Source organism: Pongo pygmaeus, chromosome 18, assembly GCF_028885625.2.
Source record: "Pongo pygmaeus isolate AG05252 chromosome 18, NHGRI_mPonPyg2-v2.0_pri, whole genome shotgun sequence".
In the NCBI taxonomy this organism is placed as follows: Eukaryota; Metazoa; Chordata; class Mammalia; order Primates; family Hominidae; genus Pongo; species Pongo pygmaeus.
Genome location: NC_072391.2, coordinates 2,983,944 through 3,052,561, shown reverse-complemented (window position 1 = coordinate 3,052,561; position 68,618 = coordinate 2,983,944). Strand labels below are relative to the sequence as shown.

Below are 68,618 nucleotides of genomic sequence, written 5' to 3'. Positions count from 1 at the left end.
TTTTTTTTTTTTGAGTTGCCCAGGCTGGAGTGCAGTGGCATAATTTGAGCTCACTGCAACCTCCGCCTACCAGGTTCAAGTCATTCTCCTGCCTCAGCCTCCTGAGTAGCTGGGACTACAGGTGCACGCCACCGTGCCCAGCTAATTTTTACATTTTTAGTAGAGACAGGGTCTCACCATGAAATAAACTCTTGAAAACATAAATGTGCCTAAGTCTATCTTTTTTCTTTCTCTCTTCTTTCTTTCTTTTTTAATGGAGTCTTGCTCTGTCGCCAGGCTGGAGTGCAGTGGTGTGATCTTGGCTCACTGCCACCTCTGCCTCCCGGGTTCAAGCAACTCTCCTGCCTCAGACTCCTGAGTAGCTGGGACTACAGGCACACACCACCACCCCCGGCTAATTTTTTGTATTTTTAGTAGAGATAGGGTTTCATCATATTGGCCTGGATGGTCTTGATCTCTTGACCTCGTGATCTGCCTGCCGAAGTGCTGGGATTACAGGCATCAGCCACCATGCCCGGCCTCTTTCTTTCTTTTTAGAGATATGGTCTTACTACATTACCAAGGCTAAACTCAAACTCCTGAGCTCAAATGATCCTCTTGCCTCTGCCTCCTGAATAGCTGAGACTACAGGTGAGCACCACTGTGCCTGCCAAACTTGTAAGGTTTTCTTTTATCAGGTCTGGTATCAGAAGTGGGAGCCACAGGAGAGCACCCAATAACAGCTTCCAGGAGCAATGAACAAACACGTGCAGCTACCTCACTGAGTCCTTTGTGTTCACTGCTGCTCACGATGCATTTGGAGGCCACCACGGGAAAGCCCACTTAGATACATGAACTTCAAAATTTGTGTTGATATCTCTGGGTTTATTCAAACATTTTAAAACCTGGACTGGGTTTGAAAATCATGACATAAATGAGACTCTGTCCTGTAGAAAGGTTTCTTGTTTCTGACTGAGGTGTACAAAAACTTAACTGGGTTTAGTTAAAGACCTTTGGTTAAAAAGTTTCCAGGAGGCTGGGGACGTAGTAACTCAAACCTGTAATCCCAGCACTTCGGGAGGCCAAGGTGGGCGGATCACTTGAAGTCACGAGTTTGAGACCAGCCTGGCCAACATGGTGAAAACCCGTCTCTACTAAAAATACAAAAATTAGACAGTAGTGGTGGTGGGCGCCTGTAATCCTAGCTACTCTGGAGGCTGAGGCAGAATTGCTTGAACCTGGGAGGCGGAGGTTTCAGTGAGCCAAGATGGCGCCATTGCACTCCAGCCTGGGTGACGAGTGAAACTCTATTTCAAAAAACAAAAACAAAAAACAGAAAAAGAGGCCAGGTGCAGTGGCTCACACCTGTAATCCCAGCACTTTGGGAGGCTGAGGCGGGCAGATCACCAGAGGTCAGGAGTTCAAGACCAGCCTGACCAACGTCGTGAAACCCCATCTCTATTAAAAGTACAAAATTAGCCAGGCGTGGTGGCACATGCCTCTAATCCCAGCTACTTGGAAGGCTGAGGCAGGAGAATCTCTTGAACCTGGGAGGTTGACGTTGCAGTGAGCCGAGATCACGCCATTGCATTCCAGCCTGGGTGATGAGTGAAACTGTCTCAAAAAAAAAAAAAAAAAAAAAAACAGAAAAAGAGGCCCAGCGCAGTGGCTCACGCCTGTAATCCCAGCACTTTGGGAGGCCGAGACAGGCAGATCACCTGAGGTCAGGAGTTCAAGACCAGCTTGACCAACATGGTGAAACCCCGTCTCTACTAAAAATACAAAATTAGCTGGGTGTGGTGGCACATGCCTGAAATCCCAGTTACTTGGGAGGCTGAGTCAGGAGAATTGCTTGAACCCCGGAGGCAGAGGTTGCAGTGACCGGAGATCGCGCCATTGCACTCTGGCCTGGGCAACTAGAGCAAAACTCTTTCTCAAAAAAAAAAAAAAAAAAAAATTAGTTGGGTATGGTGGTGTGCATCTATAGTCCCAGCAACCCAGGAGGCTGAGGTGGGAGGAATGCTTGAGCCTGGGGAGGTCGAGGTTGCAGTGAGCTGTGATTGCACCACTGCACTCCAGCCTGTGTGACCAAGTGAGTCTCTGTTTCAAAAAAATCAATCAACCAACCAATCAATCAATCCAGAGAGTCTGGGTCTCCATCATGGAAACTGACTCTTTCTAGTGGAATGAGTAAATCTTACCAGAAATAATTTAGAATCTTGGTTGTTGGGAACAGGCCCCCCAAAATCTGGCCATAAACTGGCCCCAAAACTGGCTATAAACAAAATCTCTGCAGCACTGTGACATGTTCATGATGGCCATGACGCCCTCGCTGGAAGGTTGTGGGTTTACCGGAATGAGAGCAAGGAACACCTGGCCCACCCAGGGCGGAAAACTGCTTAAAGGCGTTCTTAAACCACAAACAATAGCCTGAGTGATCTGTGCCTTAAGGACATGCTCCTGCTGCAGTTAACTAGCCAAACCCATCCCTTTATTTTGGCCCATCCCTTTGTTTCCCATAAGGGATACTTATAGTTAATCTAATATCTATAGAAACAATGCTAATGATTGGCTTGCTGTTACTAAATATGAGGGTAAATCTCTGTTCGGGGCTCTCAGCTCTGAAGGCTGTGAGACCCCTGATTTCCCACTTCACACCTCTATATTTCTGTGTGTGTGTCTTTAATTCCTCTAGTGCCGTTGGGTTAGGGTCTCCCTGACCGAGCTGGTCTCAGCACTCGGTGACCAAAATGGGGATGTTTTAACTCAAACAAAATTGCTCATTGATGGGACACACACACAAAAAGTGATCCCAAACACTTCAGAAACAAAGGGCTGTAGTTTTGATTAGCAGGTAGGGGATTCTAATCATCTTTCCTTCATTGCTTACTCTGAATCTCCTGACTTTTTTGCTTGCTTACTGGCCCACACTGAGGGAAGAAATAACCAGGTAAGTTTTGTTGGGGTTTTACTTTGTTGCTTATGGTGGAGTGCAGTCTCATGATCAGAGCTCACTGCAGCCTCAAACTCCTGGGTTCGAGAGAATCTTTTGCCTCAGCTTCCCAAGTAGCTGGAACTATAAACATCTGCCACCATGCCTGGGTAATTTTTAAATTTTTTGTAGAGACAGGGTCTCCCTATGTTGCCCGGGCTGATCTGGAACTCCTGGGTTTAAGTGATTCTCCTGCCTCGGCCTCCCAAAGTCCTGGGATTACAAACATGAGCCACAGCACCTGCTCTTAGTTTTTATAAAAGTTAGGCCTTCAGATCAATCAGGTCTGCTATTGATTGATTGACTGAGACAGTGTCTTGCTCTGTCACCCAGGCTTGAGTGCGCAGCAAAATCACGGCTCACTGCAGCCTCAATCTCCCAGCCTCCTCAGTAGCTGAGACTACAGGCATGCACTACCACATCCAGCTAATTTTTTGATTTTTTGGTAGAGATGAGGTCTCACTATGTTGTCCAGGGTGGTCCTGAACTCCTAGTCTGAAGCAATCCTCCTGCCTTGGCCTCCCAAAGCTGGGATTAACAGCATGAGCCATGACGCCTGGCCAAAGTGGACTTTTTAAACACCCTGTGCCTTGGTCAAAATCTTGAGGTCACAGCCATAACGAAAGGTATCCTGCATGGCATAGGAAATGCTTCATCTGCCCTATTTGTTAATGGGTTATATCCTGAATTTAGTAATATAAACAAATGTTGATAGAATCTGGAGATGCTCCAAGATGGATGTACGAGGCAGAATAGTATCACTTCTGAAGATAATATCTGTAGTCATGAGACACCATATGGTCAATTTATAGACCAGAAAAAAGCCCCAAAAATGGCAAACTTTTTTTTTTTTTTTTTTTTTTGAGACAGAGTCTCACTCTATCGCCCAGGCTGGAGTGCAATGGCGTGATCTGGGCTCACTGCAACCTCCGCCTCCCGCGTTCAAGTGATTCTCTTGCCTCAGTCTCTCAAGTAGCTGGGATTACAGGCACCAGCCACCACGTCCCACTAATTTTGTATTTTTAGTAGAGATGGGGTTTCATCATGTTGTCCAGGCTGCTCTCAAACTCCTGACCTCAAGTAATCTGCCCGCTTCCGCCTCCCAAAGTGCTGGGATTACAGGTGTAAGCCACCACGCCTGGCCAAAAACGGCAAACTTTTGAAAGCCATTTCTACTGTTTCCTACCTGTGCTGACTGGTCAGTGAACCAGACCTGCAGATGAAAGAAGGATGAACCCGTAACCGATGTCAAAGCCCTCTTGGAGGTTTCATTTTTCTTCCAGCATTTGAGTCAATTCAGTCAGCCCTCGCTGCTCTCTTGGCAAATGAATTCTACCTGCACATTAGTAGACACATAAAAGAAAGAGAAAAAAGATAGGGAGGGAAGCTACAGACTCATCTATGTTAGCTGAACATTTTCAAAGGACCTTAGCACAAGATACAAAACAAAAATGCTTCTAAATGAACAGTCTTGCAGTGACAGCAATGTCAGGGCAACCAACAGCCCAGAATGACCTTTGGATTTCTCCTAAGAAGTAACTCTTAAATCAGCGTTTGTCAGCTTACGTCTGCATGTTTGAGCGTCTTTCTGTGAGTGTATTTATTTTTGTATAATAATTTATATGATATTTTTGGATGGCGTTACTAAACCAATTTATACAATCCTTTAAGGGACTTGTATTCAAATTGGCTTGGGGGTAAATGAGCACTCTTATAAGTTACTCTGAAAATGCACAGAAATGTTGAAACTAATCCCAAATGTGGAGTTTTTTCTAAGTTCACATGAAGGAGATCTTTGGTAAATATAGTTTTAAATTGTTAGTGAAATAAAAATAGGAAAGTTTTCAGAATTGCTTGTTTTTCCTGGGTTGGGGTGAGACAGGTTTGTGCTGTCTCTGCTAGATGCTTATGACCATTCAACCATAAATCCAACCTAAGAGTAAAAAAATGAGCAGTAAAGGCCAGGTGTGGTGGCTCACGCCTGTAATCCCAGCACTTTGGGAGGCCAAGGCAGGTGGATGACGAGGTCAGGAGTTCAAGACCAGCCTAGCCAAGATGGTGAGACCCTGTCTCTACTAAGACTACAAAAATTAGCCAGGGGCGGTGGCAGGCACCTGTAATCCCAGCTACTCGGGAGGCTGAGGCAAGAGAATTGCTTGAACCCGGGCGGCAGAGGTTGCAGTGAGCTGAGATCACGCCACTGCACTCCAGCCTGGGCAACAGAGTGAGACTTCGTCTCAAAAAAAAAAGCAGTAAAAGGAATAATTTGGTGCATGAGTCATGGAAGGTAAGCCAAAAACACCTTGGAAAGAATCATGGGTAACTTTTAAATTACTTTGCTTCTGTGATATTTTTGAAACTTGCCTGATGTATCAACAAAAATAAAATAGCGTTAGTTGATGGTGTCGGGCAGGGGACTGAGTTCCTATGGAGGATGTGTTTTTAGGCAGAGAAAGCCTCCCTCTGCATTTGTTATTTTTCCAAGTGCTTTTAGCAAGAAATGATCAGTGTACCAAAGCATCATATCTTTGGGTGATATGGGGTGGCATTTCCTGAAATCCATCAATGGCTACCTTTGGTTAATGTCTCATGAAATTTTTCATGGGCAATCCATGCACAATTATGAAGAACAAGTGAATTAGGTAAATGTAAATGAAATAAAGGTTTATAAATAGGGCCAGTTGTGGTGGTTCATGCCTGTAATCCCAGCACTTTCAGAGGCTGAGGCAGGAGGATCGCCTGAGCCCAGGAGTTCAAGACTAGCCTGGGCAACATAGCAAGATCCAGTCTCTGCAAATAATAAAATTAGTTGGGTGTGGTGGCATGCATCTGTGTCCCAGCTACTTGGGAGGCTGAGGTGTGAGGACTGCTTGAACCCGGAAGGTTGAAGTGGCAGTGAGCCATGATTGTGCCACTGCACTCCAGCCTGGGTGACAGAGGAAGACCCTGTCTCAAAAAAAAAGACTTTATTAATACACTTTTCAAAATAGTTATATTTTACAAAATATGTCTACATAAAAGTAGTTTAAAAACATTTTTGCCAGGCGCAGTGACTCACACCTGTAATCCCAACACTTTGGGAGGCCGAGGCGGGTGGATCACCTGAGGTCAGGAGTTTGAGACCAGCCTGGCCAACATGGCGAAACCCCGTCTCTACTAAAAATACAAAAATTAGCCGCACGTGGTAGCACATGCCTGTAGTCTCAGCTACTGGGAGGCTGAGACAGGAGAATCTGAACCCAGGAGGCAGAGGTTTTGGTTGCTCAACTGCACTCCAGCCTGGGTGACAGAGTGAGACTTTGTCTTAAAAATAAATAAATAAATAAAATAAAAACAAAACAGTTTTTGCTAAATTGAAAACTTTTTTTTTTCTTTTTCTTTTTTGAGACGGAGTTTCGCTTGTTGCCCAGGCTGGAGCGCAATGGCGTGATCTTGGCTCACTGCAACCTCCGCCTCCCAGGTTCAAGCACGTCTCCTGCCTCAGCCTCCCAAGTAACTGGGATTACAGGTATGCACCACCATGCCGGGATAATTTTGTATTTTTAGTAGAGGGGGAGTTTCTCCACGTTGAGTCTGGTCTCAAACTCCTGACCTCACGTGATCTGCCCGCCTGGGCCTCCCAAAGTGCTGGGATTACAGGCGTGAGCCACTGCGCCCGGCCAAATTGAAATCTTAAAGGTATGTTACATTAAGTTAAATAATAGGTATTCATTAAATGTCTGAGTCATTTCAGAGTAAGTCAAGTTACTGAAGCACTAATTGCTGAACATAAATTTAAAACATATATACTCTGGTGTCTTGTTTTTATAGAGTTTAGCAAAGCTAAATATATTTGGCCCTGGTAATGAAAGAGATGAAAAATTCTATTATGAGTTGGAGTTCATCTGCAAAAAGCTAATATAAAACACTTCATATGGCTGGGTGCGGTGGCTCACGCCTGTAATCCCAGTACTTCGGGAGGCCGATGCAGGCAGATCAGGAGGTCAGGAGTTCAAGACCAGCCTGGCTAACACAAAAAATACCTGGGCGTGGTGGCAGATGCCTGTAATCCCAGCTACTCGGGAGGCTGAGGCAGGAGAATTGCTTGAACCCGGGAGGTGGAAGTTGTGGTGAGCCGAGATTGAGCCACTGCACTCTAGCCTGAGCAACAGAGCAAGACTCTGTCTCAAAAAAAAAAAAAAAAAAATTGTAGAAGGTCGTGAAAGAATAAATTTAAAGGAGGAGCTTCATGTGTTATCAAACTGGCTACAATTGAATGAATTTATTGTAAGGGTTTTATAGAAGAGCCCTAACGTCAAAAGTACATTGGTATAAAACTACAAGTTGGTTTTCTTCCATTTATTTATTTATTTATTTATTTATGAGACGGAGTCTCACTCTGTTGCCCAGGCTGGAGTGCAGTGGCCAGATCTCAGCTCACTGCAACCCCCGTCTCCCGGGTTCAAGCAATTCTCTACCTCAGCCTCCTGAGTAGCTGGGATTACAGGCGCCTACCACCACGCCTGGCTAATTTTTGTATTTTTATTAGAGACAGGGTTTCACCATCTTGGCCAGGCTGGTCTTGAATTCCTGATCTCGACATCCACTGCCTCAGCCTCCCAAAGTGCTGGGATTACAGGTGTGAGCCACCATGCCAGCCCTATTTATTTATTTTTTGAGGCAATATCTCACTCTGTTGCCTAGGCTAGATGGAGTGCAGTGGTGCAATCTCAACTCACCGCAATCTCCACCTCCTGGGTTAAAGTGATTCTTGTGCCTCAGCCTCCCGAGTAGCTGAGATTACAGGCACCTGCCACCACGCCTGGCTAATTTTTGTATTTTTAGTAGAGACAGGATTTTGCCATGTTGGCCAGGCTGGTCTTGAACTCCTGACCTCAGGTGATGCACCCACCTCAGCCTCCCGAAGTGCTGAGATTACCACATCTGGCTGTGTTTGGATCGTTTTCTAAAAGCAGTTGATATCTACATTCAAAAGTTGTTTCTTGGCTGGGTGCAGTGACTCACGCCTGTAATCCCAGGACTCTGGGAGGCCGAGGTGGGCAGGTCACCTGAGGTCAGGAGTTCGAGACCATCCTGGCCAACACAGAGAAACCCCGTCTCTACTAAAAATACAGAAACCAGCCAGGCTTGGTGGCGCGTGCCTGTAATCCCAGCTACTCAGGAGTCTGGGGCAGGAGAATTGCTGGAACCCAGGAGGCAGAGGTTGCAGTAAGCCAAGATCATGTCATTAGAACCACAGTGAGGCCGGGTGCGGTGGCTCACGCCTGTAATCACGCACTTTGGGAGGCTGAGGTGGGCAGATCATGAGGTGAGGAGTTCGAGACCAGCCTGACCAACATTGTGAAACCTCGTCTCTACTAAAAATACAAAAATTAGCTGGGCGTGGTGGCGCACGCCTGTAATCCCAGCTACTCAGGAGGCTGAGGCAGGAGAATCGCTTGAACCCATGAGGCAGAGGTTGCGGTGAGCTGAGATCACGCCATTGCACTCCAGCCTGGGCATCAAGAGCAAAACTCCATCTCAAAAAAAAAGAAAGAAAGAAAAAGAAACCACAATGAGATGAACAATAAAAGAAATCTCTCCTCAAAGAGCCTCACGCTGTGACCTCAAGTCCCTGAATGAGACAACCACCACCCGTCCACGATGGTGACAGAGTGGTGCTCATGCCTACGTTTTGGCCAATCTCTCATCATGGATAGGCTGACTGGAAGGACAACGTTGTTTGTAAAAATCTTCTTTGGGAAGTCATTGGGCTGGGGTGGCTCCAGTCCTTCAATTTCTCCATGAAGAAACCATGCCCTATGGGAACCACACAGTTAATCCAGAAATGGCGCCAGCCTGAAACCACCATCCCTAACGAGAGACTTTCCACTCTAACCATCGAGTTGTTTTCCTGGGTTTGCTTCTGCAAATGCTTGATAAGTGTCCCCCTGGCTCTCCCTGGGAGTGCTAGTCACCCACAGTCTTGTGATAGGAGGGTTCATTGAGCAATACATGCTCTAATAAACTTTTTTTCTTTTTTTAAAATTTTCAATAGAGATGAGGTCTCACTATGTTGCCCAGGCTGGTCCCAAACTCTGAAACTCAAGTGATCCTCCCACCTCAGCCTTCCAAAGTGCTAGGATTACAGGTCTGTGCCACCACACCTGGCCTCAAATAAACTTTCTTATTTTTTAAATTTTTTCAAATAAACTTTTTTTTTTTTTTTTTTTGAGACAGAGTCTTGCTCTTTTGTCCGGCTGGAGTGCAGTGGTGTGATCTTGGCTCACTGCAACCTCCACCTCCCAGGCTCAAGTGATCCTCCTGCCTCATCCTCCTCAGTAGCTGGGTCTACAGGCACGCACCACCATGCCCAGCTAATTTTTTGTATTTTTGGTAGAGATGGGGTTTCACCATGTTGGCCAGGCTGGTCTCAAACTCCTGAGCTCAGATGATCCACCTGCCTCAGCCTCCTGAAATGCTGGGATTACAGACATGAACCACCGCACCCAGCCCGTTTGCCTTTAAAAGCCTGCTTGTGGCCAGGCACGGTGGCTCACGCCTGTAATCCTAGCACTTTGGGAGGCCGAGGGAAGCAGATTACTTGAAGTCGGGAGTTCCAGACCAGCCTGGCCAACATGGTGAAACCCCATCTCTACTAAAAATACAAAAACATTAGTCAGGCGTGGTGGTGGGCGCCTATAATCCCAGCTACTCGGGGGGCTGAGGCAGGAGAATCGCTTGAACCCGGGAGGCGGAGATTGCTGTGAGCCCAGATCCCACCACTGCACTCCAGCCTAGGAGACAGAGGGAGACTCCAGCTCAAAAAGAAAAAAAAAAAAAAAGCCTGTTACAAAGGCTGAACGGAGCTCATATTCCAATTCTGAGTCTCCCCGCTGGCTGTCTTCACCTTGGGCCAGGTGAGCTCTACTTACAGGGATTTTTGCTTCGCTTTCTTCTTCGGGGGGGTCACTCCCTAACTCATGATGTTCCCTTCTCTCAGAGCACAGGAACTAGGCCCCGGCTGCTTCAGGCCGTTCTCCCCATCTCAGGATGTTGCATTTCCAGCACGTTCCACAGTTATTCTTGGGAAACACAAGCAGGAAAGGGATTGACCTGGGTGGAATCGCAGTGGCTGAAAAACTGTGTGGCGGCCCCTGCAGGGAGACCCAGGCTTCTCCGGCTTCCAAGGGCCCATGGTGGGCATCCACCATTCACAGCAAGGTTGGGGGATGCTCAGTGCCTGGGAGCCATCAGTCTGGAAGGCTTCCTGGAGGAGGCGAGACTTAGGCCAGTGAGGACAGTGACTGGGGGCCATCCTGGGAGGGCCCAGCAAGAAGGGGACAGGGCCCTGGAGAACAGGATGAGGCAGAAGCAAGGGTACAGCCTCCCAGAGGCACAGGGCAGGGTCCCACTGACCCCTTTCAGGCCAAGGGCAGCAGGAGGTAGAAACCTCAGGGGCCCCCATAGTGTCCAGGCTGGTTTCCAGGCTGAGGGGCTCAGGGCGTGAGGCCTGCGGGGCCCAAGTGGTCTGAGATGGCCCAAGCTGGGCAGCCCTGGTAGGGGTACGTGGTAGGGGTGGAGGGTGCTTGGGTGAGGTGGAGTTGGAGCTGGGCCTCAAAGGACCCAGAACCCTGAGGTTTGAAGCCTGGTTATGGCAAAGCGTCAGGTATACCATAGGCACTCAATCATTGTGTGCTCAACGAATTTTTGTGGTTTTTTTTAACCCTGAAGTTTACTTTGTTCATACTCAAAATTTAAAATGTGCTGAGCCTGCTGCCCCAGGATGTTCCTGGGCAGGGTGAGCCTCTCATTCTGTGGGGTCCGAGAGTGGGTTCTGGCAGGCCGTCTCACAGCTCCCTCCCATGCATGGCTAGAGGAGAAAAAAGCAGCATCAGCAGAGGCCTTGCCTGCAGGAGGGCAACAAAAGGCAACAAAAGGAGGGAGGGGGCCTCAGGGTCTTAGAGAGCCGAGCTCCAGTCCTAGTCTTGACGCCCCCCACCCAGCCTCCCACACCCATCCTGGGCCTCCTAACTCTCAGGCCCTGCACTGCCCTAGGGACCCTCAGCCAGGCCCTCCCCAGGTGAGGCAGTGCTCTCTCCTGACCTGCAGCTGGCTTCTTCCTGATGCCCCACCTATTCCTCGCAAAGCAACCTTGGAGGCAGTAATGCCTGGCACCCAGCTCTTCACAGCCATGTCAGCATCAGGAGTGACCTCAAAGGCTCTGGAGACGGAATCTGGATAGGGGAAGAATGAACCAGGTGACCTTGGTGACCCCATGCCCACCCTCACAGATTGGGTACGTGAGGGACTGTGGGGATCCAGGTCCCACCTGAGAAAAACACCCAGACCCTCAAGATGGCCCCATCCCACCAAACTCAGTGGGGAGAACAGGCCCTGAGCCAATCCCCAATCCCGGCAGGGGGATGGAGGATAAGGGGTCTGTTGGGTGAATGGGGGAGGAATGAGCCAGGGGATGTCAGAGATCCATGACCTCTGCCCCCGACAGAATGGGGATGTGAAGGGCTGTGTCCCATTAGACACTGGGGCAGGGACCAGAAAAAAACACTGGGACCCTCGAGATGGCCCTGTCCCACCGAGCTCAAGGGGAACAGGCCCTGAGGCAGGCCCCAATCCACTATGCCCTCTGCAGGGATCTCCTGGTGGCCTCAGGGTGGTGACTTTGCCCCTCTGGGCCCTCCCTCCCACAAGCCATGGGGACCACACCCTCCACCCCCAGGCTGGCAGAAGGAGCCAGGGGGACACAAGGAGGCTCTCAGAGCAGGACTGGCTGGTGCGGGCCTCACAGTGAGAGCCAGGCACGCTGCAGAGGGGTCTCCAAGCTCTGGGGTCAGGGTCCCTCTGAGTCTCCAGGCACTGCCCCAACTAAACCTGAGAACCCAGCACGGGGATGGAGGCTGGGGGGCCTGTTGGGTCCCATAACAGCTCCAGGCCTGTAGCTGGGGACGCAGCCTCCTCCATCCATCCTAGGCCCACCTGGTACTCTTCCACCCAACCCCACCCCTGTCCCACTCCCAGCCTAGGCCCTCCTCAGGAGTCTCCTGGTGGCCGGAAGCCTCTTTCTGATCTTCTTCATTGGGATGCTGGCCCTTTGGCTGAGCAGTATCCCTGGAACCAGAGCAATAGCAAAACACATTGACTCTGATGACACACAGATTAGACATGCTCATGGGACAGCCTGGATGGGGGAGGAATGAGCCAGGTGACGTCAGTGACCCCATGACCTCTGCCCCCCCCCCCACAGACTGGTGACATGAGAGTATGGAAATCAAGGTCCCACCACATGCTGGGGCAGAGACCAGAGAAAAACAGTGGGACCCTTGAGATGGCCCTATCCCACTGAGCTCAGCAGGGAGAACAGGCCCTGAGCCAGGCCCCAACCCCCTCTGCCGGGACCTCCTGGTGACTTCAGAGTGGTGACTTTGCCCCTCTGAGCTCTACTTCCTACAGGCCATGGGGACTGCACCCTCCATGCCTAGGCTGGCCGGAGGAACCAGAGGGACATGTGGAGGCTCCCAGAGCAGGACCAGCTGGTGGGGGCCTCACAATGAGAGCCAGGCACAGAGGGAGCTCCAAGGTCTGGGGAACAGTGTTTCTCTGAGTTCCCTGAAATTGCTCCCACCAGGCCTCTGTTCTCCCCAGCAGGGGAACAGAGGCTGAAGGGCCCTCCAGGTTCCCTGAGAGCTCTAAGCATGTGGCCGGGGTCCCCCCATCTCAGGTCTCCTGGAATCTCAGTCCAGGGGGAAGCATTTTCATCCCCACGCCTTGTCACAGGGCATGTTATTCTTATGTGCCATGGAGGCCCCCTGTCCACTGGGCAAATAACCACCGTCCTGCTCCTGTTCCGGGGTCCTGGTGGCTGGAAGTAGTCAGGGCCCGGCTGGTTGTAAGATGCGATCTTGACCTTCACCCTAGGGCCCCTGAGGACAGGTCCTCTGAGTGTCTGCATGTCCTTACAGGCACAGTTCAGCCACACTGGGAAGAAAGCCCAAGACACCTTCCTTTCCTCACATCTGCAATCTTTGCAGGTCCCAATCTTGCAAGGAACACAGCTGGAGGGGTCACCTGGGACCTGAGCCTCCAGGGAGGGTAGCCCAAAGCCTTCTGGCTGCCCCCAGCCCCTTCTCCTTGTGTCTGGGGAGCCTTCCCTTGGCCTCAGCTCCCCGAGTGTCAGAAGTTGCCTCTGCAGGCCTGGGGGAAGCTGCTCCAAGGTCCCTCAGGACCAAGTGCTGGGGGCCATCGTCTCCCAGCTCCCAGCCCTTTCCAGGCCACCTTCCCATCCCCAAGGCTCCTCACCCCAGGCTGCAGCACACCAGGGACCATCACAGAGGCTGTCCTTCACCTGCCCCTCCCACATCCTGCTTTCTGATGGCTCCGGTGGGGGAGGCAGCCATAGAAGGCTGGGGCTGAGACCAGGGGAAGGCAGCCGGTCCGACCCCCACCTGGCCAGTGGCTGCAGTCCTTGAGTGCCAGCCCCTCTTACTTCTTCCAGCTTCAGCCCTGCCTGGACTCTTCCCAGGGCCACTATGGACCTGGGGGATGGCAACTGCTCTCCCTGGAGTCAGGCCCTGAGCCTCCTCAGCCCTCCTGGCTCCCTGTCACCTGACCTACCTTGCAAACAGTCTGTCCTCTGTGAGTGCCTGCTGCAGATACCAGACCCTAGGCCCTCTTCACTGCCCCCGCTGTCCCCCTCACCCCCTGCAGCTGCCCCCATACTGAGCCCCAAGCCTTGGCCCCTCACCCCTCTCCTCCACTCCCCGGGCCTTCAGAAAACAGCTGTCAGTCCCCCAGCCCCCGTCCTTGTCCCCCAGCCCATTTCTTCTGTGGCCCAAGGTCCTGACCTCACCACTCCCTGCTTCTGCAGAGCCCAAGCCCTACCTGCTGTAGGACAAGCTGGGACAAGCCTGAGGCGCCTGTCCTGCAGGGGACAGTGGAGCAGGGCCAGGGCCACCCCAGGGAGAGCTGGGTGCAGGGAAAGCTGCAGCCTGGCCCTCACCTTGCTCTTGGCCAGTGCCTCCCCAGGATCCCTTCTCGGGTCCCCTCCAGCCTCACTTTCCTCACCTGCCCTTTCCACGGGCTGTCCCTGCCCTCTCCCTTTGGTCCCCGTGGCCCTTTCTAGAAGGGAAGCTTGATTTCCTCCCTCCAAATAATTCCCTGCTGCACCTAGGCCTGCCGTTGCCTGAGAACCCCAAGCCTCAGCCTCCAACCCCAGAGACTCCTCATCCTTGCCGACTAACCCCGATGTCCAGCCCTGACCACGCACCACCTGTGCTGTCCCTGCCGGAGCGGCTCACCCGCCTGGGGCCCCTGGTGGTCTCCCCACGCTTGCCCTGGGCAGGAGGCTCCCTCTGTTCCATGGCTGGCCCCCGCACACTCTGGCTTGAGTCAGCCTGGAGGGGCTGGATATCGGCTGTTTCCTGGCCCCACCCTTCCCTACGTCACGTCAGCAATGGCTTCATAGGGAAGCTGTGGCTTCTCTGGAAACGCATGATACGGGCCTACGCCGAACTTTCTTCTCAGGTGATCATGATATTTCATTTCATTTTATGTATTTTTTACTTACTGTGACATAGAAGCAGTGAGAATGCTCCGGGTTCTAAGGCTCAGGAAGAGAGTGCTGGCCCCCGGGCAGGCTTTCCTCATGGCTGGTGAAGAAGGAACTTGGTGGAGTCCCAGGTGGCAGGGGCAGTACGAGGCACAGAGAGGAGGAGGCATCCAAGACCCCATAATGTCACCAATCAGGAGTGTTAAGAGGAGTCTGAGCTTGCTGTGTGAACCCAGTTTCAGGTCCAGCCCCTGCACCAACCCCTGCCTCAGGGTCTGCAGCCCTCTCCAAACTCATCATTATCACTGCAGCCGTGACTTTTGGTGGAAGAGCCTTCCCTTGGGAGTTCTGTGTTTGCGGCCAGCAGTCCTGGGAGGCTTTCTGGAGGAGGCGAGACTTGGACCTGGGAGGGTAGTGAACACAGCACAGCCTGGAAGGGCCCCTCGAGGGAAGCTCTGGGAGGGTTGGGGTCAGGCTTCTTAGAGCTCAGGACGAGGTCCTCTGCCCCCTTGCAGGCCAGGGGCAGCAGGAGGGGGAAACCTCAGGAACTCAGGTGAGTTTGTCCCAAGGACTGGGGACCACACCATGACAGAAAAGCAAAAGAAGCTGTCAGCCAATGTCCTGGAGCCATCTCCTCCCTAACTTAACCGTGACGCTAGCCCCTAGCAGGCGGGTCCAAGTGGAGTCTCTTGGTGCGGAGAAGTAAACAGTGACACCACAGCAATGGACCCAATGGCCACCCCTCACACCACAAGCCAAGCCACGTGCTCGGGGCTGTTCCATCAACAGAGAAGCTTCAGCTACCTGGGAATGCTGTGTGGCCCACGACCTCCACTGTCCTGGCCCTAGGCACGAAATGAAGCTGTAGAATTCTCAGACCTGCCTGGCCAACATGGTGAAACCCCATCTCTACTAAAAACACAAAAATTAGGGCTGGGTGCGGTGGCTCACACCTGTAATCCCAGTACTTTGGGAGGCCAAGGTGGGCAGATCACGAGGTCAGGAGATCGAGACCATCCTGGCCAACATGGTGAAACCCCATCTCTACTAAAAATACAAAAATTAGCTGGGTGTGGTGGTATGTGCCTGTAATCCCAGCTACTTGGGAGGCTGAGGTTGCAGTGAGCTGAGATTGCACCACTGCACTCCAGCCTGGCGACAGAGTGAGACTCCGTCTCAAAAAAAAAAAAAAAAAATTAGCTGGGTTGGTGGCGCACCTGTAGTTCCAGCTACTCGGGAGGCTGAGGCAGGAGAATTGCTTGAGCCCGGGAGGTAGAGGTTGCAGTGAGCTGAGATCACACCACTGCACTCCTGCCTGGGCAACACAGTGAGACGCTGCCTCAAAAAAAAAAAAAAAAAAAAAAAAATTCCTCAGACCCAGGAGGCAGACACCGGCAGCGGGGAGTCCATCCCATGGGGCTGCTGGCCTGGGCTTAGCAGGTGCCATGTCCAAACCAGACTCTAAAGGGCTGGGTCATGGGCCTTGGTAGAGGGCTGGGACACCTGGGGTCGGGGGAGGGCACCATAAACTAATCTTCACAAAGATGCCACTGGAGTGGGGGCCAGGAGACCCAGGGCCTGTACGGACTGGAGCAGTGAGCAGAGGTCTCAGACAGGCTGGCCTGGACCCTCACGATGGCCCCGTCCCACTGAGTACAGGCTCCACACCAGACACTGCCGACTCTGCCCTTTGCAGGGACCTGCTGGTGGCCTCCGGGCAGGGACTTTGTCCCTCTGAGTTCTGTCTCCCAGAGGCCTTGGGACCCCACCCTCTACCCCTGGGCTGGTGGGAGGAGCCAGGGGGACACACGAAGGCTCTCAGAGCAGAAATGGCCGGCGTAGGCCTCACGGTGAGGGCCAGGCACGCCGCACGGGGGGTTCTAGGCTCTGGGGTACAAGGTCCCGTAAAGTCCCCCAGCACTGCTCCTGCTGGGCCTGGGATACCAGCCCGGGGATGGAGCCTGAGGGGTCCACAGAGACCTTTCTCGTGGGAGTGGAAGGGAGGCTTTGCGTTGTCTGTGTTGGAGATCATCCCTCACTCTAGAGCTGTGCTGCAGCCAATACTAGGGTATGGGGTGGCTGTGTTAGGAGGGAGGAGATGATTTCACTGTAAGTGTGCAGCTTATTTAGGAAAAGTATAAACCGTCCTCGAAAACTTGCCAGCCAGCTGGACGCTGGGGGAGGTCGTGCTTCTCCAGGCAAAGATGTGGCAATGCCCGACAGGACGGCGGGCCTTCTCCTGAGGCGCGTGGTTCTGCCACCAGCACAACCCCAGGCCTTCGTAGAATGGAGGCCCAGGGTGCACAGAGCAGGGGAAGTGCTGCTGGCCTTACCCCCTTGGCCAGGATATCCCCACCCCAGCCCTTTGTGGGTGTCTGGACTGGGATCTGCTCCTCACAGGCCCCCCACAGGGCTCCCACCCTGATAGTCTGAAATCTGCTCCCTCCTGTACGACCCTGTGACCGTGTCACGGGACTTCATCCCAAGTCACCTCACCCTGGCTCCTCCACCATTAAGGTCCACGGTGTCCCCATGGGCAGCCAGAAGCCATCCAGGGGGTGGGGCATCTGGGGAGTGTTTGGAAAGCCGGGCCCCAGTCCTCATACCTCACCAGGTGCCGGCAATGGATAGAGATGGAAACATCCACAGAGCGGCCACCCAGACAGTGGAGGAAAATCTGGACGGATTCCCTTCTGGTTTGGGAGTGGGGAAGGCTTCCTAAGCATCATGCAAAGCCAAGATCATTGCTCTCACTACTTAGGAACTGAAATCTTCTGCAACAAAAATAACAAACATCATTGGTAAAGTGTAAACGGATGCTGTCAACTGGAAAGAAACATTTGGCAAGTCACATGACAAACAGACCCAGTTTCCTGGATATTTGTAGGCCTCTTGGAAAAAGAGAAGAGGAAGGCCAAAGACCCCAAAGAAACAGAGTGAAGGGACCTGTGATTCGCTTGTGAACACCACTACCCCGTGATGAAGGGGAATCGAGGTAGAACGGAGGATGCCACTGCTGATTTTCAGATGGGGAGAGTGTCGTGAGGATCCGGGGCCAAGTGTGATCACAAGGATCTTGAAATGTGCAAGGTCAGGCAGGAGCCTCAGAACATGGAGAGGCAATGGGGGAAAGCTGTGTCCGCCAGTACTGGCTTTGGGGATGGAGGCAGCTGTGAGATAAGGGTCTCAGGCAGCATTTGAAGCTGAAGTCAAGGAGATGGATTCTCACTGAGAGCCTCCAGGAAGCAACGCAGTCCTGGGGCACATGCGTTCCAGCCAGTGAGACCCCTGTTGGACTTCTAGCCCCAGAACTGTCAGGTCCGACATTGGAGTTGTTTATAGCCACTTGGTTTGTGCGAACTGGCTGCGGCAACTACATGAACCTCACGTGGGGTCTGCACACACAGTTCACAGGAAAGGAAATTAAAATGACCTCTCATGTACAGAAGATCCTCAGTCTCATAACAGGGAAACGCAAACTTCTTGGGGAGAGAGGCAAAAAGCAACACACCCTGGACCAGGCACAGTGGCTCACGCCTGTAATCCTAGCATTTTGGGAGGCCGAGGCAGGTGGATCACTTGAGGTCAGGAGTTCGAGGCCAGCCTGGCCAGTATGGTGAAACCCCGTCTCTATTAAAAATACAAAAATTAGCCGGGTGTGGTAGCATGTGGCTGTAATCCCAGCTACTCAGGAGGCTGAGGCATGAGAATTGCTTGAACCCGGGAAGCAGAGGTTGCAGTGAGCCAAGATCGTGCCACTGCACTCCAGCCTGGGCAACAGGCTGAGACTCAATCTCAAAAACAAAAAAAAAGCAACACGCTCTGGCGGCAAAGTTTTGTTGAACAGGCATCTGGGCACTACAGGTGGGGAACAATTAGCACCTGGCTGCGGAGGGCAGAGTGACCCCACTGACCAGGTCACAGATGCATTTATGCTGTGACAGAGATGTCCCTCCCAGCCAGGGCAGCGCAGCATGCTCCCGACACAGCTTGGCCTGTGCCACGAGGAAGGCAGACAGCCACAGAGGGGTTTGTCCAAAGATACACGAGGCATGGGAGAAACCAACCCCAGGCTGATCTACTGGGGTGGGACAGGTAAGGGAGGAAGGGCAGCAAGCCAGACTCCTCCCAACACGCTTTTTATTTTTGAACTATTTGGAGTAGCTCCGTATTGGAACATTTTCTGCTCAAAACACAGGGACTGGTCTGCCATCAAATAACGGTATTGGAGCCAGCCTTCTCTGGGGGCAGATTGGGCCACTCAGGAGCTCACAAGCCCTCCTCAGCCCTGCAGGTACCTGCCTGGAGGGGCCTCTGCACAGGGCATTCCTGGGTGGGCAAAATCAGCCACACTGGCCTGGAGGGAAGCTGGGGCTAGGGGAGGCAGGAATGGCAGCTGTATATCACAGAGGACAGGAGCACTGACCACTGGGGCTGACCTGGAAGGTGCGTGGGGCTCTGGGGTAGACCCAGCCCTGGCACACAGGGCTTCAGGCACTGGAGACCTTACCTAGCAAACCCCGCACAGCACAGGTGGAGACGGAGTCTTTACTGTACAGGGGTCGATGAGACCCCTGCAGGAGAGGGACTGCATCTTGGCCTCCCTTAGTGTCTCAGCCCCCTACTTCCTGCCCCTGCCTGGCTGTGCAAGCTCTCCTCTCCCCACACCTGCCTCCCACTGCTCCTACACCCCAGGTATGGAAAGGTCCCCTCTCCAGGGCCCCCGAGGACTGGAATCCACATTTGCACCTACGGCCTTGAGTGGTGCTGGGCATGCAGCCCACTAGACGATCTTCCTCCCTGGTTTAGGCACCTCGGGCACCCAACCCTGCAGAGCAACACGCTGAGCTGGGGGAGTGAGGACTCCCCTGAGGCTGTGGGTGCTTGTCACTTGCAGAAGGGCACCTGGAGGGATGGGCGTGGGCCCTGTGCCTCCTCGATAGGCCCATAGGTGGGGATTTGTGTGTTGGGACCATAAGCTCTGACTGCAAACAGAATTTTAAAAACCCCACTCACAGAGAGCTAAGCTGACAGCTTCCTAGCTCCTAGAAAGAAGAGCTGAGCTGTGTGAAGGCTGCAGGCACTGTGCTGAGCACTGTCCCTGCTGAGGGGAAGTGCATCGTATCCTGGCCCATGAGCCGAACCTGGGTCACAAAGGTTTCCACAGGCTCCCGGTGCAGCACTGAGGGGTGGGGGCATCTGGCTGCGGTCACCAAGCTGGAGCAGGGAAGCCGTTAGGGCTCCTGGGTGCTGCCTGGATTTGTCTGCCACCCACCTGCCCCTGGATCTCTGCACCCACCTACCAGCCTGATGACAATGTTGCCTGACATGGTGCCTTGAGCACCAGGAGAATGCAGAGCTCCATTTTTTTTTTTCTTTGAGACAGAGTCTCGCTCTGTCATCCAGGCTGGAGGGCAGTGGCATGATCTTGGTTCGTTGCAATCTCCATCTCCAGGGTTCAAGAGATTCTTCTGCCTCAGCCTTCAGAGTAGCTGGGATTACAGGCGCCCGCCACCATACCCAGATAATTTTTGTATTTTTAGTAGACATGGGGTTTCACCATGTTGGTCAGGCTGGTCTCCAACTCCTGACCTCAGGTGATCCACCCGCCTTGGCCTCCCAAAGTGCTCGGATTACAGGCATGAGCCACCATGCCAGGCCGTAGAGCTCCTCTTTATTCTGTGATTCATGAGTTAAATTAATCATGTCATCAACCAGGTGGGCCCAATTTCATAATGAATGAATTTCAAATGAACTTAACTCATTTCCTGTAGATGGGCATTTAGGCTTTTTTTGGGGGGAGAGGACAGAGTCTCACTCTGTCACCCAGGCTGGAGTGCAGCAGCATGATCACCGCTCACTGTAGCCTCAACCGCGCAAGGCTCAGGTGATCTTTCTGCCTCAGCCTCCCGAGTAGCTGGGACTACAGGTGCATACCACCATGCTCAAGTAACTTTTGTATTTTTAGCAGAGACAGGGTTTTGCCATGTAGGCCAGGCTGCATTTTTTTTAAGACGGAGTTTTGCTCTTGTTGCCCAGACTGGAGTGTAATAGCATGATTTCGACTCACTGCAACCTCCCGGGTTCAAGCGATTCTCCTGCCTCAGCCTCCTGAGTAGCTGGGATTACAGGCATGCACCACCATGCCAGGCTAATTCTGTATTTTTAGTAGAGATAGGGTTTCTCCATGTTGGTCAGGCTGGTATCGAACTCCCAACCTTAGGTGATCCGCCCGCCTTGGCCTCCCAAAGTACTGTGATTACTGGCGTGAGCCACCGTGCCCAGCCTGCATTTTTAAAATCTGATGAAGTTGTGCCAATAGTGCATGAACACGGACGTCTCTGAGTGGCTCCAGTCCTGCAGGGACACTCTGTGGAGGCTGCACTGGAGGGGCTCCTGTTACGGCTCCGGGCGCTCTGCAGAGTGGGCTGAGACGTCAGGCAGTTGAGGAAGCATGTCTTTATATATTCATTACTTTATAATTATTAAGTGATGTGTTTGTCTGATGCATATTTTGTTTTTTTTAAAGAAGTAGTTTTAAATACAAAAGCGTCAAACTTGGCAGTCATAATTCAATTGGATTTTCATAGTGATGGGGTTTTGCTATGTTGTCTAGGCTGGTCTCGAACTCATGGACTCAATCAAGTGATTCTCCAGCCTCAGCCTCCCAAGCAGCTGGGATCACAGGTGTGCCATTGTGCTAGGCTTTGTAATTTTGTAAATTTCACTTTGGGAGGCCAAGGCGGGTGGATCATGAGGTCAGGAGATGGAGACCATCCTGGCTAACATGGTGAAACCCCGTCTCTACTAAAAAAATACAAAAAATTAGCCCGGCGTGGTGGCGGGCGCCTGTAGTCCCAGCTACTTGGGAGGCTGAGGCAGGAGAATGATGTGAACCTGGGAGGCGGAGCTTGCAGTAAGCCAAGATAGCGCCACTGTACTCCAGCCTGGGTGACAGAGCGAGACTCCTTCCCAAAAAACAAAAAAACAACAAAAAAAGAAATTTCGTAAATTTATGACTGTAACCTCTTTCAAAGAGACTGGGAATCTTAAGAAAATAAAATGATGCTTGGCCGGGCGCGATGGCTCACGCCTGTAATCCCAGCACTTTGGGAGGCTGAGGCGGGCGGATCACGATGTCAGGAGATCGAGACCATCCTGGCTAACACGGTGAAACCCCCTCTCTACTAAAAATACAAAAAATTAGCCGGGCATGGTGGCGGGCGCCTGTAGTCCCAGCTACTCAGAAGGCTGAGGCAGGAGAATGGTGTGAACCTGGAAGGCGGAGCTGGCAGTGAGCCGAGATCACGCCACTGCACTCCAGCCTGGGCGAAGGAGCGAGACTCCGTCTCAAAAAAAAAAAAAAGAAAAAAAGAAAGAAAATAAAATGAGTGCTTTTCTGTGTTTGTTTTTTAGAGATGGGGGGTGGTGGGGGGAGTCTCACTATCTTGCCCAGGGCTGGTCTTGAACTCCTGGGCCTCAAGCATCCCAAAGTGCTGGGATTACAGGCTTGAGCCACCACACCTGGCCCCAATTAGTGCTTCAAAAGCTCTCTAAACCCTTACATCACAAAGAATATCCCTCCACCCCCCGCAGAAAAGAAAGGGGTGGCTGGACGGTATCGACCTCACCAGGTGTGCTCCACCAAGGCCAGAAAGAGCCACTGAAGTGGCTTGGACACGGGCCACGCCAGCTGCACGTGGAAGGCCATTCCTCGCAGTACTCACTTCCAGTGTTTCACATCTGCTTGTCCTGGGTACAGGAACCAGGGCATGTTTCAGAGGTTCAGAGCCAAGTACTTTTGAGGTCTGGGTACTGCACAGAGAGGGCCCAGGCACTTGTTCTGCTTGCCGTGTGCCCCAACATGCCTGCGCTGAGGACCAGCCTCAATCCATCCTGCCCAGAGGGCAGGGAGCACACATGGGGCCTGGAAGCCAGAAGGCCTCTCAAGAGACCCTCCTTGCAGCCCTGTGGGAGGGGTTGGATGGGGGCTGGGGTCTCCAGATAAAAAGGTAATTCGAGAAACCCTCCCAGGCAGCTGGGAGGTGGGAGGCTATGGCATTAACCCCGGGGACTGTCCTTCCTGAAGGTCTGGTCTCCCTCTGGAGGGCAGGATGCTTTTGCAGACATCGTCCTCACCCCCCTACCCTGTTCCCACCCTCCCTAGCACCTGTCCTGGCTGGTAATTGTCTAGTTATTCGTAATGTAAGCTCCAGGAAGCCAGTGTGCAAATGGGAGGGGCTCCACTCACCAAAGGCTTCCCAGTCTTGGGCCCCAGGCCAGGCAGGTCTGGAGGAAGACTTGCACCACAGGGTCCTCCACCAGGCCATGGAACTGGAAGCTGAAGGCCCACACAAGGCCACTGCCTGGGAGAACAAGCATAGGCAAGTGTGCCCATCATGGATTGTCACAGAGCGGAGCGAAAAGAGGCCACGGGAAGAACCAGCCCTGGAAGGCCCAACAAAGGAGTTGTGATGTCAACCTGAGGGTGTCTGGAAGAGTTTTAAGCAGTTCAGAAGTTTGCATTTTAGGAACATCACTCCGAGGTGACAGCTGCTAGGATGTCAGCGATGGCTGTCTCTGGGGGTGGTGCCCCTGTGTGCTTTTTTTCTTTTTGCTGATCTGTATGTTTTCTGCAGTGAATGTGGTTTACCTGTGCATGTCACTTTCCTAGGGCTGCCATAAGTCACCATGAACTTGGTGGCTTCAAACCACAAAAGTGGGTTCCCCTACAGCTCTGGAGGCCAGAAGGTGGAGACCAAGGTGTGGACAGAGTTGTGCCCCCTCCAAACGCTCTGGGAGAGGATCTGCAGGGCTTCTTCCAGCTTCTGGCTCCTCCTGGAGATCCCTGGCATGGGCACCGCTCCAATCTCTGCCTGGGTCTCCTACGGCCTCTTCCCCCGGGTGCCTGTGTCCTCTTGTCTTCTTGTAAGAATGTCAGTCATTGGATTTATGGCCTACCCTAAATTCATGATGATTTCATCTTCAGATCTTTAACTCAATTATATCTGCAAAATCTCTTATTCCAAATAAGGTCACCTTCTGAATGTCTAGGTGGTTGTTAAGTTTTGGGGCACCACCGTTCACTACATTACAATAAATAATAGAAATAAAGTTTAAAGGGAAATTAAAAAATCATTCTAGGGCTGGGTGCCATGGCTCACACCTGTAATCCCAGCACTTTGGGAGGTTAAGGCAGGAGGATAGTTTGAGCCCAGGAGTTCAAGACCAGCCTGGGCAACACAGGGAGACAGACACAATCTCTACAAAAAACTCCAGCTCTACTAAAAATACAAAAATGAGCTGGGTGGTGGTGTGCGCCTGTAATCCCAGCTACTCGGGAGGCTGAGGCACAAGAATTGTAGTGCGCGGAGATCGTGCCACTGCACTCCAGCCCGGGGTTAGGAATGAGACTCTGTCCCAAAAAAATAAAATAGACAAAAGACAAGAAGAGAAATTTTTCCAAAGATGATGTACAAATGGCCAACAAGCACATGAAAAGATTCTCAGCATCATCAGTCATTAGGGTACTACAAACCATGTTTTGTCACTATTCACGGGCATTAAATGCGCTGACTCACGCACAAAACATTCCATAAAGAATATCAGTGGGGGTACAGGAAAGGGTGTCATTGGAGGTGCTGGGGTCTTTAACCAGAAAAGCAAAGCCTTTGCCACTTTGTTATGCCACTCCAGAGTTGCGTCCGGCTTACAGAAGCACCGTCTACAGATGCAGAGTTCAGACACTCAAACCTGCGATCAGAGTTCCTGCAGGAGACGGGGGTGCGGGGGGAGCGTCTCCCGACTTTAGCATCTGAGATGAGTACATCCTCCCACGGGCAAGTGAAAAACAAATCTTAAAGCCAGATGCGGGCCGGGCGTGGTGGCTCTCGCCTGTAATACCAGCATTTTGCGAGGCTGAGGTGGGGAGATCACCTGAGGTCAGGAAATCGAGACCAGCCTGACCAATATAGTGAAACTCCGTCTTTACTAAAAATACAAAAATTAGCTAGGCGTGGTGGCACACCCCTGTAATCCCAGCTACTCGGGAGACTGAGACAGGAGAATCACTTCAACCTGAGAGACAGGTTGCAGTGAGCCGACATCACGCCATTGCACTCCATCCTGGGTGACAAGAGTGAAACCACGTCAAAAAAAAAAAACAAAAAAAAAACAAGGGCCAGATAGAGTGTCATGCACGGGTAGTCCCAGCTACTTGGGAGGCTGAGGTCGGAGGATCGCTTGAGCCCCAAATTCGAGAACAGCCTGGGCAAGACCCTGCCTCTTAAAAACATCCCCAAATCGTAATATCAAATATAAGTCCTTGCACTCAAATGGACAGTTCATTACGTGGTACCGCGTCCTGTTGCGGATCAAGGCCATCTGAGTTGGTTAGGACAGCTAAGCGGGACGTCCAGGGCTGCTCGCCAGCGGTGGGGCTAAATAGGAACTTGTGCCTGAGCAGCCCAGCGTCTTACAACTCTGCTGTGAGGAAGACTGGCTGATTATCAGGCCCAGAATCACGAGCTTAGAAACATTAACAGGAAGTACGGTACCGAAAAGTGGAAACTTTAAGGTGCTTATTATTTTCCTCCTGCCTTGTTCCTGTATGTGCCGCTTCACCGGTGGGACCCCGGCCTGGCTGCCCTACCGGAAGCTAAGAGAACTCCTCCCCCAGGGGCAGCCGTCGGGCCTCACCCCGGTCTACAGCGGGAGAGCGTGGCCCATGCCACGGGTAGCTAGTTGGGCCCCTGGTGCAGGTTTAGGGCCTGCAGCCAGGCTCGGGGCGTCCGGGGGTGCCCACTGGCTGGGGTCTGAGGCGGCTTCTGTCGGGTACGGGAAGGCGGACTGCTGTGCAGCCGCCGGCTCGCTCCGGAAACCCACAGTCACACGAAAGCGACAGCACCACCGCGCCTGGGCTATAGTCTCCCAACATGGGGAGACAAAATGGCCGCCGCGCCCCGAGCCGAAATTACATCCGGGCTCCGCGACACGCCCGAACCACAACTCCCAGAATGCTCTGCATCGACAGCGGGAGACGAGACGCGCTCGGGCGCCGCTTAACTGCCACTAGGCCCAGTGCTCCTCCCCACAGCGGAAGGCCTACGAATACGCGGTGTCTTACGTCGCTTCCTCTGTTCTTCGTTGCACTGGCCAACGGGACGCTTAGTCTTTTGGCAACGGGGTGAAACCTTCCTTGTGCCTGAAAAAACGGTACTTCACAGTGGGGCTTCGGCGCCTGCGCAAAAGGCCTCGGGGCGCACTCCAGTTCCCGGTAAGCCCCGCGAGGCCCGTTTGCGTGCTGACGCACGCAGTTAGTCGTGCTGACGTGCAGCGCGGCCCAGGCGGGGTGCGAGTGGCGCAGTCGGAGCCCGCTGCGGCCCCTGAGGAAGCGAGGAGGCGTCGGCGTCGGCTGAGGCGGGCGGACCTGCGAGGCGAGGCGGCGGCCCCAGGCCCGAGGGACTCGGGAGCTCGAGCAGCGGCGGCGGCAAGACCTCTCCCCCTCGGAGGCGGCGGGCGGAGGCGGCGGGTGAGAGGGTGAGGGAGCCAGCGAGCCGGGTGGGGGAGGGGTGGCGGCCCCGGCGCGAGGCCATAGCGCGCGGAGAACGGCCCAGGCCGCCGAGCTCCTCCGCGCGCACGCGCGCTTGCCGCCCTTCGCTGGCGCGGACGCCTTCGCCTCCCTTCCCCCTTCCCGCCGTTCCTGTCGCGCGCGGGCTTCGACCCCCCCCGCCCCTCCCCCATGGCAACGGCGTTCGCAGCCGCCTGTACTCGGGTTCGCGAGCGCCCTTGGCGAGGGGGGAGCGCGCGCGCCTCGGCTTCACTCCTCCCCCCCACACGTGCGGCCGAGGTGGCCTTCCCGCAGCTGCCGCTTTCGGCCCTTAAGTGGCGGGGAAGGGGCGGCGGCGGGGGGCCTGCTCCTGGACCCTTGCCCCCGGTTCCAGATCTCCTTTCCTCGGGCTTCTCTTGGGCGTTGGGCTGCCCGTGCCGGGGGCCTCCCAGACTGCGGGACGCCGCGCAGCCCCCTCCCCCATTCCGCAAGGCCGAAAATAGGCCCCCGGCGCTGCGGGGAGGGCCTTGAACTCCATGGGCCGGATTTAAATGGTTTTGGATTCCTGGCTATCAGACTTTGAGTTGTTAGTAGCGGGGAGAAACCCCAAATCTTAAAAACTGAAGAAAGTGAACGTGTTCAGTTTACATTTGTAAGGTAGACCGTGCGTTCCCTTTTTACACTTTTTCAACGTCTCCCGAGAATTCGTGTTAAAACTAAGGAGGCTTTTGGAGACCTTCGTTGGGAAGAAAACGCCGGACTCATATATAAGTTTTCTGATTGGTTTCAGGCGTTATTTGGCACACAGCTCTTCTGAAGCTTGGTTTTCACTCGGCTTCAGTTAGGACGAATCTGGATCAGAATTTTCAGTGTTATGTTGCCTTTCATCCTAAGTGCGTGGGCTTAGGGCTCTTCTAAAGCTACTATTTTCGCTTTCTGCGTTCTTTGTGTCCACTTAGCCGCGCTGGAGCGCCCCGGTGCTGAGCTGGCTGTGCTTACTGATGTCCATTTTCTTGGACAACCCTTGTCTCCCCTTTTGGTACCGTTTTCTTTTTTGCGTATTTTAATGTTGAATTTAAATTCATCTTTCTACTTCATTGTTAGCTTACCAGTCAGAAAATTTCCCAACAGAAAAGGGTCTTTTTGTTTTCCTTTGTACCTTTTATTTTCTGCTTTTAAGTTGGGTAACTTTTGCATATCCACTGTCTATGGCCCCCACTTTAAGAGTTTTATAATATCGTTTGGTGATTTGGGTGTGGCGGTGATCTTCCTACTTTCTGTGTCTTAACCCCCTTAGATGCTGTGGGGTCGTTTTTTTTGTGGGGTAGGGGTGGCTCATTCCCTAAAAGTTCTCCGAAGCATTGTGACCTAATATCCTTTGCTTAGCACCTACTGGTTTTTTTTTTTTTTTTTTTTTTTCCGAGACGGAGTCTAGCTCTGTTGCCAGGCTGGAGTGCGGTGGCGCGATCTCGGCTCACTGCAGCCTTCCGCCTCCTGGGTTCAAGCGATTCTCCTGCTTCAGCCTCCGGAGTTGCTGAGATTACAGGCAATCGCCGCCGCCCAGCTAATTTTTGTATTTTTGGTAGAGACGGAGTTTCACCGTGTTGGCCAGGCTGGTGTCAATCTCCTGACCTGGTGATCCGCCCACCTCGGCCTCCCAAAGTGCTGGTATTACAGGCGTGAGCCACCGTACCGGCCTGGTTCTCCCTTCTTAAGGAGTGGGAGGATTTTTGTGTGAGGTGGTATGGAAATGTGGGTGAATGGTTAAGCTGAAGAATTAATTGCAGGTCAAAAACGTGCTGCAGGGGAAGCAGAAATTAGGTGGGGTAGGGGAGAGGCGAAGAAGGACCTAGTTTTAAACTGTGAGGAGGATTGGTACTAGAAGATGAAAATGAGGATTGGGGTGTAGAAAATTGATGTTTTGAGCCATAAAATTTTTCATTTTTTCCTGAATTTCTGCTTGCTTTGTCCAGGTTTAGCCTCTTCTGTCACCTTCTGCTTTCAATATTGGGTCTGCTACTGGGCTTGGGTAGGGACCCATCTTTAGGCTAGGCACGCACACTGTGTGTGCGTGCATGTGCTAGTGTATTTTTCCAAACATTTGTATGATGCTTCTTCATTCTGGAATTTTCTAAATGCATCCTTCCCTTCTCTCCAGTTCTTTTATATCTTTGATTACTCTCTCCACTTTGCCTATTCCGTAGGGTTTTTTCTCAGTAGTTTTTCCTCATATATGCATGTTCTAGGAAACTGTCTTGGAGAGGATGAGCATGAGAAAGAGAGTATATGTAATAGGAGAAAGGAATAGAGTATGTGTAGCCAAGGAATTTAACCAGAAAAGCTGGGACTTGAGAATTTTTCAGAATCACGTTAGGGTTGGGACAAGTTGAAAGGCTAGAACCTGGGAGGAGGCATGGGGTTAACACAGGAGAGAAAAAAGAGGCAGGGCTGGGAGATAAAAACTAGGAAGTGCTATCCAGGGGATTGGTGAGGAAGGCCAACGGTTGGACATTAATGAAAGTGGGGTGTAGAGAGGGTTTCTAGATAGATTTAGGGCAAGGTATATGGAGAAGGTATGGGAACGGTTGGAACAGAGGAGACTGGTTTGATGTGTTTAAATAGAGCAGAGTTGAAAACAGGTAATATTTGACAGCTGGCAAGACTTGGAGGAGCTGCAAATTGTGGTAAATCCTATTGAGAGGAAGGAAATTGAAGGAATAAAATATCAGGATAGTTGATAGGATCTTTAAATATTTGGAATCAAGGAAATGGCCCTTACCTGGGAGGTGAAGTATATGACGATTATCCAAGTTCATGTGTGTTTGTGATGTGCATGCTGGCCTTTAGTTGGGGTGTGAGGCTGCACATTCTGAACCAACTAGTTTGGTGTTCAGATACCTAGGGGCTGTGTAGTTTATTTCGTATTCATATAGGGTGGTCTGAAATCCTTAGGTAAGTTTTTGGGAGAGTCTTTGGACATGGACTAGAGGCCGTTGGGTGCCACAGATCTATGTCTGGTATTTGTTGTGACCAGGAGGCCTTGGTTGGTTACCAGAGGTTAGGAATCAGAGTAGTTGGTAAAGACACCACTTGTACATTTTGGGGCCAAAGGAGAACAAAAAGGGACAGTGTGGAGAGATTTTAGAGGAACAAGATCCTTGTTTGCCTAGGGTGGAAAAAGAAGAAAATTTAGGTGCAGGGAGGGATTATTTAGAATTCTGTGCAAGGGCATTGAGAGAAAGGTTGTAAGAACTGGGCTGTGATTTGGTAGAAAGGAAATTTGGAAGGACAAAGAAGTGGTTTTCTTGGGAGACCAGGAGGATGGTGGAGCATTATGCAGCGAAGACTTAGTGTGAAGATAAATGTTGAATTAGGGATGGAAGGAGAGCAGGGACTTGGGTGTGGGGCGGTAAGTGGTTAGTTTGGGGCCAGGGGCCTGACCCGTGTCTGCCCGCTCCCCCTCAGGAGCGGTGGTGCCCCCCCCGGGCACGGGGCCATGTACAACGGGATCGGGCTGCCGACGCCCCGGGGCAGCGGCACCAACGGCTACGTCCAGCGCAACCTGTCCCTGGTGCGGGGCCGCCGGGGTGAGCGGCCTGACTACAAGGGAGAGGAGGAACTGCGGCGCCTGGAGGCTGCCCTGGTGAAGCGGCCTAATCCTGACATCCTGGACCACGAGCGCAAGCGGCGCGTCGAGCTGCGATGCCTCGAGCTGGAGGAGATGATGGAAGAGCAGGGGTGAGGGAGAGCTGGGGGAGAGTCAAGTACTGAATGAGTGCAGAGCTGGGGGTGTTAGGTGGGATGTAGGGAGCTTAGGGTGGTTGAAAGAGGCCTGGCAAGGAGTTGTGGTAGGGGAGGAGGCAAATGAGCTCTAGAGAATTGAAAACAGTTAAGGGACAGTGCAGAGTGGGAAATGAGAAGGCTGTGTCTGGGGCATAGATGGGAGCCTGAGGGACTAAATGGAGGCACATGGGAGAAGGGAGGGGCCATTGAGGAACAAAAATGTGTTTTAAGGAAGAGATGGGAAAGCAGAGACCAGGTAGAGGAGCTAGGTAGGCTGATTGGTGTTGTCATTGGTAGAAAAGAAGAAGATAAATGGATGTAAGGATTGAGGCCTTCGAAAGTAGCATAGGCAGGAAAAGAGGAGTTAGAAGAATACTTGAAGAAGAGGGAATCATGGGCTGGGAAGGGAAATTTTGGAAAAGGAGCACATTAAGGCAGAAAACTCTTTTAGAGCAGTGGTTTTAAACTTCAGCAATGGTGACCCTTTTATACAGTATCCCTCACTTTGTAATCCCAGGAAATAAAAGGCACGTTCTTGTTGAAGTTGGGGAGGAGCACTTGGAACCCTGCTTGCTTAACTTTTTTCTTTTGGTCCCTGAAGTGTAGCATATTTAAAATCCACTGTTCTAGAGGGAGTAGTAAGTAGAGGGAAGAAAGATGATGGGAAAAGATCAGACAGGAGAGAAGGGACTTTTGGGTGAGCGAAAAGTTCTGTGTGTGCATGGAGAGGGAGGGGCCCCTTTTGGGAAGGAGGGAAATGGAAACCTGGGACTGGGGAAAGTGTCCTGTCGAGCTTAACGCTGAAGGGATTTGTTCTTCAGGTACGAGGAACAGCAAATTCAGGAAAAAGTGGCGACCTTTCGACTCATGTTGCTGGAGAAGGATGTGAACCCTGGGGGCAAGGAGGAGACCCCAGGGCAGAGGCCAGCGTGAGTGTTGCGCTCTCCCTCGATGACTCTGGACTCTACTCTGGCTGCTGGCTGCTGCTGCTGCTGCTGTCCTTTTCCTTACGTGGGACTTCCTCCCTGCTTTCGTCTGCCTTTCCCATGCCTTATTTGGCTCCTGCTTATACTTGTGTTCCGAATATGGCTCTGTCCTTTATATTTCCTTTAGCCTTTTGCCTTTCTTTTGTCTAGGGTCACGGAGACTCACCAGTTGGCAGAATTGAATGAGAAGAAGAATGAAAGACTCCGTGCTGCCTTTGGCATCAGTGATTCTTATGTAGATGGCAGCTCTTTTGATCCTCAGCGTCGTGCCCGAGAAGCTAAACAACCAGCTCCTGAGCCTCCCAAACCTTACAGGTATACAAGGCCAAGAAACCACTTTCAGCTTCTTTTCTTGATTGTAAGCTTCTTGCTCTTGTTTTTTTCCTTTTGTGGGCTGGTTTCTTCCCAAACTCTTCGGATTTTGTTCTTGTGAAGTTGAGGTGTCCAAGAAAATTTGTCCAAGGGTTAGTCACAGTGGGTCATGCCTGTAATCCCAGCATTTTGGGAAGCTCAGGCAGGAGATCACTTGAGGCCAGGAGTTTGAGACCAGCCTGGGCGATATGGTGAGACCCCCATCTCTACAAAAAGAAAAAAAGCTGGGTGGTGGCACATGCCTGTAGTCCAGGCTGCTTGGAGAGGTGGAGGCGGGAGGGTCTCTTGAGCCCACGAGTTGGAGGTCACGGTGTGAGCTGTGATGCTGCCACTGTACCCCAGCTGAGGCAACAGGGCGAGACACTTTTATTTTTTTATTTTTATTACTATTTTTTTCAGACTCTGTCTTTTAAAGAAAATAAAGGAATGTTTTGTTCTACCACCCATCTCTGCTACTTTTCATTTTTCCCCAGCCTTGTTCGGGAGTCTAGCAGTTCTCGCTCACCAACCCCAAAGCAGAAGAAGAAGAAAAAGAAGAAAGATAGAGGACGGTAAGTTAGTTGGAAAGTTACTCTGATAGCCAGAGTACCAATCCTGTGGTGTACTTTCTCTTTGGAAGTGGACAGTTCTGGCTTCCACAAAGCCGGAGAAAGTTGTCAGGGAGGAGGGAGTTACCATTGAGGCCTCAGCTAGAAGAAATATCTGAGTTTCTCAGTGGGGAAGTGTTGAGTTTGCAGTTCTGCTAATTAAGATTGGCCAGCAGCATTTTGGATTCTGGAATTTTCTTTTTCATTTTGAGGTTTGTTGACTTAAGGAGTTACTTGTACTTGTTGGAGAAGGAATAAAAAAGTCCTGGGCTTAGGTCTGGGGCATTAGTGCTATTAGGACGTTCAAGTGTTTCAGAAACCTTTTTAGGGGAGAGATTGTAAGTGGGAGGGCCAGGAAAGAAGCCAAGCAGAATGATCTTGCTTTTGAATCCATCTTCAGCAGGTCAGAGAGCAGCTCTCCTCGACGAGAGAGAAAGAAAAGCTCAAAGAAGAAGAAGCACAGGTACGAGGTGGGACTACTTGAATGATTGGAGAAGGTTTGCTGAATTCAGGCAGAGGTGTTTCTTATGTTTTTTCTTTTTTTTCCAACAGGTCAGAATCTGAGTCCAAGAAACGTAAGCATAGGTAAGAGCTCTTTAACTCATAGGGGGCGCAGTGGCACGTGGAGTGGGGTGATTTCTTTTACTTGGAGTGAAGCTCAATTCCTTGATCTTTGTTGTGTCAACACTCCCTTTTTCCATGTCCTTTTGGTTTTATTTCCTTTTTTAAAGAAGTTACTTTTAACAGTCTTTCCTTATTTCCCAGGTCTCCCACTCCAAAGAGCAAACGTAAATCTAAGGACAAAAAGCGAAAGCGGTGAGTGAATTTGTGGGGAATTTGCTTAGGAAGTAAGTGAACACCACCTTAGTGGGAGGGGGTTGAATGAGTTACGTCCCTGACTGGTAAAGGGTTGAGGGATAGGTGAGGAGAATCCAGGGCAGGTACAGCAGTACCCTGAGCTGTGGTGGCGGTCTTCCTTCAGGTCTCGAAGTACAACACCAGCCCCCAAGAGTCGCCGGGCCCACCGTTCAACTTCTGCGGACTCTGCTTCCTCCTCCGATACTTCCCGCAGTCGGTAAGGGGTAGTCCAGGAGGAAGGGAGGGAGAGAGGGAATGATGGGTTAATTAATTTAATATTTATTGAGCGCCCACGGTGTGCTAGGCGCTGCACAGACCATTCGGAAGACACGGTCCCTGCCCTCTAGGAGCTGACAGGCTAAAGCAACAGGATGGACAGACATATACATTTCCCCTTCTCTTTTTTTTTTGTTTTTGTTTATTTGTTATTTTTGTTTCGTTCTGATGTATATGGACTGCCAGAATAGGGGGGGTGGTGGTTTGTTCGTGGTGTCTGGGGGAGGAAGGAATCCTTACCCTGGCTTCCTTAATCGGGGAAGGCTTCCTGAAGGAGGTGGGCTCAGAGGTGAGTTGTGAATGAAGCGGGTAGGGAGTGGGCTGGGTGGATGGTTTGGGGATGTTTGGGGGAGGTGAGTAAAGGGGTAGAAGGGAGAACGCTCTTTGGGATTGTGTTGGGAAGAGAAGAACCAAAGTGGACTGTACTTGTATTTCAGTGAATGGTTTGAGTTGTGCGACTAAGAAGGCTTTTTGGAAGAGGGTTGTACAGTTAGGAAAGGTGGATGGGAGTTGGGGAGGGGGTTTTCTGTTCTCCCTTTGAGCTGATTTCCTTCCTCTCCCGCGTCCTCAATTAACTCCTGCAGGTCTCGAAGTGCTGCAGCTAAAACTCATACAACTGCCTTGACTGGGCGAAGTCCTTCTCCTGCTTCAGGGCGACGAGGGGAGGGAGATGCGCCTTTCAGCGAACCAGGTACTACCAGCACACAACGGCCTAGTAGCCCGGAGCCTGCTACGAAACAGCCTAGCAGCCCTTATGAAGACAAAGATAAAGACAAGAAGGAGGTATGTTCCTGAGTTGGTGATGTTCATTGAATTGAAATGTATAGATTTAGGATAGACATGTGATGCGAAAGGGAGAAGTAATAACTTATTAAATAAATTCAGTTTTTTTTCTGCATTCCTCTCCCAGTTCTGTTATTGCATCTGCAGAACTTTTAGTGTTGTTACTAGACTGAATTGTGAACTCTTTAGAATCAAATCTCACTGGATATTAGGTTTTATATTGTGTCTTGTTTATACATAGATAGAACTGGAACAAAAGTTGTATTTTATCTGTGTGCTCCGTATGATGCCTTTAGTTTCTTCTCTTTTTTCATTAAATGCTGGTCATGTCTCACCAAAACTTTTTAATCCATTGGGTTTTCACCAATAGTTTGAATGAAACACTGAAATAGTCTTCAGTAGTCTTCTGTTCTAATTTTAAGCATTAATCATTTCTTCTTGCTTTAGTGATTACAGTGTGAATTCTTGGCCTCTATCATCAATTTGCCATGTCATCCAGGGTTACCTTTCCAAATTACAAGTTGGTTGACCTCAGAAACTTAACTACTTCCCTATTACTTTTGAATTATATTTAAGGCTTTTAATAATCTGGTTTTTTCTCATTTCCTGTACTCTACCCATCCTGGGCTGCTTTTTTACTCTTCACACAAATCACGTTCTCACATCTTTATTCATGCTGTTTGTTTTCCTTTAATGGAGTTATTCTTCAAAGGTGAAGTTGCCATTCACTTTAGGAAACTGCTTATTTTTCCATTTAAAAATAGTTTTTTTCCGTTCTTATAACATTTTGTAGTGGTATTTGTTAAATGTAGTAGTGCATTAGTTATGTGCATTTTGTGTTTCTTTCAGTTTTATGATTCTGACTATTCATATCTTCATATGTTTTCACCACTGTGCTTTATATGATTCGTTGTTATTGAATGAAAGTGATCGCTTGTGGTCAGAGGGTGTGTAAAGGAAAAGTTATCATTGGAAAGGGTGCTGGGATCTTGGGGTGATGTGAAGTTTTGGCGTTTATGAATCCCTATCCCTACTCTCTCTTCCACTCTTAGAAATCTGCAACTCGACCTAGCCCCTCTCCGGAAAGGAGCAGCACAGCCCCAGAACCACCTGCTCCCACTCCGCTCCTTGCTGAGCGACATGGCGGCTCCCCACAACCCCTTGCAGCAACCCCCTTAAGCCAGGAGCCAGTGAACCCCCCATCTGAGGCCTCTCCAACTCGGGGCCGTTCACCACCTAAGTCTCCCGAGAAACTTCCCCAGTCTTCTTCCTCAGAGAGCAGCCCGCCATCCCCTCAACCTACCAAAGTTTCTCGGCATGCCAGCTCTTCCCCAGAAAGTCCTAAACCTGCTCCAGCTCTGGGGTCCCACCGAGAGATTTCTTCTTCTCCCACATCCAAGAATCGCTCACATGGCCGAGCAAAACGGGATAAATCACATTCTCATACTCCCTCCCGTAGGATGGGGAGGTCCCGTAGCCCTGCCACTGCTAAGAGAGGACGATCTCGGTCTCGAACCCCTACCAAGAGAGGTCATTCTCGATCCCGATCTCCCCAGTGGCGTAGGTCCAGGTCTGCACAGAGGTGGGGAAGATCTAGAAGCCCCCAGCGACGTGGCCGCTCTAGGTCTCCTCAGCGACCAGGCTGGTCTAGGAGCAGAAATACCCAGAGAAGAGGCAGGTCTAGGTCAGCAAGGCGAGGGAGGTCCCACTCTAGATCCCCAGCCACTAGGGGCAGATCTCGTTCTAGAACACCAGCCCGCCGGGGCAGGTCCCGCTCTAGAACACCTGCCAGGCGGAGATCACGATCCAGAACACCCACCAGGCGTAGGTCTCGGTCTAGAACACCAGCCCGGAGGGGCAGGTCTCGGTCTAGAACACCTGCTAGGCGCAGATCTAGGACCCGATCACCAGTACGGCGTAGGTCTCGTAGTAGGTCACCAGCCAGGAGAAGTGGCAGGTCACGCTCTAGAACCCCAGCTAGACGTGGCCGCTCACGCTCCAGGACCCCAGCCAGACGTGGCCGCTCACGCTCTAGAACCCCAGCTAGACGCAGTGGTCGCTCACGGTCCAGAACACCAGCCAGGAGAGGGAGGTCTCGGTCTAGGACACCAAGACGAGGAAGATCCCGCAGTAGAAGCTTAGTTAGACGTGGAAGATCTCACTCTAGAACACCTCAAAGAAGAGGCAGATCTGGCTCATCTTCAGAGCGGAAGAACAAATGCAGAACATCTCAGAGAAGAAGCCGGTCCAATTCAAGCCCAGAAATGAAGAAATCTCGCATTTCTTCAAGGCGGAGCAGGTCTCTCTCTTCAGCACGGTCCAAAGCAAAATCTCGCTTGTCTTTGAGGCGCAGCCTTTCAGGGTCTTCCCCATGCCCTAAACAAAAGTCACAGACACCACCCAGGCGCAGTCGCTCTGGATCCTCCCAACCTAACGCTAAATCTAGAACGCCACCCAGACGCAGTCGCTCTAGTTCTTCTCCACCGCCTAAACAGAAATCTAAGACACCATCAAGACAAAGTCATTCCAGTTCATCTCCTCATCCTAAAGTGAAATCTGGAACACCACCGAGGCAAGGGTCCATAACAAGTCCCCAGGCCAATGAGCAATCTGTAACGCCACAAAGACGGAGCTGTTTTGAATCATCACCTGACCCTGAGTTGAAATCTAGGACCCCTTCTAGACATAGCTGCTCAGGGTCCTCTCCTCCTAGAGTGAAATCTAGCACACCTCCCAGACAGAGCCCATCTAGGTCGTCATCTCCACAACCCAAAGTGAAGGCGATAATATCACCAAGACAAAGAAGCCATTCTGGCTCCTCTTCTCCAAGTCCTAGTAGGGTGACATCGAGAACAACTCCACGGCGAAGCAGATCAGTATCTCCCTGCTCCAATGTGGAATCCAGATTGTTGCCAAGATACAGTCATTCTGGGTCCTCCTCACCAGATACCAAAGTGAAACCTGAAACACCGCCAAGACAAAGTCACTCAGGGTCTATTTCACCATACTCCAAAGTAAAGGCCCAAACTCCACCGGGGCCAAGTCTTTCTGGATCAAAGTCACCATGTCCCCAAGAGAAGTCTAAAGACTCACTAGTTCAGAGTTGCCCTGGATCCCTCTCTCTGTGTGCAGGAGTAAAATCTAGCACACCACCAGGCGAGAGCTATTTTGGTCTCTCATCTCTGCAACTGAAAGGACAATCTCAAACTTCACCAGACCACAGATCTGATACTTCAAGTCCAGAAGTGAGACAGAGTCACTCAGACTCACCATCTCTGCAGAGCAAATCTCAAACGTCACCTAAGGGAGGTCGGTCCAGGTCTTCATCTCCAATCACTGAGCTGGCATCCAGATCTCCAGTAAAACAAGGTAGAGGTGAGTTGTCAGCGAGTCCTATGTTGAAATCTGGAATGTCTCCCGAGCAGAGCAGGTTCCAGTCTGACTCTTCTTCACATCCTACAGTGGACTCGAATTCTTCCTTGGGGCAGAGTAGATTGGAGACTGCTGAATCAAAAGAGAAAATGGCGTTACCTCCTCAGGAGGATGCTACTGCATCACCTCCTAGACAGAAAGACAAATTTAGTCCCTTTCCAGTACAGGATAGGCCTGAGTCTTCACTGGTATTCAGAGACACACCTAGAACCCCGCCAAGGGAAAGAAGTGGTGCTGGGTCATCTCCAGAAACAAAAGAGCAAAATAGTGCATTGCCTACATCAAGCCAAGATGAAGAGTTAATGGAGGTGGTAGAGAAGTCTGAAGAACCCGCAAGCCAAATCTTGTCTCATTTGTCTTCAGAACTTAAAGAAATGTCCGCAAGTAATTTTGAATCGTCTCCTGAAGTAGAAGAAAGGCCTGCTGTGTCTTTGACTCTTGATCAGAGCCAGTCACAGGCTTCTTTGGAAGCAGTAGAAGTCCCTTCAATGGCCTCATCTTGGGGTGGGCCACATTTTTCTCCAGAACATAAAGAACTGTCTAACTCCCCACTCAGGGAGAACAGCTTTGGATCACCTTTAGAATTTAGAAACTCAGGCCCACTTGGTACAGAAATGAATACTGGATTTTCTTCTGAGGTTAAAGAAGATTTGAATGGACCTTTTCTTAATCAGCTGGAAACAGATCCATCTCTAGACATGAAAGAACAATCGACAAGATCCTCTAGACGCAGCAGTTCTGAGCTATCCCCAGATGCAGTGGAAAAGGCAGGGATGTCTTCAAATCAGAGTGTCTCTTCACCTGTGCTTGATGCTGTACCCAGAACACCCTCGAGAGAAAGAAGTAGTTCTGCATCTTCTCCTGAAATGAAAGATGGTTTACCCAGAACTCCATCGAGGAGAAGCAGGTCTGGGTCTTCTCCAGGACTTAGAGATGGGTCTGGGACTCCCTCGAGGCACAGCCTGTCTGGGTCCTCTCCTGGAATGAAAGATATACCTAGAACACCATCTAGAGGGAGAAGTGAATGTGATTCTTCCCCAGAACCGAAAGCTTTGCCTCAGACTCCCAGGCCGAGGAGTCGTTCTCCATCATCCCCAGAGCTCAACAACAAGTGTCTTACCCCCCAGAGAGAAAGAAGCGGGTCAGAATCATCAGTTGATCAGAAAACTGTGGCTCGGACTCCCCTGGGGCAGAGAAGTCGTTCGGGATCCTCTCAAGAACTTGATGTGAAACCCAGTGCATCCCCACAGGAAAGAAGTGAGTCAGACTCTTCTCCAGATTCTAAAGCCAAGACACGAACCCCACTTCGGCAGAGGAGTCGCTCTGGATCATCTCCAGAGGTTGACAGCAAATCTCGACCATCCCCTCGGCGCAGTAGGTCTGGTTCCTCCCCTGAAGTGAAAGATAAGCCAAGAGCAGCACCCAGGGCACAGAGTGGTTCTGATTCCTCTCCTGAACCTAAAGCTCCAGCCCCTCGGGCCCTTCCCAGACGAAGCAGATCAGGTTCATCAAGCAAAGGCAGAGGCCCTTCTCCTGAAGGAAGCAGCAGTACCGAGTCCTCTCCTGAACATCCGCCCAAATCCAGAACTGCTCGCAGAGGTTCCAGGTCATCACCAGAGCCCAAGACCAAGTCTCGTACACCACCTCGACGTCGCAGCTCTCGATCATCTCCTGAGCTAACAAGGAAGGCCAGACTGTCCCGTAGAAGCCGCTCTGCCTCATCCTCACCAGAAACTCGCTCTAGAACTCCCCCAAGGCACCGGAGAAGTCCCTCAGTGTCTTCCCCGGAGCCAGCCGAAAAGTCGAGGTCTTCACGCCGACGGCGCTCAGCTTCATCTCCACGCACTAAGACAACCTCAAGGAGAGGCCGCTCTCCTTCACCAAAGCCTCGTGGACTCCAGAGGTCCCGTTCCCGCTCAAGGAGAGAGAAAACAAGAACAACCCGACGTCGAGATAGGTCTGGATCTTCTCAGTCAACCTCTCGGCGAAGACAGCGGAGCCGGTCAAGGTCACGGGTTACACGGCGGCGGAGGGGAGGCTCTGGTTATCACTCAAGGTCCCCTGCCCGGCAGGAAAGTTCCCGGACCTCCTCTCGACGCCGAAGAGGCCGCTCTCGGACACCCCCAACCAGTCGGAAGCGTTCTCGCTCACGCACATCACCAGCCCCGTGGAAACGCTCTAGATCTCGAGCCTCTCCAGCCACTCACCGGCGATCCAGGTCCAGAACCCCCCTGATAAGCCGACGTAGGTCCAGGTCTCGAACTTCACCAGTCAGCCGGAGACGGTCAAGGTCCAGGACTTCAGTGACTCGACGAAGGTCCCGGTCAAGAGCATCCCCAGTGAGCAGAAGGCGATCCAGATCCAGAACACCGCCAGTAACCCGCCGTCGTTCAAGGTCCAGAACGCCAACAACACGCCGCCGCTCCCGTTCTAGAACTCCACCAGTGACTCGCAGAAGGTCCAGATCCAGGACTCCACCAGTAACCAGGAGGCGATCTCGAAGCAGAACTTCGCCTATCACTCGCAGAAGATCAAGATCCAGAACATCTCCGGTTACCCGAAGGAGATCTCGATCTCGCACATCTCCAGTAACTCGAAGAAGGTCCCGCTCTCGAACCTCACCAGTGACACGCCGCCGCTCTAGGTCCCGGACACCTCCAGCTATTCGGCGCCGCTCTAGATCTCGATCGCCACTGTTGCCACGCAAACGTTCTCGAAGTCGCTCACCACTTGCTATCCGCCGCCGCTCCAGATCCCGTACTCCACGAACAGCTCGGGGTAAACGGTCCTTAACAAGATCTCCTCCAGCCATCCGCAGGCGTTCTGCATCTGGAAGTAGTTCTGATCGTTCACGATCTGCTACTCCTCCAGCAACAAGAAATCATTCTGGTTCACGGACACCTCCAGTAGCACTCAACAGCTCCAGAATGAGCTGCTTCAGTCGTCCTAGCATGTCCCCAACACCTCTTGACCGCTGCAGATCACCTGGAATGCTTGAACCCCTTGGCAGCTCTAGAACACCCATGTCTGTCCTGCAGCAAGCCGGTGGCTCCATGATGGATGGTCCAGGTCCCCGAATACCTGACCACCAGAGAACATCTGTGCCAGAAAATCATGCTCAGTCCAGGATTGCACTTGCCCTGACAGCTATCAGTCTTGGCACTGCTCGGCCGCCTCCGTCCATGTCTGCTGCTGGCCTTGCTGCAAGAATGTCCCAGGTTCCAGCCCCGGTGCCTCTCATGAGTCTCAGAACCGCCCCAGCAGCCAACCTTGCCAGCAGGATTCCTGCAGCCTCTGCGGCAGCCATGAACCTAGCCAGCGCCAGGACACCTGCCATCCCAACAGCAGTGAACCTGGCTGACTCTCGAACACCAGCTGCAGCAGCGGCCATGAACTTGGCCAGCCCCAGAACAGCGGTGGCACCTTCGGCTGTGAACCTGGCTGACCCTCGCACTCCCACGGCCCCAGCTGTGAACCTAGCAGGGGCCAGGACCCCAGCTGCCTTGGCAGCTCTGAGTCTCACAGGCTCTGGCACACCACCAACTGCTGCAAACTATCCCTCCAGCTCCAGAACACCACAGGCTCCAGCCTCTGCAAACTTGGTGGGTCCTCGGTCTGCACATGCCACAGCTCCTGTGAATATTGCTGGCTCCAGAACCGCTGCAGCCTTGGCCCCCGCGAGCCTCACCAGTGCTAGGATGGCTCCAGCATTGTCTGGTGCAAACCTCACCAGCCCCAGGGTGCCCCTTTCTGCCTACGAGCGTGTCAGTGGCAGAACCTCACCGCCGCTCCTTGACCGAGCTAGGTCCAGAACACCACCGTCTGCCCCAAGCCAGTCTAGGATGACCTCTGAACGGGCTCCCTCCCCTTCCTCTAGAATGGGCCAGGCTCCTTCACAGTCTCTTCTCCCTCCAGCACAGGATCAGCCGAGGTCTCCTGTGCCTTCTGCTTTTTCAGACCAATCCCGTTGTTTGATTGCCCAGACCACCCCTGTAGCAGGGTCTCAGTCCCTTTCCTCTGGGGTAGTGGCAACGACCACGTCCTCTGCTGGTGATCACAATGGCATGCTCTCTGTCCCTGCCCCTGGGGTGCCCCACTCTGATGTGGGGGAGCCACCTGCCTCTACTGGGGCCCAGCAGCCTTCTGCATTAGCCGCCCTGCAGCCAGCAAAGGAGCGGCGGAGTTCCTCCTCGTCATCGTCGTCCTCTAGCTCCTCCTCTTCATCATCATCGTCGTCGTCGTCCTCCTCCTCCTCTGGCTCCAGTTCTAGTGACTCAGAGGGCTCTAGCCTTCCTGTGCAACCTGAGGTGGCACTGAAGAGGTGAGGGAGCTTGACTTCTAGAAATCTTCAGTGGGGGAGGTATTGGGGATGGGTTTGGGGAGTGGGGAGGGAGAAACCATGTCACAGGTGCTTGGCTCTTGGAGGAGGTAATGGGGACCTTGACCCTCAAGCTGGGGGTAGAAGAGAATGCTGGGGCAGGGGGCGGAGGGAGGAGGAATGGGACAGATGAAAGTCTCCGAAGGTTCATTCTCTAGAGGATAATGATAAGTTTTCCGTCTCTACAGAGGACAGAACTAGAGGAAATGGACTTAATTTTACAGCAGGAGGGATGGCAGTTAGACCTCAAGAGGAACTCCCTGGGCTGGAAGGATCTTCAGAGGTCATCCCATCCCTCTCCCTGCCTCCAGGCAGGACGGCCCCTTCCCCAGCCAACCTGCACTCACAGGGGCCTCCCCAAGCTGCGGCTCTCCGAGGAAGGAGACTACCCAGCTTCAGCTTCCACACCTGAGCCCAGAGGCCTTATTCCTCCATCAGGGACATTCTTGAGGTTTAACCTTGATCCCTTATGCTGCGGGCCCCAGCCTGTTGCTTCTGTTAGCAGAGGTTGGGTCAGCTCGAACCACTGCTCTCCAGAGAATTGCTGGCTCACATGGCTTGGAGAGCTCCCAGCGCCTTTCTCAGGCACCCCTCCCCCCACTGCCGTTCCTCCAGGCCAAGGAAGGTAGGGTTGGGGCTGGGGCAGCTTGTCTCCTTGTGACATTCCTCTCCTCCCACAGGGTCCCCAGCCCCACCCCAGCCCCAAAGGAGGCTGTTCGAGAGGGACGTCCTCCGGAGCCAACCCCAGCCAAACGGAAGAGGCGCTCTAGCAGTTCCAGTTCCAGCTCCTCCTCTTCATCTTCCTCTTCCTCTTCCTCCTCCTCTTCTTCCTCCTCCTCTTCCTCTTCTTCCTCTTCCTCCTCATCTTCCTCCTCCTCCTCGTCTTCCTCCCCTTCCCCTGCTAAGCCTGGCCCTCAGGCCTTGCCCAAACCTGCAAGCCCCAAGAAGCCACCCCCTGGCGAGCGGAGGTGAGTGCTGCCTTGCCTGAGATGGAAGGAGGGTGGGGGAGTGACTTGTCCAGAGAAGGGGCCCTGGGGTGTGAGCTCCCCGCTGGGTGTCTCACGTGGCCTTGGGCATCTGGTTGTGGGGGAGGAGGCACTTGCTCTCCTCTCCCCATGCTCGTTGCACCCTGTTCTGGCGAAGGGCTGCGCCATCCACAGCGGCGTTCAGGCCAGGACCGGGGGTCCTTGGTTTCTTCATCTCCCTCCCTCAACACATAGCCTGTTCCCAGGGTTCTAGCTTTGTCTCCCTGTTGCTACTGCCAGGGCTCTGGTCTGGCCACCATCATCTTCTCCCGACTCTGTCCACAGCCTCCTCCCTGTCTCCCCGTCTCCACGCCATTCTCTTCCACATGTAGCCAGAGGGACCTTTCTAAAACGCACATCTGGCTACTTCCCTCCACTCCACAAATCCTTCGGGACGCCCTGTGGCCTGCAGGACAAAGCCCCACCTCTGCGGGAGTGGCGTGTGAGGCTCTTCACCAACGGGCCTTGCCCGCCCTGTGTTCTCCTCCTGCCCGCCCCCACACATGCCCTGTGCTCCAGCCACACCCAGCGCCTTGCAGTCTAAGGAGAGCCCATGCCTTTGGACATGCTGTTCCTTCTGCCTGGAATTTCCTTGTCCGCCTGGTGAACTCCTCGTTCTGCAAGACTCCGCTCAAAACAGCACCTTCGAGAAGACTGCCCTGCCCCTTCCCTGCCCTGCCCCATGTCCCCCTCCCTTGGGTCCCCAGAGCCATGCACATCCAGCCCTGCTTCCCACACACGGGGCCGTGCGTGCCTTTCTTCACCACTGAGCTCCTTCAAGGGCAGGGACTGTCTTTATCTTTGCATCCCCCGCTGCACCCTGTGCCTGCCCACTGGGCACTCGGTGGATGGTGTGCGGGCGGATGGGTGAGTGAGCGGACAAAGGTGGGTCTGAGGCTGGCCCTGTGTGGTGTGAGGTTTGGTGGTCAGGACCTGGGCGGGTGGTCCTGAGTGCTGGCCGGTGCGCTTGAAAGGGTGTGGTGCTATTGGGTCCTACTGTGTTCCCCAGGTCCCGCAGCCCCCGGAAGCCAATAGACTCCCTTAGGGACTCTCGGTCCCTCAGCTACTCGCCTGTGGAGCGTCGCCGTCCCTCGCCTCAGCCCTCGCCACGGGACCAGCAGAGGTAAGGCCACCTGCAGGTGTCAGCACCCAGCCCTGTCTGGCCGCCACTGCTTTCTGCAAAGAAGAAAGCTTTGTGGCTCTGTGGTGCCTGAGGTGGTGCCACCCTGTGGCCTGATGTCTGTCCTGTGTTGCAGCAGCAGCAGTGAGCGGGGTTCCCGGAGAGGCCAGCGTGGGGACAGCCGCTCCCCCAGCCACAAGCGCAGGAGGGAGACACCTAGCCCTCGGCCCATGAGACACCGCTCCTCCAGGTGCGTGTCCTGGAAGGCTGAGGTCCCCTTCCGGGAGCCAGTTGTGGTGGTGGTGGGTGGCGGCCCCATTTTGGGAGTGGCCCAGAAACTGGCCTTGAGGGCTGGGGTGGGAACTCTCTGTTGACCCCTATCTTCTGTTGCAGGTCTCCATAAATTGTCTTTGGGGGATTCCACCACACCCAATGCTTTGGAGCCACAGGAGTGTCCCTTCTTCCCCAGCAGAGCCGTGGGAGGGTCTTTGTCTGCTCTCCTTTGAACCTTGGCAGCCCTTGGATGGAGGGCTCCCTTTCCCTCCCCTTTTTTTTCTTTGTTCCTGTGAAATGTTAATCTCCGTGAGTTCTTCCTGGTTCATGTGTTCTGGGGGGTTTGGGGTGGGAGGGAATGCAGATGGGAGTTGGGGGGGGAGGATACAGTTCAGGACACCCCAGCCTGGAGTCAGGGCCAGGGAGGCATGGCCCCACTTGTATCCAAAAGTTCCCAGGGGTGATTGTGATGGTGGTTGGGACTGGAGGTTGTGTAAGGTGTTCTTGGAAGGAAGGGGCAGGAGTTGGAATTAGTTGGTCCCTACTGTCCCCCATGAGGTTGTGTACCCCTCCCCCCAACTTCTCACGTTTCTTAAAGGCATTTTGGTTTTTTAAAATCTGTACAGCAAGAGCAACTTTTTCTGTCAAATAAAAATGAGAAATGCAGGAACTGGGTCTGTAGACTGTTTATTGAAGGTGTGGTAAGGGGGCAGCCACTTCCCTCCCTGACTACAGCCCCCAGTGTGGGTGGACCTGTGTGGGTCCACCTTGGGGTTCCGTCATTGAACATGCTGTACCAGGACACTGGCTCCAGCTTGTGTTTCTTGCTCTTGGCCATCGTCCTCAGGACAAGAGGTCCCTGGGAGTGGACATGCAGGCTATGGGGGTGGGGGGCACTTAGAAGGAAAAAGGCCTAAAACTGGAATCTCTTGTTCCTGAGGCTGGCTCAGGTCTGTGTGTCCCTCCCAGTCTTCCCCTCCCCCTGGTGTGGTTGGTGTGGCTGGCTAGCTGCTAACAATGGCTTGGGTCTCAGGGCAACCCAGGTCCCCATGGTGCCTTTAAGCAGCCGGCTGTGCCAAGTTCTCAGCCAGGGTCTCAGGGTCTGGGAGACAGGACAGCACAGGAACTGCCAAGCACAAGCCCCAAAAGGAGCCCACAGGGAGTGGGACCCATCCCAGGGAGGGGCGGGAAAAAGAGGCAGCAACCAGGCAGACTCCCAAATCTCTTTTATTGGGGGAAATGGGCTTCTTGGGGGTCATCACTGCACGGCTTGTTCATTGGCACTGCTTCCCGAGTCCTGGGGCTTCATCACATCGGGCAGCTCGGGTGGGCTGGAAAACGGCTCGATGCACAGGGCCTCAAAGGTGTCATCTGTGAGGGAAGGAGCAGAGCTGCAGGGGGGGTATCCCAACTCTTGCCCCAGCTGGGGCCTTGATGTTCACGTGTGATCATCTGCAGCTTTGGGGATCTCCATGCGAACGCTCATCCACACGGCTGGTCTCCACAGCACAGACCTCTCTGTTCCAGCTACCCCCGTGGCCCCACAGTAATGTCTCCTACTCCTGTGGGCCCCACCTGAAGGTCCCCAGACCTTCCCACTGACCATGCTGGGGCCCCTTTCCTCACCTTCCATGTCCACTAGTGAGTCTGAGGGCTGACGATCTGCAGCCAGCATCACCCTTCACCCAGAATATATCTCCTTGTTCCCTTCACACTTTGGGAGGCAGATCACAAGGTCAGGAGATCAAGACCATCCTGGCTAGCACAGTGAAACCCCATGTCTACTAAAAATACAAAAAAAAAAAAAAAAAATTGGCTGGGCATGGTGGTGGGCGCCTATAGTCCCAGCTTCTCGGGAGGCTGAGGCAGGAGAATGACGTGAACCCGGGAGGCGGAGCTTGCAGTAAACTGAGATCGCGCCACTGCACTCCAACATGGGTGACACAGCGAGACTCCATCTCAAAAAAAAAAAAAAAATCAAACTAGACTATCTAGACTATTCCTCACCTGCTTAAAACCATCCAGTGGCTTCCCATCATACCCTGAATACCATCAAGTCCTTGCCGTCTGTCTCTCCCTCTGCCTCCCACGCTCTCAGGCTCTGGCTCTCTATGTTCTGTAAGTTCTTTCCTAACTCAGACCTTCGCACTTGCTGTTCCCAGCACTCGGAATGGCTGGCTGCTTCTGGACTTTCAGGGTCCAACTCAGGTCACCTCCTCAGATGAACCTCCAGTCCACACACCCCCAAAAGTCAAGACATCCTGACACTCTGGGCGTAGGGGCACCTACCACTGGACAAACTGCCCTTTTGACTGGCTCCAGGAAGACAGTGTCCCTACTGTCACCCCAACACACAGCAAACAAACCCACAGCTTTTCTCCTGTGCTTTCTTCCAGCTAGGAGACCCATCTCTGCTTGGCTCAGGGTTCTCAACTGATCAGGCATCCCAGGGAAAGCTGGAATGCCTAATCACAGTTGTGGCGGTCACAACTGGGGAGGTGGGGTGCTCCAGCACTATCTAGTGGGTAGAGGCCTGGGATACGGCTCCACGTGCTATGGGTGCACAAGGCAACCCACACAGCAATCCAGCCCAATGTGCCCACTGTGCTGAGGTTCAGAAACTGACGCAGCTTAATCTAATGCATCTTCCAAGCCACAAACCTGTGACAATTCGTGCCTTCACTACCTCCCTCATTCGTGATGAGCCCGGACAATGCCCTTTAACATTTGATTTGAAACACTGTCACCTTATCTCCTTGAGTGGTAAGCTTGGGGGAGGGGAGAGGCGGAGGGTGGGGCACCCATTCAAGGCCTGGGAACAACATGATGACGGGTTGAGCTGCACCCAGAAGTGTGTTTCTGCAAGCAGTCCATGGGGAAGCAAAGAGCTGACAGCCCACGCTGTGCCCCCTATCAAGACAGCCATCACCTGCAAGAGGGATGATGTGACCTGGGCTCCAGAGTCACCACCACATTCCACGCCATACTAGGGGTTGTGGGAGAAAAACAAGTCACCTTCCTTAGCCTTGATTTTCTCATCTGCAAAATGGGTCTATCAGTATCTTCCAAGTCACAGCAAACCTCTAGGGGTACCACTGTTGAAATTAGAGAAAGGGACACTTCTGGGGGAATACAGCCCAGCTTCAGTTCACGAAGCAGACCAGATATGCTCTTGGCACTCACTTGCTCTCTTCAGACAGACACCCCTGGGCCAGGTGCCGAGGCTCAGGCCTGTAATCCCAGCACTTTGGGAGGCTGGGATGGATGGATCGCCTGAGGTCAGGAGTTTGAGACCAGCCTGACTAACATGGTGAAACCCCGTCTCTACTAAAAATACAAAGATTAGCTGGGCGTGGTGGCACGTGCCTGTAATTCCAGCTACTCAGGCCACTGAAGCAGGAGAATCGCTTGAACCCGAGAGGCGGCGGCTGCAGTGGGCTGAGATGGCGCCACTGCACTCCAGCCTAGGCAACGGAGTGCGACTCTGTCTCAGAAACAACAACAAAAATGCACCCATGTATAGGGCACGACCTGTATGTCTGTGCCAGCCCTGCACCTTACTCTTAACATCACCATCTGGGCAGAAAGAGCCCACAGAAAGGCTCTGAAGCTTCCCATCTGTTGGGCACTGGCAGCAGGCCAGACCTGGGGTGCATGAGGACTCACACCACCTTGCTGTGAAGCCAGTCTCATCACACCCCTTTAAGGAGAAGGGAACACGGGCCAGGAGGGCAAGGTAGCTTGCCAGAGGATATAGCTGCTGAGACTGAGGCCTAGCTTGAACTTATGGAACAGAAACATGGAGCTAGGACTCTACTCTTCCTCTTCAGCCTTTGCTATGTTCCCTTACAGGCAGAAAAATAATAATTCCTTACAACTTTATCCAATGTTTTCTCAGCCATCCACACAGCTGCTGGGTCCACAGCTGTGAAAACACAGCTCTATAACCTCTCTTCAAGTTCCCAGAGACAAAATATTTTAAATTTCCCCTCCCTTTTTCTTGGGTGGAAAAAGATATCTTGGCGAGTAGTAAACCACTCCCTAATCCCCAGGTTTCTAAAGCTTGGGCAGGGGTGGGGTATGGCTGACGGAAGCACAGGCTCTGGATCTGAATCCTAGATGTGGCAGTCCCAGCAGATGACCTAACCTCCCCAGGCTCACTTTACTGAACCTGAAAACTGGCAAAATCCAAATCTCAGCCACACAGAGATGCAGAGGGATTCGGTGATACACAGCATAGAGCCTGACATGATGTCTGACTCCAGCAAGGGCCTGGCAGCCAGCATCCTAACCGTGGCTCCCTACATGACTGCCAGTAAGCCTGTGTCCTCATCTGCGGAACATGGATGATGGTATGTGGACCTCCCAGGGCTACTGAGAGGATGAGACAGGGCAGTGGAAGCCACACACAGAGTAACATGCAGAGCACGGAGCCAGGCACTCAGTCAGCCTCCTGTAAATGTGAGCTGGCTTTGGGAAATAAGCTTTGGTTTCTGTAACCATCTCATTTGGTTGCCTTTTTTTTTTTTTTTTTTTAAAAAGAGGAAACAAACACATTGTGAAAGGATATTGCCAGCCCTTTAGGCCTCGAGGAAGACACTGCCCTGAAGGCTTCAACTCCAGGCTCCCTGAAGACCTTCTTTGGAACAGTGTTCCCAACCTGCTTAGCTACCACCCAGCCCAGTGGGTGGTGGGCCTCTCACCTGCCCGGAAGGCCAGCCCCACTGTGGCTGGGGCCTGTGGCCGTGCTGTTTGACTGGTGAAGCCACACTCGCCCAGTGTCTTGCCATCATCCAAGAGTTGGTCATCCTGAGGAGAGAAGCAGGATCTTGGGAGAGGCCCCATGTGGGGCAAGTCCCAAAGACCTCTGACCAGCAACTACACGAGAAGTCAGAGGAGGGAAGAGAGAGTTCCCTCAGTGTGGCCCAGGACCACCACGCTGCTTGTCAAATACAGATCCCAGGGTTATATCCAAGAACTTCTAAATCAAAACCTCCCAGGGTGGGGCTTTATAATCCGGCTTTATCCAAATTCTCCAGGCAAATCTAATTTGAGGAGCCACTGAGCTAATCTGGAGATAGGCAGACCTGGGTTTCAATCCCAGCTCTGTCACCCTGGACTAGGCATCTGAACATTTTTTTTATTTTAGAGACAGGGTCTCGCTATGTTGCCCAGGCATGCAGTGGCACAGACCCAACATAAGCACTATCATAGCCCCCTCCAGCTTGGAACTCCTGGGCTCAAGCAATTCTCTTGCCTCAGCCTTCAGAGTAGCTGGGACTACAGGACCATGCCACCACGGCTGGCTGGTAGTTGAGCCTTTAGATGCAAAGTTTCCTTATCTGTAAACTAGGAATTACCAGAATCCTCAATTCGTAGGGCCACCAGAGGGTTTCAATGAGCTAGAAAGAAACATAAAGCACTAAGTAGACATGTGGCACACGGGACATGCACAGGCACGGTCATTTAGTATTCGCTAAGTCCCAGTAGTTATCAGTGAGGAAAGGCCTTTAGAGACCATGAGAGCTGAGGCTCTGAGCCTGGAGCTAAAAGTCAGTTTCCCAGTTTCCAGCTCTAGAATCTGATCAATGCACTTAGGCGACAACCTCACAATGTTGGGAGACGTAAATCAGAGGCTGATGCATCTGATTCCCCAATGCAGACCCCAAACTCCAAGCCATTCTGACTGAATAATCTCAGCTCGTTTGCAAGAGTTAAGGGGGGCTTCTAGTACATCAGCAGGAGGTCGGGAGGTAATAACAAACGGTTGCTTGGTGAAGAACGAGTGGGACCTGACTTTCTTTGCATTAACTGAGTCCCCCACCCTCCACCCCAAGGAGTGTCCGGGGGGACAGCGTGATTCCGATGGGCCTGCGAAGAAGGGTGGGGATTAAGGGGTCGTGGTTCGAACCCTGGCGCTGCCAATGACCTTCGGCTAGTTAAGCGACCAAGCCGAACCTCAATTTCGTCAAGTGCACGGCGCGGGCGATACCGTTGCAGGGGTTGGATGCCACGGTGCCCTCGGCGCCCGGGGCCCGGCACGAGGTCTAAACATCGCCCCCGGACCGGAGATCCCCACGGCGAGCGCAGCTCGCGCTTCACCCGCACAACGGATGTCCCAGTCCCGCGGCTCGGGCGCCCGCAGGCGTCGCCGGCCGCTACTGTTTACGTCGCGGACAGCGTAGGCGTCAGCCCCGTGCCCGGCGCCGGGTACCCGCTCCCCTCGGCCCGCCCGCGGGACCCACCTTGTACAGCCGCTGCTCGTCAGGAGGCCGCTTGAGGATGCCCTCGACGATGCGCTTCAGTTCGAACACCGTGCTAGACTCCTTGGCGTCCGTGAAGATGGTGGTCTTGTGGCGCCGGATCATGAGGAACACGTCCTGGGGGCGGCGGGCCGGCGTGAGCACGAAGCCCGGGCCCCCCGCGCGGCCCAGCCGCCCCCCGCCGCCCCCGGCTCGGCCCGGCCGCCCCTCCCCCACGCCCGCTCACCATCGCGGCGGCTGCCTCTCCCCTCGACGCGCCGGCGCAGCCGCGCTCCGCCCCGTTCCCGGCAGCCCGCGCGTGGCCCAGCATGCCCCGCGCCGCCCCGCCTCCCCCAGCGCAGCCCCGCCCCGCAGCCGCCGCCATTTTAAGTGATCTGGAAGCGGGCGGTACCGAGGGGCGTGCGGCCGCCATCTCGACGGCGGGGATGGCCGTTGGAGGCGGTGGCGCTGTCTCGGGAGTGGCAGAGGGGAGGTCCCCGTGTTGGTGCGGTCCGGCGGGCTTCAAGCTCGGGCGCAGCGAGCTCGGGGCCGCCTTGTCACGGCGTAGTCGTGGCCGCCATCTTGGGCAGGCTCCGCATTTGGGGCCTTATGGCCGCCGTGTTGGGTACAGTCACCCCCGCTCCCTGCCCGGGCTGGATGCGAGGACTGTCGCGGCTCAGAGGGTTTTATGACCTGTGAGGAGCCCTGGGGGCTGCTGGTGGGCTTAGGGATGGCCCGGGCGAACTCCTTGGGCTAGAAGAGGAGGCATGGGAGCGGTTGGCGACCGCTCTCCGCAGGAGGAGGGAAGGGGCAGCTCCTTGCCCCAGGATCCCTGGGCGCCTGTTCGCCTTCCCGCTTGGCAGCATTTCGGCTCTGAAAAGGCCTAGAGACTTCATTCTCCTGGGTGGCCGCTCTTTCCACCAAGGCCCTCTTTCCTGAATGCTGGTCACTATCCTGCATCGCCCCAAGTTGCATTTACACGAGAGTGAGGGCCCCCCACTTGACCTCTCCCCTGCAGAGAGACACCCCAGGCTGGGTCGTGCTGGGCGGGTGTCGGAGGCGGCTTTCGAGAGATGAGCCAGAGGGTGTTCCTGGACGGCAAACCGCCCTGCAGTCCTCCGAGCTGCGCTTTGAGGGCTGTTGAGAGTGGGTGGAACGTGGAGGTGCCATTGCTGCCTCGGCATCTAGAGTGGCTAAGGAGCAGCCCTGGGCTCCGCTGCTGACTGCGGCCTTGGGCCGTTAACCTCATCAAAGCCCAGTTTCCTCCTGTTCTAGATGGGGGAGGAACAGTTTTTGAACTGCCTAGAACCTCGGCAAGTCTTAGCGCTACATTTGTGTTTTCTAAGCTGTAATTCTAGTTATTGCTACTTTTGACTTGTGGCATCTGGTTCCTCCCTGGGGAGTCCTCCAAAGTCCCCTCCCTCGTGTGACATCCCTCAGTGCGGTTCACTGCAGCCCCTACCCCCGCTCCCAGGGTCCTCAGCATCCCAGTCCCTGCAGAACCTGTCTCTTCTCCATGACTTGAGTCATGAGGCATTGGACAGGTAATTGCTGGGAAGAGCTCTTGGCCAGGCTAAAATTTCTTTCTCAGTCCCAGTGTCTGGCTGGGCGCGGTGGCTCACGCCTGTAATCCCAGCACTTTGGGAGGCTGAGGGGGGTGGATCACTTGAGCCCAGAAGTTCAAGACCAGCTTGGCCAGCAAGGTGAAACGCTGTCTGTACTAAAAATACAAACAAAATTAGGTGGGCACGGTGGCGCACGCCTGTGGTCGCAGCTACTCGAGAGGCTGAGGCAGGAGGATTGCTTGAACCCGGAGGCGCAGGTTGCAGTGAGCCGAGATTGCGCAACTGCACACTGCCTGGCGACGGAGTGAGACTCTGTCTCCAATTAATTAATCCCAGTGTCTTTACGTACATAGAACTGGCAACTTTAAATCCTGTGCTTCTGTGGAGGGAGAGGGAAGGAAGAGTGTGGACAGTGGGGGCCAGGAAGTTCTCAGGTAGCCCAGCAGCCCACGCAGAAGTCAAGGGGTGTAGGTAGAGGAGCGGCCGTCTCCACAGGGAGACGCCTGGATCCATACTCCGTCCAGGCTTCATCTGCAGAGACCAGGGGTGGACACCTCGCCTGTGGGGGCCGTCACAGCTGATGCCCCAGCTCAGGATGTCCACCAGAAACCAGGAGTCACCATCCTCTTAAGGATGGTGCCTGTCCTCCAGAGAGCATATCACTGGGTTCAAACCCCAGCTCCTACCGGCAAAGCCCGGGGCCTCCACCTGGGTGTTCCCGTCCGTGAAGCGGGGATACACAGTGTGGAGCCCTTGGGAGGTTGGGGAGTGTGCCTGCCCTCACCGCGCATCAGCTCATAAATACAACAATTGCATTCATGTGCTGATGCTCAGTGAGCAGTGGCACAGTTCCCCGGCTGGCGCAGTGAATGGTGCCTGTCTGCTGTCAGGGGTCACCTGGATCCAGCACGAGTCCTTGCCCCCAGAGGGGGTCTCCACACACCCCACGACGCTGTCCTCCCTGTGGGATAACTACACGAGGAAATGGTAGGCCGTCATGTCATTCAGTGCAGCGATACCTCCTGCGGTGGGAATGGGGTCAGGAGGGATTTTCCCGGAGCAGGGCCACTCGCTGGCCTAGCCTGGGGTCTCCACTTTTGGAAGTGTGGTCTTGTGGGGTCCAGGTTCTCCTTAAGGGCCTTTACAAGGAATGGGAGCGTCCAGTGGTGGAAAGGAGCTGGCTGGCTGCGCCTGCTACTCCACACGGGAATGTCCTCCTGGGCTCCTTTGTTCAACTGGCCTTCACCTCTCCGCCTCACAGATTTCACTCGGAGAATCCGCTTTGCAGCCTGTCTTCTGCTCCCTCCCGTCTACCTTTTGTTTTTTTTGAGACGAAGTCTTGCCCTGCCTCCCAGGCTGGAGTGCAATGGCGTGATCTTGGCTCACTGCAGCCTCTCCCTCCCGGATTCTCCTGCCTCAGCCTCCCGAGTGTCTGGGATTACAGGCGTGCACCACCATGCCCGGCTAATTTTTTGTATGTTTTGTAGAGACGGGGTTTCACCATGTTGGCTAGGCTAGTCTCGAACCCCTGACCTTGTGATCCTCCTGCCTCAGCCTCCCAAAATGCTGAGATTACAGGCGTGAGCCACTATGCCCAGCGTCTGTCTACCTTTTATTCCCATCACTCCCCACCCCAGACAGGGTGTGGTGTTATGATGGGGAAGGCCCTTGTATCTTTTGGGTGTGTTAGACCTGGGAAACAATCTGTCTCCTCCTTTCTCGTGCCCTAAAGCAGGACTTGAATCTTCCCCGGGCCTTTCTGATTGGGAGTCTTAAGACCCTCCCCAGAGAAGACCCCGCCCTGTTGCCTGGGAAAGGAATGCTGACAAAACCGTACAGGACAGGGTTTGGAGACAGAATTAGTTCAAGTTGTGTGTGTCCCCAGAGGGTGACACCACAGGGATGAATGGGAGCTCCAGGCCCCTCCCCAGAACCTCAACCTGCACATCGTTTCATCTGGATCCCTTGTAACATCCTTTATAATAAACCAGTGAAGGTGTTTCCTTGAGTTCTGTGCGTCGCTCTAACAAGTTAATTGACCCCAAAGAGGAGAGTCACGGGAACGCCAACCTGAAGCCAGTCAGAAGTTCCGGAGCCCAAACTTGCGACTGGGGAATGGGGAATGGGGAGGCAGTCCTGTGAGCCCCCATCTGTGGGACCTGAGGCTGGCGCTGGGCAGATAGTGCTGGAATTGAGTTGAGGACACCCTGCTGGTGTCCAGTGCTTAGTGTGTGGGGGAGAAACCCCCACAACTGTTGGTCACAGGAGTCTTCTGTGTTGATTGTGGTTTTGGTGTGAGAGTGTTAGGGACCTCTGCTTACCAGGCCTCTGGTTTAATAAAACAACCAGAGTGACTCTATCTTAAAATGTGTAGCTAAGCACTCACAAGGCATCTATAAGGTTCATGCTGTCTGAAAATAGCCACATTCTTTTTGTTTTTGAGACAGGGTCTCCTTCTGTCACCCAGACCGGAGTGCAGTAGCCTGATACTGGCTCAAATAATCCTCCCGCCTCAGCCCCTGGAGTAGCTGGGACTACAGGCATGCACCACCACATCCGGCTAATTTTTGTAGTTTTTGTAGAGACGGGGTTTCACCATGTTGCCCAGGCTGGTCTCAAACAGCTCAAGCAATCCTCCTGCCTCATCCTCCCAGAGTGCTGGGACTACAGGCATGAGCCACCACACCCAGCCTAAAATAGCCACATCTTAAGCTGGCCACCAATTATGATTACGAAATGTTTATGGCCATACAGGACGTCTCCCAGAAGGCCCATAGAATGTCCACACGTCCTGAGAATGCAGCCCACTTTACTAAGATAGTGTCAGTAAGCAGGCTAAGCAGAGGATGCACAGTCACCGATGGCACCAATAGCCCCGACCTTTAGTGAGCACATCTCTGCACGTTCCACGTTTATTTACTGCTCCTTGTAGTTTCTCTCTCTTTTTTTGGGGGGAGGGGGGGACAAAGTCTCACTCTGTTGCCCAGGCTGGAGTACAATGGCGTGATCTCGGCTCACTGCAACCTCCGCCTCCCGAGTTCAAGTGATTCTCCTGTCTCAGCCTCCTGAGTAGCTGGGATTACAGGTGCATGCCACCACACCTGGCTAATTTTTGTATTTTTAGTAGAAATGGGATTTTACCATGTTGGCCAGGCTGATCTCGAACTCCTGACCTCAGGTGATCCACCCACCTCAGCTTCCCAAACTGCTGGGATTACAGGCATGAGCCACTGAGCCCGGCCTGTGATTTGTTATAAGCAGAGACACTAACCAAAGACAGTGAGTTCTTCCTCCTGCTCTCTGAGCACGCCTGCTCTGTGACGGAGTCCTTTCTAATCAACTTGCTTCTCTCACTGTGCTCTGTGTCTCACCTTGAATTCCTTCCTGTGTGAGATCCAAGAACCCTCTCTTGGAACCCTCTCTTGGGGTCTGGATCGGTACCCTCTTTTCTGGCAACAAGAGTAAAGGAAAAACACAATTTGAGAGAGATTTTCCCTACACACAGATCTTGCTCTGTAGCCCAGGCTGGAGTGCAGTGGCGTGATCTTTACGGCGGTCTTGAAATCCTGGGTTCAGGCGATCCCACCTCACCCTCCCGAGTAACTGAGACTACAGGCACGGGCCACCATGACTGGGTAATTGAATTTTTTGTAGAGATGGGGGTTTCACTATGTTGCCCAGGCTGGTCTTGATTTTCTGGCCTCAAGCAATCACCCTGCCTTGGTCTACCAGAACACTGGGATTACAAGCACGAACCACTGTGCCTGGCCTGCTTTTTTGGTTTTGTGTTAATACGTACTAGTTATTCACGACCACACGTTAGTAATGTGCCTTATTTGTAGAGTGTTTTATAGCTACTTTTGTCCCCATAAGGGATGTGACATAACTGTTAGCAGTATGGGATTTGAGTTCAAATCTGGCTCCACTACTTACCAGCTGTGGGCCTGTGGCCAAGTTACCTAACCTCTCTGGGCCTGTTTCCCCTTCTGTGAGATGAGAAGAGTATCTCCTTCGAGGGCTCTGAGGTCTGCTGAGAGCATGTACATGCCTGGCACAGTGCACATACTCAGCGGGCATAACGACCACCTTGGCCGACATGTGGACCCCCAACAGCCACGGGAGAGCAGGTGTTATCGGTTCAGGTTACGGAGACGGAAGTAGGCCCCATCCTGTGGAGGTCAGTTGCACGGGGCTGACAAGAGCTGCCACTCGTCTGGCCCCACAGGCCATCATGCCGGGAGTGGGCCAAGAGGACGGGTGCGGGGAGGCTGCCCTGTTGGGGTGGGAGGGAGTGGAGAGAGTGGAGGACCTCTGCTTTTCCCAGAATCAGACCACCTGGGCTGGAGTCCCAGTCTACCAACCTTGCCGGCGGTGTGACTTTTGGGACTTGTTTTTCTCATCTGACAAGTGGGGACAAGCCACCTCACAGAGCCTCTTGTGGGAATTCAATGAGCTGATGAAATAAAGCCCTCCCTCTGCACGGTGTCTGGTGAGGGCTTGACGAGGGCGTGATTTCTTCTCATTAATGATCCTCCCTTCCCTGCCCAGCTCCACTCCCTTCTGCCTCCTTAGCTGGGCCTGCAGCCTTTTGCAGGCTCGCCTGCCATAGCCATGCCCTGTCATCCTGGGCACCTGGTCCCTGATGACCACACCAACGGTGGCCAAGCTGTACTGCAGCGTGGTCTGTTCTCCACCTGGGGGACAGAGAAGCCTTGAGCACCCTCCCTGCCCACTTGGCCTGGCCCAGCCGTGACCATCTAGTACAGCCCACTGGCCTGGCTCCCCAGGAGGAAAGGGGAGGGAGGTGATGCTCAGGCCTGTGCCTGGACCTAAAGGGGCTGCGCCTTTGAAGTTTACCTTCCCTTGTCTTCCCTTCCCTTCTACCGATAGCCCCTGTCAGCTCCAGAGTAGGTTTTGAATTTTCCAGGTTTTGTTTCTTTTCCTTCTGCAGCTGTGGAAACTGACCTCTATCTATTGGAACGGGTGGTCCTGGCTCTGGAGACAAGGACATGGCAGAGAGGGGACAGGATGCCAGGCACCAGGCCGGAAGGGGACCCCAAGGGTGGGCAAGGACCTGCACGTGGGCTAGCTGTTGGCGTCCGGTTGCAGGTGTCAGTAGGGTGGCCTGGGCCCCAGGCTCACCCTGGGAGTGAATGGTGGCCAGACACAATGAGAACAGAATCTGGGCCTGCCCCGGGGCTCCTGACCCCTCCTGGGCCGAGGGCCTGATGCCAAGTGCCCAGCCTCTTGGAGTACGTGGGGAGGTGGCCACGCTGGCCAGCCCACCTTTCCCACTGGGACACCTCCATCACAGTGGGGCAAAATCTATATTAGTTTTTATTGCTGTATAACAAGTCAGCACAAATGGAGCAGTTTAAAACACACATTTATTAAGTCACAACTTTGTAGGTCAGGAGTGGCTCAGCTAGGTTCTCTGCTTAGGGTCTCTTTAGGTTGAAATGAAGGGATTGGCTGGCGGGGCTCTTATCTGGAGGCTGGGGAAGAACTTACTTCCCAGCTCCTTCAGGGTGCTGCCAGAATCCAGTGCCTTGCAGCTGTGGGTCTGAGGGTTCCGATTCCCTGCTGGCTGTTGGCAGGGGCTGCTCTCAGCTCCTAGAGGCTGCTCATGGGCTGTGGTCCCTCGTTCTCAAAGCCAGCTATGGAGGATCTCCCTGGTGTCAAATCTCTGTCATGCTGTGAATCTGACTTTCTCCAGAAAAAGATGCGCACACAGGCCAGATGGGCAGCAACTGGTTTGCCCGTCGCTGCATGCCTTGTGCCCAGCCCTGGCCAGGGCCGAGAAAAGTAAATACAAGCCAGGAAGGGAGTGGGGAGTGTGACCCCCTGGGACTCATGGCAGATCCCTGGATGAGGGTTGGTGGAGTCAGATCTGGTGAGCCCCAAAGAGGAGAGGAGGCAGGAGGTGGTGGGTGGGGGGTGGGGTGGCCTTTAGCTTTTTTAGGCATCTTGGCCTCAAGGCAGAAGGGATATGGGGCATGGGCAGGTCCCCGGATGAACCAGGAGGCTGAGGGACCCCAGCAGCTGGCTCCAGGTCAGCCTCACCGGCTAGCATTAGAAGCTGACGTGAGCCTGAATCCAGGGGCTATATGTGGCCACATTGGTGTAGACACCTGGACGGTTGGGCAGGGCACAACCCTTTCCCCAGCTCACCACGCCCACCAGGACCCAGCTCCCAGACTGCAGGCAGGTCAGGGGTCCCCCAGAATCACCCTGCAGGAGAAAGAGGAGCCTAGGTCCCAGCCCTCCCAGGACTTCAGTTCTCAGGGCTCCAGACCCCTGGGGTGGTGCCTCTGGGTTGGGGGCCAGGACCCTGAGCCTGAGTTGGTATGTCCTGGGTCCTGGAGTTCAGGGAGGGAGAGTGCTGGGCACAGGGATGGGACTCCAGAGGCTGGGAAGGCGGGGTGCACACCTGGCAGGCGTCCTTGTGGCCCTGGGGGTAGCCGGCACACAGGCTCCCAGGCAGCACAATGCGCTCAGCCGGGGGCACGTCCGCGCCCTCGTGGTAGAGGCCGTCGCAGGTGCGCGAGTCCAGCAGCGGCACCCTTACTCCTTGTAGGGGTCGCCACTCTGGGAGGGGCACTGGGGGAAGAGGAGGAACCTCTGAGAGGAAGGCGTGGAGCGGGGGTCAGTGGGAGAAGCTGAGCTCTGAGTGAGAGGAGGTTTGGTTCCCTAGAAGCCGCGCTGGGTCCTGGATTGGGGCAGTGAGGGGCTGGGATTTCCAGTCAGACGGAGGAGGAGGTGGGGGCTCCCCGATGCCTCGGAGCTCCGCCCTCCTGTCTTACCTCCTGGACGGAGGCTGCCCCAGCCGGTGACCCAGCATGGTGTGCTGGGCGGCGGGCGGGCGCCGGGCACGGGCAGGCAGACGGGTTGGACGCGAGCGCTCAGGGGCACCGGGCGACGCAGCTGCAGCAGTGCCAGGTCGCCGCGGGCCCCGTCCTCGGAGTAGTCCGGGGGCAGCAGCACCCGTAGCACGGGCACCGAGAGTGTGCGGGGCGAGGTGGGGCCCAGACGCAGCGCCCCCGGGCGCACGCGGTACTCAGCTGGCAGTGCCCTCCTGCAGGACAGGAGCGGGGGGCTACTTCCAGCACCGGGTCCTCGACCGCCTCCAGCCCGCCTCGACCCCAACGCCTCTGCCAGGCCACGCCCCGTCCTCTGCGGGCCTTGCCTTCCTTGCACACCCCGCCTGGGCCCTCGGTGAGCGCTGACCTGGGGAAGCAGTGCGCCGCTGTCAGCACCCACTGGGGGGCGATGAGCGACCCCCCGCACACGTGTGCCCCACGATGCTGGATGCTCGCCTGCCACGGCCACTCTCCGTCCCGGGCATCCCGGCCCCCAACGATCCGACTGGACACGCGGGGCTGCCCGCAGGCTACAAAAGGACCAGGGGCGGTGAGGGTTGGCCGAGGACCTGGGGCCTGGGAGGCAGGTGTTGGGGGGGGAGACACGGGGCCGAGGTCCAGGAATGGCTGACTCGGGTGGACTCCGAGGCTTCCTCACCTGCAGACTTCCTTCCCTGAGTCCCAGCAGCTCCTGGAGGAGGAAGCAGGGAAGGGACCAGATTATAGATTTGGTGTCAAATAACGGGGTTGGAGGGGAGGCCAGAGATGAGGAAGGAGGGTGACACATAATGTTGCCCTGACCTTGTGCCAGGCTTTCGTGCCGTCTGTTATCTTATTTAACCCTCCCCAGAGCACTGTGAAGATGCAAGGGGGAAGGGCGTATGAGCATGACACCGACAAGCACATCGAGGTGTGGTGAGGTCAAGGTTAGTGGCAGAGAGGATTGAGCCCTTGGAATCAAGATTAGAAAGCCCAAGAGTGCTCCAGGGAGCCCGGCCCAGGGAGCAGTGAGATGGGAGAACTGGGAGCCAAGGAGTCTGCGGCCCTCACCCCCAGTCCCTGTCCCCACTCACCCAGCACCAGAAGGACCTGGAGACAGGAAACCCCTCTCATTCTGTCTTCAAGGCCGGGCTGGGTAAGGGGGCCGGGCTGGGTAAGGGGGCCGGGCTGGGTAAGGGGGGCCGGGCTGGGTAAGGGTGGCACTGCCTAGGGCTGGGCTGGGTAAGGGTGCTGGGCTGGGTGAGGATGGCACTGCCTAGGGCTGGGCTGGGTGAGGGTGGCACTGCCTAGGGCTTGGACTCTGGTCTGGAGCCAGCAGGGAGAAGACAGGAGTGTCCTGGCCCAGGGGCACCAATCCTCACCCCAGCCCCTCACGCCTCCGTGGTCCTTCTGTCTGTCCTCAGCTCCTAGTGGGTCCTGGGCTTATCCTGGTGGCCCAGGCTGTATACCCTTCCTTCTGCCCAGGCCCCAAGTATGCAGCACCCACCCCCCAGATATTTGGGCATCCTTGGTCTCAACAGAAGCCCTGGAGCCTAACCCCCCTCGGTCATCCTTACTCCCTCCCTCATCCCCCTCCACCATCCTCATCCCCCTCCCTTATCCTCCCCCTCATCCTCACCCCGTCCCTCATCCTCACCCCATCCCTCATCCTCACCCCCTCCCTCATCCTCACCCCCTCCCTCATCCCCACCCCTCTCTCATCCTCATCCCCTCCCCCATCCTTCACCCCCTCCCTCATCCTCACCCCTCTCCCATCCTCACCCCCTCCCTCATCCTCACCCCCTCCTCTATCCTCATCCCCTCCTCCATCCTCACCCCCCTTCCTCCTCACTCCCCTCCCTCATCTTCACCCCCTCCCTCATCTTAACCCCTCTCTCATCCTCACTCCCTCTCATCCTCACCCCCTCCTCCATCCTCATCCCCCTCCTCCTCACTCCCCTCCCTCATCCTCACCCCCTCCCTCATCCTCACCCCCTCCCTCATCCCCACCCCTCTCTCATCCTCATCCCCTCCCCCATCCTTCACCCCCTCCCTCATCCTCACCCCTCTCTCATCCTCACCCCCTCCCCCATCCTCCACCCCCTCCTCGTCCTCACCCCCTACCTCATCCTCACCCCCTACCTCATCCTCAACCCCTCCCTCATCCTCACCCCCTCCTCTATCCTCACCCTCTCCTCCATCCTCACCCCCCTCCTCCTCACTCCCCTCCCTCATCCTCACCCCTCCCCCATTCTTCACCCCCTCCCTCATCCTCACTCCTCTCTCATCACCCCCTCCCCCATCCTTCACCCCCCCATCCTCACACCCTCCCTCATCCTCACCCCTTCCTCTATCCTCACCTCCTCCTCCATCCTCACGCACTTCCTCCTCACTCCCCTCCCTCATCTTCACCCCCTCCCTCATCCTCACCCCCTCCCCCATCCTTCACCCCTCCTCGTCCTCACCCCCCCTCCCTCATCCTCACCCACTGGCTGCCCCTGCAGCCCCCACAGCCCCTGGCTTGCTCTCACCCTCACAGCCTGGTGCCCTTTGCTGACTGGGGTTGGGGGAGGGCCTAGGGGCTTAAAAGGCCAGGAGAGAGCGAGGCTCAGCCAAGGAGTAATTAGCAGGGCCAAGGCGGGGCTGCGGCTTTACCGGACCAGCCTCAAACAAAGATGCTTTGAGCAGAGCTTTAGAGGTGGCAGGAAAGGGCCGATGGGTTTCTCAAAGGAAGCCTGCCTTGGGCCAAGGTGCTAGAACTGGGGGCTGGAGGAGAGCAGTGGCATGGGCCGGTGCTGGGAGGGGTTGTGATCAGGTGGGGAAGCTCTGCAGGATCCCGGGCAACTTCTCTCCAAACCTGACCTGGGCTCCCTGCAGAGCACACCTTGCTGGAGCTTCTGCGCTCCATTGTTCTGTCCAGAAATCCCATCTCAGACCCCAGGCCTGGCCAGACAGCTCCACCTAGAGACCCCAGCATGGCCAGCCCCCTTCCAGATCTGGGGTCTGGAGCAGCTGGAGGTGGAAAGGGACTGGTTCAAAGTTGGTGGCACTCCTTACTTGACCAGAGGCAGGGGGAGACTTGACCTTGGGGACCAGTGCACTCTTTGGTTTGGGGTGGCCTGGACAGAGCAAGATGCTGGGGTCAGGGGACAGGAACTCCCCTTCTCTCAAGGCCCGTGGAGGACCAGGGCCTGGATGGTCCAGGGCCTTGTAGTTCCCTCTTGGGCTCATACACAGTGCTCGCTGCCTAGAAGTCTCTCAAGTCCCTCTCTGCATAGTCAACTCCTCTTGTCCCTCAGCCTTCTGCTCTGCCACCTCCTCCTGCCTCCTTTGTAGCCCTGCCGTAGTTGTACTTTTTTCTCTTTTTTTGTTTTTCTTTCTTTCTTTTTTTAAAGAGAGAGGGTCTTGGCCAAGCATGGTGGCTCACACCTGTAATCCCTGCATTTTGGGAAGCCGAGATGGGTGGATCATTTGAGGTCAGGGATTTGAGACCAGCCTGGCCAACATGGTGAAACCTCGTCTCTACTAAAAATACAAAAATTAGCCAGGCCTGATGGCAGGTGCCTGTAATCTCAGCTATTCGGAAGGCTGAGGCACAGGAATTGCTTGAACCCGGGAGATGGAAGTTGCAGTGAGCTGAGATTGTGCCACTGCACTCCAGCCTGGGTGACACAGTGAGATTCTGTCTCAAAAAAAAAAGAGAGAGAGAAAGACAGGGTCTTGCTCTGTCACCCAGGCTAGAGTGCAGTGGTACAATCACAACTCCCTGCATCCTTGACCTCTGGGCTCAAGTGATCCTGCCACCTCAGCTTCTCAAGCAGTCGGAACCACAGGTGCATGCCACAGCACCTAGCAACTTTTTCTTCTAGGGATGGGGTCTTGCAATGATGCCCAGCTTGTTCTCGAACTCCTGGGCTCAAGAGATCCTCTTGCCGTAGCCTCCCAAAGTGCTGGGGTTATAGCCGTGTGCCACCGAGGCCGGCCCATAGTTGTCCTTTGACAGGGACTTGAGGAGGTTTGATTTACATCTCTTGTCTCTCCTCCAGCATCAGGATCTGGGTCTGTGTCCCTGTAGGAGTCCGCTTGGGCTGCCATAAACAAAAACCACAGCCAAGGGGGCTTTTTTTTTTTTTTTTTTCTTTTCTGAGACAGAGTCTTGCTTTGTCTCCAGGCTGGAGTGCAGTGGCATGATCTCGGCTCACTGCAACCTCCACCTCCCGGGTTCAAGCAATTCTCCTGCCTCAGCCTCCTGAGTAGCGGGGATTACAGGTGCGCACCACCACGCCCGGCTAATTTTATTTATTTATTTTTTTATTTTTAGTGGAGATGGGGTTTCACTGTGTTGGCCAGGATGGTCTTGATCTCCTGACCTCATGATCCGCCCGCTTCGGCCTCCCAAAGTCCTGGGATTACAGGCGTGAGCCACTGCGCCCGGCCGTGGGGGCTTAAACAACATAAATTTATTGCTCATGACTCTAGAGCCTGGGAATTCCAAGATCAAGGTGCCGGTAACAGTTTTCATTCTAAGGCCACTTTTCTTGGCTTGTTGGGTGGCCTGCATCTTGCTGTGTGCTTCCGTGGCCTCTGTGTGCATGAGGGGAGGGAGAGAGACAGATTGCACTCTCGTCACTTCTTATGAGTGACAGAACGGCTGGGCTCCCAGTTGAACCCCACCTTCAAGCCTGGAGCCCCAGCCCTAAGTGAAAACAGCTGACCCTGTTTTTCTGCCCAAATGATTGCCTTCTTGGTCCACCCCTCCTCCTAACCTGTACCGGTAAAAACCAGACCAGCTGGCAGAAAAAAAGGAAGAAAACAGCAACACAAGCAGCTGACCAGCAGGGATACAAGCTGCTGAGCCTTGGGGATACATGCGGCTGAGCTTCAGTTACGGATAGATGCGGCTAACTTCAGATGGTGCGGCTTCATGGAAAGATCACCTTCCTTCCACACCATGCCCTTTCCAATTCCCCATCCTGCTGACAGCCACTTTTATCACCCATTGACATCCTCCGTATACACTACCCTCCAAATAGCTCGTGTGACCTGATTCTTTCTGGCCACTGGACAAGAACTCAGGTGTCAAAAAGGGCAGGTGCAGGAGGCTGTCACCCTGATCCTTCACTGAACTGTTAATATTTAGCCATCCACGAACGACAGCTGAGTGAAACGAGCCACTCAAGTTCCTGCCCACGAAGGGGCTCACAGTCAAGGGAACAAATCCTGTCTCATAAGGACACGAATTCTATTGGATTAGGGTCCTACTCTTTTTTTTTTTTTTTTTAAGACAGGGTTTTGCCCTTGTTGCCCAGGCTGGAGTGCAGTGGCACAATCTCGGCTCACCACAACCTCCGCCTCCCGGTTTCAAGTGATTCTTCTGCCTCAGCCTCCCGAGTAACTAGGATTACAGGCATGCGCCACCACGCCCGGCTAATTTTGTACTTTTAGTAGAGACAGGGTTTCTCCATGTTGGTCAGGCTGATCTCGAACTCCCAACCTCAGGTGATCCACCCGCCTTGGCCTCCCAAAGTGCCGGGATTACAGGCGTGAGCCACCATGCCCGGCAGGGTCCTACTCTTGTGACCTCATTTAACCTTAATTACTTCCATAAGGGCAAATACAGTCACACCAGTGAGTAAGGCTTTGATATATGAATTTTGGAGGCGACACAAACATTTCAGTGCATAACATTCTCCAGTGGGCAGGACAGTGCCCAGCACAGAGCTGGCACTAAGGATTTGGGAATAAGTGGCCAAGGCTGAGCAGGGCAGCAGACTGGGGATGAGGCTGAGGGACACAGAGGAGGGGGCTGGTGGGGACACAGACCCAGCATCTGGATGCAACGTGGACAGAGGGTGGCCTTCAGGCCTGACCTCTGCTGTCCGCATTTTAGGACCACACTCAAGACCAGCTCTCTGCAACTGGGCTTTGGCACCCCTGTCTCCAGCTTTGAGTCCTTGGGAAAGCTGTTGAAGCCTCACCTACCCTGCTTTCCTTATCTGCAAAATCCACCTGGTAGGTTGTGGTAAAGATTAACGGGGTTAACCATGCAGAGCTTGGCACAGTGCCCAGCACATGCCAAATGCTAGGACAGTCCTGCAAGAATAAAAGAGGTACGCTCCCACCCTCCCTGAGCCTCCAGAATCTTCTGTTACACCAGGTCGGCTGCCCTTAGAGGGCATAGTGGGGACAAGGCCAGGTGGGCAGTGACCCTCTCTGTCAGGGTTGGGTGCAGCTGGAGACCTGGACCAGTATGAGAGTGACAATGGTCCCTCAGAATATGCAGCCATCCCGGGGGACTTGGCCAAGCATTGGGAGGGAAGCCAGCTAGGAGGATGGACTCCCTGTTCAGCAGGAGCTGGGTCTCTCCCTGTTCAGCGGGAGCTGGGTCTCTGCCTGTTGCAATTTGGGGTGAAGGGGAGGTTGGAGATCTGAGGACAGCTGAGGACTTGGGTTAAAGAAATGGATTCTCACGGCGAAATGGGCTTTTTTCAGGGGAGTGTCTGCAACTGGTTAAATATTGGACATTGGATCTTTGGGAGAGGAGAGAAAGAGCCCCCAGACCCAACCCCTGTCTCAGCTCCTATGTTGAGAAACTGAGACACGGACCCTCAGCTAGACTCACCTCCCCTTCAGCCCCACTCTTTTTTTTTTTTTAGTGGTTAAAAACACACAACACAAATATACCATTTTGGCCGGGCGCGGTGGCTCACACCTGTAATCCCAGCACTTTGGGAGGCTGAGGAAGGTGGATCACCTGAGGTCGGGAGTTCAAGATCAGCCTGGCCAACATGGCAAAACCCTGTCTCTACTAAAAATACAAAAAATTAGCCAGGTGTGGTGGCACGTGCCTGTAATCCCAGCTACTTGGGAGGCTGAGGCAGGAGAATCGCTTGAACCCGGGAGGCAGAGGTTGCAGTGAGCCGAGATCGCGCCAGTGCACTTCAGCCAGGGCAACAAAGGGAGACTCCGTCTCAAAACACACACACACACACACACACAAAATAAACAAATATACCTTCTTAATTTTTAAGTGGATGGTATAGTATTGTTAACTATATGCATATTGCTGTAAACAGATCTCTAGAGCATTTTCATCTTGCTTGACTGAAACTCTCTTCCTTGAACAACAGCTCTGTGTGTCCCTCTCCCCCAGCTCCTGGCGACCACCATTTTACTTGCTGCTTTGATGAGTTTGTTACTTTAAATACCTCATATAAGTGGAATTTTGCAGTATTTTTCGTTCTGTAACTAGCTTATTTCACTTAGCATAAGGTCCTCAAGATCCATCCACATTGTAGCATGTGAAAGAATTTCATTCTTTTTTAAGGGTAAATAATATTCTGTCAGGAGTTCCTGACCAGCCTGGCCAATATGGTGAAACCCCATCTCTACTAAAAATACAAAAATTAGCTTGGCATGGTGGCGCCCATCAGTCCCAGCTACTCAGGAGGCTGAGGCAGGAGAATCGCTTGAACCTGGAGGTGCAGTTTGCAGTGAGCCGAGATCGTAACATTGCAGTCCAGCCTAGGCGACAAGAGCGAAACTCCATCTCAAATCATAATAATAATAATGATAATAATAGGCTGGGCACGGTGGCTCACGCCTGTAATCTCAGCACTTTGGGAGGCTGAGGCAGGTGGATCTCAAGGTCAGGAGACTGAGGCCATTCTGGCTAACACGGTGAAACCCTGTCTCTACTAAAAAAAAAAATACAAAAATTTAGCCAGGTGTAGTGGCATGTGCCTGTAGTCTCAGCTACTCAGGAGGCTAAGGCAGGAGAATTGCTTGAACCCGAGAGGCAGAGGTTGCAGTGAGCTAAGACTGTGCCACTGCAATCCAGCCTGGGCAACAGAGCAAGATTCTGTCTGAAAATAACAATAATAATAATATTCTGTTGTATACGACATTTTCTTTATCCATTTATCCGTTGATGGACATTTTGGTTGTTTTCATATCTTGGCTATTGTGAATAATGCTGCAATGAACATGAGTGTGCAAATATTTTTCTGAGATCCTGTTTTCAGTTCCTGAGGATATATACCCAGAAGTGGACTGCTGGATCATATGGTAATTCTATTTTTAATTTTTCGAGGAACCTCCATACTGTTTGCCATACTGATGCCATTTACAATCCCATCAACAGCACACAAGTGTTCCAAATTTTCCACAGCCTCACCGACACCTGTAATTTTCTATTTTTTGTTTTGTTTTGTTTTTGTTGTTGTTTTGAGATGGAGTCGCACTCTGTCGCTCAGGCTGGGGTGCAATGGCACAATCTCAGCTCACTGCAACCTCTGCCCCCCACCCGGGTTCAAGCAATTCTCCTGCCTCAGCCTCTCAATTTTCTGTTTTTTGATAGTGATCATCCTAATGGGTGTGAGGGAATATTTTGTTGTCGTTTGAATTTGCAATTCTTTGACAATTAGTGATGCTGAGCGTCTTTTCATGTGCCTGTTAGCACATTTGTATATCTTCTTTGGAGAAATGTCTGTAAAGTCCTTTCCCCACTTCTAAATTGGGCTATTTATTTGTTATTGGGCTGTAGTTCTTTATGTATTCTGGTTATCAGCCCTTTATCTGACATATGGTTTGCAATTTTTTTTTCCTATTCCATATGTTGCCTTTTCACTCTGTGGATCATTTCCTTTGCTGCACAGAAGTTTTTGTTTGATGTATTCCCACTTGTCTATTTCTGCTTTTGTTGCCTGTGCTTTTCATGTCATATCCAAGAAATCATTGCCCAATCCAATGTCTTGGAACTTTTCCCCTAGGTTTTCTTTCAGGAATTTTATTCACACCCTGGGAATTTCTAGGAATTTTTCTTCTAGGAATTTTATGGCTTCAGGTCTCACGTTTAGGTCTTTAAGCCATTTTGAGTTGATTTTTGCATATGGTATAAGATAAGGGCCTATCTTTATTCTGAAACCACTGTTGCAAAATTACGATAGAGAAATATAGCATAGCTGACTCTGTCTTCCTTTTTTTTTTTTTTTTTTTTTTTGAGACAGAATCTTGCTCTGTCTCCCAGGCTGGAGTGCAGTGGTGCAATCTCGACTCACTGCAACCTCCGCCTCCTGGGTTCAAGCAATTCTCCTGCCTCAGCCTCCCGAGTAGCTGGGATGACAGGCACCTGCCACCGCGCCTAGCTAATTTTTGTATTTTTTAGTAGAGACGGGGTTGCGCCATGTTGGTCAGGCTGGTCTCAAACTCCTGACCTCAGGTGGTTCACCCGCCTTGGCGTCCCGAAGTGCTGGGATTATAGACTTGAGCCACCAACGCACGGCCAACTCTGTCTTCTTCTGACCTTCAAGCTGTCCTCGGTCATTCCTAGGCATAGGCCAAACAAACTTTGGGAGGAATTTACTTTATAGTTTAACTTAAAAGCAAAGATGATAATAGTCCCCACTAAAATTAACTGCCTTTTTGCCCAGGGACCAAAAACCACCTCTGTAAGACTAATAAAAAGCCAAAAGAATAGGATGATGGGAGGGGCCTGAACTCTGCTCAGAGGTAGGCATAGTTTCAGTAATGCCTTACTGCTCGGGAGTCATGTGGCCAGAGGTTACAAGATTTGTGACTTCCCCAATTGCTTCTATAGATAACATCACTATTGTACAAACTAAGATTGTTTTTTTGAGATTTTTTTTTGGACTGACCTCACCCAGACTCATGACTCATGACTCATGGCTCAGCTAATCCTGTGGCCCTACCCAAAGGTGGATCAGCACCCAAGGACCCCTATGATTGCATCCCCAACGAATCAGCAGCACCCATTCCCTAGCCCACTGCCCACCAAATTGTCCATAAAAACCCTAACCTCTGAGCCTTCAGAGAGATTGATTTGAGTGATAACTCATTCTCCTGCATGGGCCAGCCTCACATCAGTTAAACTCTTTACCTACTGCAATGCCAAGGTCTCAGTTAATTGATTAACTGTGCAGCTGGCAAGAAGAACCCATTAAGTAATTACAGTTCTTTTGCATGTGAATAACCAGTTTTCCCAACACCACTTTGAAGAGATTATCCTTTTCCCAT

The 68,618-nt window shown here is 53.3% G+C and overlaps 3 protein-coding genes across 16 annotated transcripts; 1 reads left to right on the top strand and 2 right to left on the bottom strand.

Moving 5' to 3' along the window:
• Nucleotides 1-25,226: 25,226 nt before the first annotated feature.
• SRRM2 (serine/arginine repetitive matrix 2) lies at nt 25,227-44,607 on the top strand. 14 transcript variants are annotated; one of them, XM_063654936.1, is made up of 15 exons: nt 25,227-25,791; nt 29,530-29,802; nt 30,669-30,776; nt 30,984-31,148; nt 31,679-31,756; nt 32,193-32,255; nt 32,345-32,377; nt 32,558-32,608; nt 32,775-32,867; nt 33,511-33,709; nt 34,762-41,462; nt 42,200-42,487; nt 43,554-43,667; nt 43,804-43,914; nt 44,058-44,607. In XM_063654936.1, exons 2-15 carry the CDS (start codon nt 29,561-29,563, stop codon nt 44,065-44,067), a joined length of 8,256 nt encoding a protein of 2,751 aa, XP_063511006.1. In that variant the 5' UTR covers nt 25,227-25,791; nt 29,530-29,560; the 3' UTR covers nt 44,068-44,607. The 14 variants fall into 14 exon arrangements, with proteins under 14 accessions (XP_063511006.1, XP_063511005.1, XP_063511004.1 ...); XM_063654935.1 differs by having other exon boundaries at nt 43,801-43,914; XM_063654934.1 differs by lacking the exons at nt 43,554-43,667; nt 43,804-43,914; nt 44,058-44,607 and adding an exon at nt 42,830-43,256 and having other exon boundaries at nt 32,196-32,255.
• A 539-nt stretch (nt 44,608-45,146) lies between these two features.
• Nucleotides 45,147-50,568, bottom strand: ELOB (elongin B). Its single transcript, XM_054455531.1, has 4 exons — nt 50,427-50,568; nt 50,183-50,317; nt 48,641-48,746; nt 45,147-45,308 (listed from the first exon to the last, which is right to left on the bottom strand). Exons 1-4 carry the CDS (start codon nt 50,562-50,564, stop codon nt 45,196-45,198), a joined length of 492 nt encoding a protein of 163 aa, XP_054311506.1. The 5' UTR covers nt 50,565-50,568; the 3' UTR covers nt 45,147-45,195.
• A 7,248-nt stretch (nt 50,569-57,816) lies between these two features.
• Nucleotides 57,817-59,717, bottom strand: PRSS33 (serine protease 33). The gene is made up of 6 exons (XM_054454970.2): nt 59,678-59,717; nt 59,263-59,295; nt 58,972-59,134; nt 58,548-58,819; nt 58,175-58,344; nt 57,817-57,975 (listed from the first exon to the last, which is right to left on the bottom strand). Exons 1-6 carry the CDS (start codon nt 59,715-59,717, stop codon nt 57,817-57,819), a joined length of 837 nt encoding a protein of 278 aa, XP_054310945.2.
• Between the last annotated feature and the right edge of the window lie 8,901 nt (nt 59,718-68,618).

Bases quoted from the DNA above. Each gene is read 5' to 3' on its own strand.
- SRRM2 (XM_063654932.1), top strand. From the start codon at position 29,561: ATGTACAACGGGATCGGGCTGCCGACGCCCCGGGGCAGCGGCACCAAC. The intron at 31,149-31,678 runs GTATACAAGGCC...ATTTTTCCCCAG, and splicing joins GAGCCTCCCAAACCTTACAG to CCTTGTTCGGGAGTCTAGCA. The intron at 33,710-34,761 runs GTATGTTCCTGA...TTCCACTCTTAG, and splicing joins AAGATAAAGACAAGAAGGAG to AAATCTGCAACTCGACCTAG.
- ELOB (XM_054455531.1), bottom strand. From the start codon at position 50,564: ATGGCGGCGGCTGCGGGGCGGGGCTGCGCTGGGGGAGGCGGGGCGGCG. The intron at 48,747-50,182 runs GTGGGTCCCGCG...TTCTCTCCTCAG, and splicing joins ACGAGCAGCGGCTGTACAAG to GATGACCAACTCTTGGATGA. The intron at 45,309-48,640 runs GTGAGAGGCCCA...CTTCCCTCACAG, and splicing joins GGGGCTGGCCTTCCGGGCAG to ATGACACCTTTGAGGCCCTG.
- PRSS33 (XM_054454970.2), bottom strand. From the start codon at position 59,717: ATGAGAGGGGTTTCCTGTCTCCAGGTCCTTCTGGTGCTGG. The intron at 59,296-59,677 runs GTGAGTGGGGAC...TTCCTCCTCCAG, and splicing joins CCAGGTCCTTCTGGTGCTGG to GAGCTGCTGGGACTCAGGGA. The intron at 57,976-58,174 runs GTGTGCACCCCG...TTTCTCCTGCAG, and splicing joins GCCACAAGGACGCCTGCCAG to GGTGATTCTGGGGGACCCCT.